The sequence below is a fragment of the Poromitra crassiceps genome, assembly GCF_964638095.1.
Source record: "Poromitra crassiceps genome assembly, chromosome: 17".
Taxonomy (NCBI): domain Eukaryota; kingdom Metazoa; phylum Chordata; class Actinopteri; order Beryciformes; family Melamphaidae; genus Poromitra; species Poromitra crassiceps.
Window position 1 is genome coordinate 4,892,978 of NC_139635.1, and position 72,089 is coordinate 4,965,066.

The window sequence follows — 72,089 nt, forward strand, 5'->3', positions numbered from 1 at the left end:
CGCCGTCCATCCGCGAGGTAACCACGTCTGACCTGGCAGTAGGTGAACAACGCGCTCGTCACAATGACACAGTGATGGTCCTGGCATGGCGAGACAAACGCATCGTCCGGATGATTTCGACGTTCCACCAGGATGAGATGACAACTGTGGCGGTGAGACAAAAAGGAAACAGTGAGAGAGTCCCCCAGAGGAAGCCAGCATGCGTGGTGGAGTACAACCAGTACATGAGTGGTGTGGATCGCCTGGACCAGAAGATCTCCTATTACCCCTTCATCAGGAAGACTGCAAAATGGAGCTCTAAGTTTGTCATGTACCTGATGCAGATCGCAATGAGCAATGCGTTCATTGTGTACAGGGCACGCAACCCAACGACCAGCTGCAGAACCCTGAAAGACTTCATCCTGTCTGTGGTCAAATCCTGGACCGCAGATCCCCCTCCTCCTCCGGCCCCTCCCCAACCTCCTCTTCCAGGAAGAACACCAGTCCACCCACGCAAACGGTCCGCTTCAGCGAGGCTGGATGTGGACTTCGCGGGACATGTGCCACTGCCAGTCGAAGTCCCAGCCACCAAAACCAAAATGTATCGAAAATGTGCGCACTGCGCAGCCAAGGGACTCCGAAAAGAGACCAAGTACGTTTGCCCTGGCTGTGACCACGTACCTCTCTGCCTGTACCCGTGCTACTTTGAGTATCACTCACAGTGATACTTTCCCCGGAAACACTGGAGAGAAAGCTGTAGCGGGATTCAGTCCTTCAAGACTACAGTAACGTTACCTCCAAACACAAACTGCCTGCTGTCTGACTGTTGTCAAGCCGTCCAATAGCAGTGTCATTACTGTAACAAGAATAGTAGCAGTTGTAACACAGTAATAGCATCAGTCATGTGTATGCCTTTTTTTCATAAAATGTGTTGAGTTTCCAACCTTTCGTTTGAGGTATTGCATTTTGTTCAACTCTAAGCAGAATTTATTCTGTGGGCTATTATGAAAATACTATGCATAAAAATGTGTTTTATTTGGAAACTACTTTGAAGGTTTTTTTGAAGAAAAGAATACACTGCATGAAATGTTGTGGTGGAATATTTGATTGTTACACACCAAATGAAAGCTTAGGAAGTGTACTTTCATCATCAAAAAAAAAAAAGTTGATATCATGTTTCTTTATGGAGAGATGGCCTGCAACATACACCTTGATGCCATAAAAAGCAGCGTCTTGAAGTTGGACTAAGCTGTGTTCAAATATTTGTCAAAAATAAATGAAACATTCTTTTTACATACTTTTTCCCCCAAGGTAAAGTAGACATTCCAACCTTTCATTTAGGTATAGCATTTTATCAAGCAGAATTCATTCTGTGGGCTATTATGAAAATACTATGCATAAAAATGTGTTTTATTTGGAAACTACTTTGAAGGTTTTTTTGAAGAAAAGAATACACTGCATGAAATGTTGTGGTGGAATATTTGATTGTTACACACCAAATGAAAGCTTAGGAAGTGTACTTTCATCATCAAAAAAAAAGAAGTTGATATCATGTTTCTTTATGGAGAGATGGCCTGCAACATACACCTTGATGCCATAAAAAGCAGCGTCTTGAAGTTGGACTAAGCTGTGTTCAAATATTTGTAAAAAATCAATGAAACATTCTTTTTACATACTTTTTCCCCCACGGTAAAGTAGACATTCCAACCTTTCATTTAGGTATAGCATTTTATCACACTTGAAGCAGAATTCATTCTGTGACCTTTGTTTACATAAAAGTGTGTTTATCTCGGAAAGTAAAAAAAAACAGCAGAAAACCCTTGAAAGTGCTCTTCCTGCAGAGGCTGTCATTTCATAATGGAACTGTCTAGAAACAAAATTTCTTCTTTGAGAGAAGCAGGAGTGTCCAATGTTTCATTTGAGTCCAGTCCTGTCAATATACCCCTAATAGAAAAAATTATATAGCTGTTTTCAACTGAATGGAAGTGAACCTGGCACAGGCTCCAGACAATTTTACTGAAGCGCTGTGGCACTCAATGTGTTAACTCATTCCCCGCCATTGCCATGATAGTACGTCAACCCGTCTTTTCTCCGCCATGCAACAGATGGCGCCCTTGGCCACCTTATGTAGTGCTACCATACTTGTATATTCGTCCGCAAGCCAGTGTTATTGCCCCCCAAAACCAGCAAGCGTTCTCAGCATCGATCTCCCTTCATGGAGGAAGCGCATAAACACGTCCAGCCTGGTGCCTCAAAGCGGTGCAATGAACACATTTCCCCTGGGCTCAACGCGTTGTCACATGGGCTCGTGACAGTCACTCAACGCTGGAGGATTTCTTTCACAAGACATGGTAAACACACAAATCACTTCTCCTGTCACTAGATTAGTAATCCGCTTTGTGAACCCTCACATAGTGTAAATTTCAGCAGTCAAAATTATGCCCCCAGACCTCCATACATCGAGAATCATAGCACCCGCCCCCCGGGCAAGATGAGAGTGTGACTGGCCACATCCCCTCTCTGAGCAGGGTGAATCTCTCTCGCACTCCGTTGCATAAAAAGGCATTTTTTATTGATAAAATCCAGCAGGCATTAAGATCCTGAAAGCTGTTAACAGCCACAATATCTCCGCATCCTGTCTGGGGGCCAGCTATGAAGAGCTATTAAGTTTTGTGCAAACGTTCCATCTCCAGGGAAAGTTATCAATGAAGAACTGCACTCGAACTGCTAGTAGTAGCACTAGTACTCATACACTCCTGCAACGCTGATACCTCCTCTGCCATCATAACGTTACGCATCGGGACGAAGACTGGGCCAGTCCTTGCCGCTCCGTTCATCCAGTGAGATGCATGTCCGCTCCAGGTTTCCTCAATCAGTAATTCTACGCCTGGGCTGGCTGCCATGGAGGGCTGTTAGCAGCTAGCTAACCTAGCAACGTCAGGCATGGTCCTGTGTGACGTCACTTCACCGATAAGGACGCTGGGAGATGGAGTCCGACTCCCATGGCTGCGTTCACAATCACTAAAAGCTGAGTATTGTGCTCTATGATTCAAGTGGTAACTGTCTGCCTTTCCGAAACCCTGCCACTCCGAACGTTAACTTCCATTATTCGGACTGGCGGTCCTTCACCTTTTTTTCATAGGTCCCAACATTACGAAAATTCCTCCCTTCATTATTTGAAATGTCGGCCCTTCCTCTTTTTTCTAAAGGATCCGCCATTCCGAAGTTTGGATATTGTGGAATATGGCACAAAAGTGCAGACATTTCAGTCGCACACTGTGCGTCTCAGCAGCGCAGCAGTATTAGAACTGGGCTTTTACTGATGCTTTCTGAAGGCTATTTACTTGATTAGACTTCTATTTTCGTTAGTTAGGATATTATTTTTTTCGTTATTGTTTAATTGTTTTCAGTTAATCAGGCAAGCTTATCCTATTGGAAGTTATAATTATTTCATATGACATTTTACACAGCTGCAGGGCGCATGGAGGGACAACAGAATTAGGCTATGATCCCGCGGGCGTCAGCATGTGTGTGCACTGCTCTCTAAGCAGGGTGTGTGCATTGTGCACCCGCCTATAGAGACACATAGCCTATTACTATCTTGCACATTGTGGAGTTAGAGGGAGCACCTGGCAACAACATCTTTGAACAACACGTCTTTATTTTAATTTTGTTGGGCTCCACAATCATTTTGAGGATTCGAGGCAACCCATTTAGCAGCATCTGAGAGAGATGCCTGTCTGAACGAGGTTCAGCTGCCTGAACGTGAACTGGAAGTCAAATCAAGTTCGGAGTGGCGGACCTTATGAAAATCGGAGTGGCATTTCTGAGTGGCAATATTTCTGAGTGCCGATATTTCGGAGTGGCGGAACGTCGGAGTGGCAGCACGTCGGAATGGCGGCATGTAACCGATTCAAGTATCATTCCAGCTGGCCGGCTGAGCACCTATTTCGAGTCGTGTAGTGGTTTAAGCTGCTAGCATGTTGATGGTGCTTTCAGGGGTCGGAGATCAACACAGCTCAGCTCATTTGAGTGATAAAGCTAACTAGTATAAAGTTTGAAAGTTTGGGAAATGCTTGATTTAACCATGTTTGAGGGTTTGGATATGCTTAATTTGAATATACGCCTTGGAAGTGCTTGATTTTCAGCATAATAATCTGGTCTTCAAATGAAACTTTGAAAATAATTTCAATTGTTAAAAAAGAAACAAAAAAAAAGCTAAGACAGTCATCTGATCTGTACTCTAGAAATGAGCAAGCATTAATTAATCTTGATCAAAACATTCAATCAAATTTGATATGAACAGCTGGTAAAATAAGCAGTGACGACTTATTATTGCTGTGTGTGTATAAAGGGATAGGCTATATTAATCATGAAATTTGCAATGCATTTACAGTAACAATGTGATGTCAAGGCTTTGAAAGTCTGTAAATCGGTCTGGTACCGATTGCCAAATTTATTCTTAAAAGGGTGCATGAACCCCTTAGTGACAAGCTATTTGTGGCGGGGTTTATTGAGCTCAATCTCCCGGCTGCATCCAAGCCTACATTCAAGATAATTGTTAAGCATTGAGCGTGTGGCTGAGTTTCATGGGCCACTATGGCAATTAGTCCGAGGCAAGGGCGCCTGTCGAGCTCAATCCTCTTAGGCTACATTCAGAACAAACGCGTGTTTGGAGCTTCCAGCGTCTTTCTGCAATTCATGCTCTATGTCTCAATGTCTAATGTTTAACTGTATGTTCAATTAGGTATATGCTATTAGCACCTGTACGTCATATACGACGAATTTAAAATGTTTAAGCACATCTAAAGTATGCACATGACGTGCACCTATGTGCAGTGGACAGCACAAGAATTTCACACGTGATACTTGTACCATGCAGTGACAATAAAAATCTTGAATCTTGAATCTTGAATGTAAGGACGCGCTAGACGTGCTCCTCTTTTAATGAACGCACCTGGCGTTTCAGCGCTGTGTTTTGTGCACAATGGAAGCGCTCTCGACATGATTTTCTTAGCGTTCTGACTGAAAAAACGCTTTGCGTGTGAACGCCGCCTTAAGGTGTAACTATGCCATAGTTTTATATGTCATAAGTCAATTAGTCATGCCAAATCATAGGCTTCATACATTATTTCCTCTGCATTCACAGACAGCTCAATGATTGGTAGCAACCTGGACAGATGTAAAATAATCAGTCTGTGTGTTAAATTGAAGGCTATTAAAAGGCAGGAGTTGGTACTATTCTGCAAGGTAATTAGAGATAGTGCTAGCAGTCAGAGTATGCTTTACTTGAGCTTCTTACGAGTGTGCTTCAGGTTGGCATAATCAGGAAACAGGAAATTATCTGGCTACTGGCTCCTAAAGTTCTGAGCCTGATTATAGGATGAATCAGCATAACGTCACTGCCACCAAAAAAATGTGTAACCACGCGGCAGTTAACTAGTACGAGTTGTGCCAAACAAACGTTAATATCTCAAAAAGTCTCAATTCAGGCTGTTCATGAACCAGAGTGCACATTTGGAAAATATGCAAGCAATGTTCTGCTGGCTGCCGCCTCAGTTAAAAGCTCGATATGCTGCTCAAAGGAGTATAGTTTCCTTTTAATATCAAATATGTAAATGCAGCTCATTGTTTATAGTATAGTTTCCATAGGAATGCAGCTCATCATTCATGTTCTGCTCTCTGAGAACATTTTTCATCTGCTTATCAGCTTATATCTGTGCCTGCAGGCTTGTCTTTCATAGGTGAGGTTACTGATATGGGGGGTGAAATCATTCAAGGTATGGTTAGATATGCTCGCTCAGCTCTCACCTTGAATGAAAAGGGCTCTCAGCATCCAAGGGGAATAGCAGCATGCTTGTTGCTTCTCATGGGTAAAGTGCATTTAGGGTTACAACAGGCTAGGTGCTTTTACTCTTGGGATGACCCTGCTGGTGTAATACTGCTACTGATCCAGCAGGGAGCAGTTTGTTTGAGGGGTTAGCTCTGCATGAATCAACTTCTGGTATTGCTGTAATACTCCCATCTTCTTAGTCACTTTAAACATTCTAAATCAGACAGGAAGGCTAAAGGCTCAATTGGTATCTCTCAAACTAATACTAAACTGATACTTGTTTTGCTCTCTATCTAAGACCCCGTACTGCATGGCATTGTGATGTGGGGCAGGATGAACCCTGTTACTGAGTGACTGTCAAATGGAAGGCAAGGCAGACCTCCCGTCACCGTCTTCTCTGCAAACGATGAGGACTCCCTCGTCAGCTGTACACCTCACTCCTCCTGCACTGGCATGGCTACCTCTGCAGCTGCTCAGTTCAGCATCTATTCTGGAGGGAATGGGACGTTGGTCTCTGCACCATACGAATGTCACGACAATGACATTATCTTAGCTCAAAAGGCCATGAGCGCTAACACCTGAGGAGACTGTCATTTATTTTTTACCTTATGTTAATAATTGCTCCATTTGGTAAGTGCTTGGCTGGGCTTCACTGTACTGTCATGGCTAGTACAACCTCATATGGGTTGCAAGCTTGCTTCCCTGCTGGTGTGCTGTTTCACTTAAATACTACAGTTCTCATAACGTTAGAATGGCCAGGTTATGAGCAGAGCCTTCAGCGCCAAACATAACTATTTCCATTCATGCAATAAATGGTAAATCTATGACGAGAGTGTCATGGGTAAAGTTAATTTAGTGATGTAGGATATTTCCCTTGCATCAAGATAGCTACTTTGATATCTTGCCAGATGTTCTTCAAGGATGGTCAGTGTGCTGCTGAGCTCCCACCTTGAACGAGAAGGGCTCTGCAGCATGAGCATCCAAGGGAAATTGCAACATGCTTGTTGCGTCATAGGCTAGGTAATGGGGATTATAGACTCCCTGCTGATTCAAGACTCAAGCAGGGAGACATTTTGTTGTTTTGCGGGGTTTTTTGCACTCCCTGCAGAATCTCTTGCTGCTGCTTGGATTCATGGGGAGCATCCTCAAAAGCAGAGCCCATCAGCTAATCTTGTAGAATTGGCCTTCACTGATACATCATTCCAGTGTAAAAGGCTTCTTCTTAGTTGACAGCTGCTGATTGGATTATCATTAAACATTCACCAATCATAGCATTCTAACCTCGATGCTCAAAAGGCTACGAGTGCCCACCTGAGTTTAAAAATTATGTTGAAGCATAGCGCTCAAGTTCTCTTTATTATCTAGCATGTATCGTTAAACTTCTGCTGTGTTACAGTAATCACCTGGCTCTTCTGCTATCATTCAGTCTAATTTGGTCAAATTTGCTCAGCTAGCTCCTCCTGCTGCCAGGGAGGTTCGCCTGGTATGGTCGTTTTGGGGGTCTTTTGTTGCTCTCCTTGCCTTAAGGCTATTCCATGTTGCTCATGGAGGGGGCAAGGAGCTCCCAGAATCTGCTGCTGCCGCTCTCCCTGCCTTAGGGCCTGTGTCCACCTAGCGTCTTTTCATCAGCTCCGGCGTCTATTTTCAATTGTTTCCAATGGGGGGAGAGCGTATGCGGGCGCACACAGACGTCTAGAGAAAGTGCGCTGCGTCCAGCGTCTATTTTCACAGCGCTCTGGTGTTTTGTGCGCCCGACTCCCAGCGCTCCCAGCTGAAAATATTTTAACTTTTCAGAAAGACGCTGGTGTTGGGTGCTCCTTTTCTGGCAACTAATCATATGAAAAAACTATCGCAACAGAGACAGAAAGGCTCAATTGTGGGAGCAGATTGGCTAGACACTTAATATTTCTGGTGAGTGTTGAGCTAAATCACTGTATGTGTGTTGTTTGCTAATGTTAGCTGTCAGCTATCAAGCTACTACCGCACTGAGCTAACGTTAGTTTCAGACTGCTTCCTTGTTATATTGTGCGCCGAGATCAGTGTTTCCCAGCGCACTCCCAGCGTTTAACGTCGGAAAAAGACGCTAGGTGGACACAGGCCCTTAGGCTTTCCATGTATGCGCATGGAAGGGCAGGGAGCCTCCAGAACGGAGCCATACCGCCAAATATAACTCATGCTAATAAAAGCTTTAAATTGATCTAAGTGGTCTAACACTCCCGACTCCAATCCTGCTCCTCGGCCCCCTGTCCCTGGATTTCCTTCCTTCTCTCCCCTCTCTCCCGATGAAGTGCTTAAACTCATCAGCTCGAACCGAGCCACTTACTGCCCCCTCGATCCTATCCCTTCCTCTCTCCTCCAAACCATCTCACCTAACATATCTCCCTTCCTCACTACCTTCATTAACCCCTCTCTGTCCTCTGGTCTTGTTCCACCTGCTCTAAAGACTGCAAGAGTCAAGCCTCTGCTTAAGAAACCCTCCCTTGACCCTACTGCTATTCACAACTACAGACCTGTCTCTCTTCTCTCATTCCTTTCCAAAACCCTCGAACGAGCAGCGTCCGAACAACTTTCTCTCTATCTCTCCCAAAATGACCTCCTGGACCCTCTGCAGTCCGGTTTCAAGGCTTCTCACTCCACTGAGACAGCTCTTCTTGCTGTCACAGAGGCCATTCACACTGCTAAGGCCTCATCCCTCTCCTCTGTTCTTGTCCTCCTTGACCTGTCTGCTGCCTTCGATACAGTCAACCACCAAATCCTTCTTTCCACTCTGTCTGACCTCGGCATTTCAGGTTCTGCACTCTCCTGGTTTGCTTCCTACCTCTCGAACCGCTCATACCAGGTCTCATGGAGAGTAGGGCTGGGTTAAAAAAATCGATTCTCAGATTTTTTATCGATTTTTATTTTAAATTTATTTTAAATTTATTTTAAATGTCCAGAGATCGATTTTTTTTTATAAAAAAAAAAAAAACGTTTTTTTTTTTTTTATAAACAGGCTAAAATATTATGCTGTGTGTGGTAGTTCAAGCATAGTTTCAGGTTGACGTTTATTTATGTTTGTAGTTGAAACAAAAACATAAATACTGTAGGCTACATGAATGGAAATGTTTGATCATTAATATCTACTTTTAGAAATTATATAGGCTGAAATCAAATCACTGTGCATAATTGTGAAAGTGTCTTTATTGACAGATAAAAAGGCTGTTATTTACCCTTTGTCACCACCTGGTGAGTAAATATATGTGTAACTAAAACCATTAAAATTGACAACAGGTCTGCAACTTTTTTTCCCCATGTATCTACTTGGCTGGTTGGGAACCCCTGTGTTACATAACTGGACAGTCATGTAATTCAGGGTACAGCTCAAAAAACACGTTTTGGTATCACTAACTAACCAAATCAATATTGAAATTGATCGAATCGGAATCGAATCGAATCGAATCGAAATTAATCGATTTGCAACCTTGTGAATCGGAATCGAATCGATTCTTGAAATTTGAACCAATACCCAGCTCTAATGGAGAGGGTCCCTCTCCAGATCCTGTCCTCTTACCACCGGTGTCCCCCAGGGCTCAGTCCTGGGCCCCTTACTTTTCCTTCTCTATATCAGATCTCTTGCCTATGTGATCTCTTCTCATGGCTTTTCTTATCACTGATGACACCCAGCTTTTCCTTTCCTTCCCCCCCTCCGACACTCAAATCGAGGCTCGCATCTCTGCATGCCTCAAAGACATTGGCGACTGGATGTCTGCCCACCACCTCAAGCTCAACCTTGGTAAAACAGAGCTACTCTTCCTCCCAGGAAAAGACTGCCCTCTCGCAGATCTCTCCATCTCCATTGACAACACCCCTGTACTTCCCTCCCAAACAGCTAAGAACCTTGGGGTGCTCCTTGACAACCAGCTGTCTTGCTCAGCCAACATAGCTGCTACAGCACGCTCCTGTAGGTTCTCTCTCTACAACATCCGCAAAATCCGCCCCTTTCTCACAAGAGAAGCGACTCAACTCCTGGTCCAGTCTCTTGTCTCCTCCCACCTGGACTACTGCAATGTGCTCCTGGCCGGCCTACCTGCCACCGACATCCGACCGCTTCAGCTCATTCAGAACGCTGCAGCCCGTCTGGTATTCAACCAACCCAAATTCTCTCACGTCACTCCCCTCTTCCAGGAGCTCCACTGGCTTCCCATCTCGGCCCGCATCAAATTCAAGACACTGGTACTGGCCTACAGGGCAGTACACCAGTCAGCTCCCCTGTACCTGCAATCTATCGTCAGGTTCCAAACCTCTCAGCGCTCCCTTCGCTCCTCCACCAGTGCAGGTCGCCTCGCCCCTCCCTCGCTACGGGGGCTCAAAAGTCGCTCATCCCGATCTCGACTCTTCTCGTCCCTGGCACCTCAATGGTGGAACGAGCTTCCACCTTCGGTCAGGACGGCTGAATCACTGCCGATCTTTCGGAAAAGACTAAAGACTCACCTTTTCAGGCTCCATCTGGGCCCTTCTTGATCTAACTTCGTTATCTCTCTTTCTTTATAAAAAAAATAAAAAAAATAACCTAAACTTGTACCACTAACCTAAACTTGTACCACTGTTCCTTCAGAAGTTGTAGTTGTCATAGACTGCTCCATAGTTGATTGCTCTATTGCGGACAAAAAATGTGTTATTGTAAGTCGCTTTGGATAAAAGCGTCTGCCAAATGACGTAATGTAATGTAATGTCTTGTGTTTTGACTAAAGTAGTCCTGACTGAAATATATATATATATATATATATATATATATATATATATATATATATATATATATATATATATATATATATACACACACAGTGTATATATATATATATATATTAGAAATCTCGCGTGCTATGCGTGCTCTATTGGCATGCGCAGCACACAATTGCCCAACTTCGCATCACTGATGACATCATTCACTGACATCACAATTGCTCGAGTGTCCATCACTGTTGAGCCCTGCGAGCGCCTGAAACTACGGCCCCAGCCCGGCCCAGCCCGTGACATTCAGGCCCTAGCCCGCCGCGAGGGCCCGAAGACAATATTATGATATGATGACACATCTCTCCCTCTCTCTGTTCCTCAGCTGCCCGTGTGCTGCGGTGCTGAAAAGACAGCGCCTGCGCTCTGCCTGTCCAGAGAACCACAGGAATGAGTCCCGAAGTATACTTCCGGGTTCGTCAGCAAAAAAAGTGAATGAGGTTTAGAATGGGGATTTCACTTAAATGCGTAAAATAAGGTGGTGAACAAAAGTTTATGGGAACGTGAATTTTGGTTCAGCATGATAATCTTCACAAATGTGAATAACTTTTATGACTTTTGGAACGTAAATGTGTTTTTTTAATGTGATTTTTAGAAAACGCTTCAAAAGGCATACAAGTTATTCACGTTTGTGAAGATTATCATGCTGAACACAAATTTGCGTTCCCATAAACTTTTGTTAACCACAGACAGACCTTACAGTATTTTATGCATTTAAGTGAAATCCCCATTCTAGAACCCCACAGACGTTTCCACTGACGAACCAAAATGGGGCCGATTTCTGGTTAAAGCCTACAAAAATACGTCATCCCTGTGGTCGGCCAGTAAAGATGTCATAAATTGTGACATCAGTGATGTCAGAGGCATCATCAGTGATGCACACATACACACACACAAGACACACACACACACACACACACACACACACACACACACGAGACAGACAGGCACACACATGCACACACAAACACAAGAGACAGACACACACTGATGACATAAGTGATGATGTCATCAGTGATGATGTCATCAGTGACACCGCGCATGCACACGCGCGCACGCACACACACACACACACACACACACACACACACACACACACACACACACACACACACAAGAGACATACAGGCACACACACACAAGAGACAGACACACACACTGATGACATAATCGCCATAGGTGTCACCAAGAGAACAAAACTGAAATCTTAGAGATGTAACATGTATGTGTTGTTAAAGTGAGGTCACTCACTGGGGATCAGGGGGTTGCTGATGGGTTGGCTGACCTCCTCACTGACTGGGTTCTCCACCTTACAGCTGAACTCTGTATAGTTCAAATCCACCTATAAATCAGTGAAATAGAATTAGCTCAAAGTTCACAAACCAATCACAGTTTAATTTTGATACTGCTCACTTGATGTCTTCACCCTTTGATTAAAGTAGATCTGAGGCTCAGCTGCAGAGCAGTTCCCTGGAGCTGGAAGGAGTTCAGTGTCTTGCTCAAGGACACTCCAGCAGCTTAAAGCATCAAGAAAGGTAAAGGTTTGACTTCTGGTGCGCGGCATGGCTGTGAACTGTGTACAGGCGTTCTGTTTCTCTCTTTGTTTTATGTTGAATGTCGTCTAATATGTTTATGTACAAGTGGTGGATTATTTGTCTTCTGGTATGGGGACTGTGGTTGCAAGTGCAACAGACACGCTGGAATATGGATTGGCGTGTGGACCGAGACTGTCGAGTAGGGGGTATTCGCCCTGCATGCGCTCGTATACAGCAGAGAAACCTTGCTTGAAGCAAGATATTCTGCAACTCAGGGGACTGACTGCACGGGACTGTGGTCCATGCTGACACCAGGGCTCCTATCCACATCCCACCAGAGTCGAAAGAAATGAGGAAGAGCAAGGCACACAAGGCCACCACTTCCATCTGTGATCCTCACAAACCTGCGGTCAATAAACAACAAAATGGACGAGATCTGCGCTCATACGGGGTACTGTTCAGATTTTCGGGAGGCATCATTGCTATGCTACACGGAAACTCTGCAATACCGGACTCCGCCTGTAAAATAGACTGCTTCACTTTGGTGAAAGCAGACAGAGAAATCAGCTCCTGAAAAGCAGGGGCGGCAGGATCTGTGTATATATATTAACGATCAGTGGTGCCGTCAGTACACCGTGAACAGCAGGTTTTGTGATAAAGACGTTGAGATCTTGTACCTGACTTTGAGAGCCTTCTATTTGCAGAGGGAATTTGGATGCGTGCTGCTGTTTGTTGTCTACACACCTCCCAGTGGCAACGCGACGCGAGCAGCAGCTACTGTTGAACACGCTGCAGCAACAACATCCAGAGCCCCAGCAATTGTCGTTGGAGACATGAACCAATGCAAACTGGACATAACAATGCCAGGATTTAAAGTCGAGGTGAACCCGTTCGTCACGTGCATCTGAGTCCGTTTCAGACTGAAAACAAATTGAGAGGCGGACCATATACGGTGTCGATGATTTGATTTGACAATTCTGTCGACTGGCTTTGGCATCGGCCAATCCTGGCGTGTTCCACCCCCAAATCGGGTGGGATTCAGCGTGTTGTCGTGCTACGCCAGTGGGATCCGCGGAGCGAGCGGACAATCCGATGCATAGGTGCTGCCTGCCCGCCTGGAATCTCCGAGAGACGACCCCTGACAGCAAGGGAGGCTGTCAGGCTCGGAGGCGCGTGCCATTATCGTTATAAATGTAAATAATATTCATTACATTTACATACATTACGTCATTTGGCAGACGCTTTTATCCAAAGCGACTTACAATAACACATTTTTGTCAGCAATAGAGCAATCAAGTATGGAGTACAGTCTATGACAACTACAACTTCTGAAGGAACAGTGGTACAAGTTTAGGTTAGTGGTACAAGTTTAGGTTAGTTTTTTTTAGTTTTTTTAAAGAAAGAGAGAGAGAGAACGAAGTTAGATCAAGAAGGGCCCAGATGGAGCCTGAAAAGGTGAGTCTTTAGTCTTTTCCGAAAGATCGGCAGTGATTCAGCCGTCCTGACCGAAGGTGGAAGCTCGTTCCACCATTGAGGTGCCAGGGACGAGAAGAGTCGAGATCGGGATGAGCGACTTTTGAGCCCCCGTAGCGAAGGAGGGGCGAGGCGACCAGCACTGGTGGAGGAGCGAAGGGAGCGCTGAGAGGTTTGGAACCTGACCATAGATTGCAGGTACAGGGGAGCTGTTTGGTGTGCAGCCCTGTAGGCCAGTACCAGTGACTTGAATTTGATGCGGGCCGAGATGGGAAGCCAGTGGAGCTCCTGGAAGAGGGGAGTGACGTGAGAGAATTTGGGTTGGTTGAAAACCAGACGGGCTGCAGCGTTCTGAATGAGCTGAAGCGGTCGGATGTCGGTGGCAGGTAGCCCGGCCAGGAGGACGTTGCAGTAGTCCAGGCGGGAGATGACAAGAGACTGGACCAGGAGTTGAGTCGCTTCTCTTGTGAGAAAGGGACGGATTTTGCGGATGTTGGCTGAGCAAGACAGCTGGTTGTCAAGGATCACCCCAAGGTTCTTAGCTGTTTGTGAGGGAAGTACAGTGGTGTTGTCAATGGAGATGGAGAGATCTGCGAGAGGGCAGGCTTTCCCTGGGAGGAAGAGTAGCTCTGTCTTACCAAGGTTGAGCTTGAGGTGGTGGGCAGACATTCAGTTGCCAATGTCTTTGAGGCATGCAGAGATGCGAGCCTCGATTTGAGTGTCGGAGGGGGGGAAGGAAAGGAAAAGCTGGGTGTCATCAGCATAGCAGTGATAAGAAAAGCCATGAGAAGAGATCACATAGGCAAGAGATCTGATATAGAGAAGGAAAAGTAAGGGGCCCAGGACTGAGCCCTGGGGGACACCGGTGGTAAGCGGACAGGATCTGGAGAGGGACCCTCTCCATGAGACCTGGTATGAGCGGTTCGAGAGGTAGGAAGCAAACCAGGAGAGTGCAGAACCTGAAATGCCGAGGTCAGACAGAGTGGAAAGAAGGATTTGGTGGTTGACTGTATCGAAGGCAGCAGACAGGTCAAGGAGGACAAGAACAGAGGAGAGGGATGAGGCCTTAGCAGTGTGAAGGGCCTCTGTGACAGCAAGAAGAGCTGTCTCAGTGGAGTGAGAAGCCTGGAATGCGCGTTTTAACGAGCCAGTAACATTTCTTTGCATTCTTAGAGATTATAGTGTTTGTTTTTTGTTCATGTTTCTAACAATTGGCCAAGTTAGTAGTTAGTTCATGGGGTAGGAATTCTGCCAGATGACAGGCACTAGGTGCCATTTTCTACTTCATTTGGAAGAGAAAATTATCCTGAAATGAAGATTTGATTGACAGCTGCATGTCGTGATATGATTGGTTGATATGGGGTAGAAATTTGATAGTACTAGGTGACGTCAGCAAACTGTACATTACTGTTATCAATGAAATCTTGAAAAATGAACTTTTGATGTGAAAAAGTGTGAAAAACTAAAGAAATTAGATTGTTGTGATTTGTTTGGCATACATTATTAAATAGGTGCACTGCATACCCAGGTATTTGAACTAAAAGAAAAGAAAAATCATTTTTGGGTCCAGCTCGACTTTAAGCAGTATGTGAATGGTGAAACAAGGAAGAATAAACTTTTGAATAGATGCTTTGGAAACATGGAGGGAGCATATGTGTCAACGATAAGACCACCAATAGCTAACTCATAATGTGGTCCATCTTGTATCAACTTATAAACTGAAGAGCAACAAACCAGAGAGAAAAATAATCAGAGTCTGGTCACCTGACAGTATATAGAAGGCATGCTTTGACTGTACTATGTGACTGCTGATCTACAGTAACAACAGGCTACATAGACTGCTCTTCATCACTGGTCGAGGGCTGCCGGTTGGTTTAGAACAGCTTAGGTAGGCGATAGATTAGCTACAGCCTAAGGCTGACCTGTTAGTGTTCAGGCAAAGATTAGACTAGAGCAGAGTAGGATAGGCCAGATTAGGCTGTGTGTGCATGTGTGTGTCTATGTGCATGTGTGTGTCTGTGTGCATGTCTGTGTGCTTGCGTGTGTCTGTGTGCATGTGTGTCTGTGTGCATGTGTGTGTCTGTGTGCATGTGTGTGTCTGTGTGCATGTGTGTGTCTGTGTGCATGACTGTCTGCTTGCGTGTGCCTGTGTGCATGTGTGTCTGTGTGCATGTGTGTCTGTATGCATGTGTGTCTGTGTGCATGTGTGTCTGTGTGCATGTGTGTGTCTGTGTGCATGTGTGTGTCTGTGTGCATGACTGTGTGCTTGCGTGTGTCTGTGTGCATGTGTGTCTGTGTGCATGTGTGCATGTGTGTGTCTGTGTGCATGTGTGTGTCTGTGTGCATGTGTGTGTCTGTGTGCATGACTGTGTGCTTGCGTGTGTCTGTGTGCATGTGTGTCTGTGTGCATGTGTGTCTGTGTGCATGTGTGTGTCTGTGTGCATGTCTGTGTGCATGTGTGTGTCTGTGTGCATGTGTGTGTCTGTGTGCATGTCTGTGTGCTTGCGTGTGTCTGTGTGCATGTGTGTCTGTGTGCATGTGTGTCTGTGTGCATGTGTGTGTCTGTGTGCATGTGTGTGTCTGTGTGCATGACTGTGTGCTTGCGTGTGTCTGTGTGCATGTGTGTCTGTGTGCATGTGTGTCTGTGTGCATGTGTGTCTGTGTGCATGCGTGTGTCTGTGTGCATGTGTGTGTCTGTGTGCATGTCCCAGTTAGCTCTGGTTAATGTTTAGAGTAGTCAGTTGTCTGATCTTCTCCCCCCCCCCTCTCTTTCTCTTTCCCCCTTCCCCCGCTCCTTCCCTTCTTCCCCCTTCCTGTTCTCCCCTCTCCCACATTTCCCAATCCCCCCCCACCTCCTCTCTTTCCATGCTCTTTCCTCCCCCACATCCCACCGCCCCCCCCTCTCTTCTCCTGCTCTCTCCTCCTTCTCCCCTCCTCTGCTCCTTCTCCTTCTCCTCTTCTCCCCTATTTTCCCGAATCCCTGCCACTTCCTACTCTCCCCTCTCTCACATCCCCCCTGCTCTCCCTCCCCTGCACCCTCCCACCTCTCCTTCTCTGTTCTCTTCTCCTCCACATTTCCCATTTTCTCCCCACCCTCGCCCTACTCCGGGCCCGTATCCTACTCCCTCCACTCCCCCAACCCTAGACCCTACCTCTACCCTGGCCCTCCCTCCCCTGCACCCTCCCACCTCTCCTTCTCTGTTCTCTCCTCCTCCACATTTCCCATTTTCTCCCCACCTCCTCCCTCTCACATTCCCCCTGCTCTCCCTCCCCTGCACCCTCCCACCTCTCCTCCTCTGTTCTCTCCTCCTCCACATTTCCCATTTTCTCCCCACCCTCGCCCTAATCCCCCTGCTCTTCCCCCCCACCCCCCCCTTTCCTCTCTCCTGCTTTCTCCTCTTGCTCCTTCCCCACCTCCTATACCCTCCAACATCTCCCATTCCCTCCCCACCCCATCACTCTCTCACATTCCCCCTGCTCTTCTCCCTTCTCCTGCTCTCTCCTCTGCTCTCTCTTCATTTCTATTTTTCTATATTATCAATTTGTTCAAATGTTATCTTTATTCTGTATATTCTTGTTACTGTTGTGTCAGCTAGAATTAGCTAGACATACTTTCTGTGAAGCCCTCTGAGACATGCTTGTGAATTAGGGCTATATAAATAAACTTGACTTGACTTGACTTGACTTTTGTGTACAGTCAGTGATACCAACCAAGGAGATACAAATATATCCAAATAACAAGATGTACATAACAATGTAAAACATTATACATTTGAGGAAAATTGCCTTCAGGAACAAGGACATAGGAGAAGTAAAGCATATAGAGAAATATTTAAAGGGGAAACTGCGAGATGCAAAGAGGGCACATAAGCTACAACTACAAACGTTTTTTTAAAGCAAAAATACCAAACAGTTATGAGACACCATGAAAAGCATGACTGGACTGTCAACCACCCGGAAAGCATTGGTGGCAGATACTGAGGCCGACTTTCAGGCCCGTATCTAGACTGCCACACTAGGGTGGGCTGGTAGAGGGCAACTTTGGCGGTAGGTTGCCAGAGGTTGTCAGTTCGGGGATGGGGATTAAATTGCATTATATTCAGTGGCGCTGGAAGTACTTTTAGGTAGGAATGGACTCTCGGTGCTGCCTGCAAGGGCAGCGCCGAAGAAAATTTTACGTTTTTTGGACTTTCATCCAAGAATATTTAATTTTAAATTAACATTAGGATTATACTGTTGTGATGTCATGATTCAGTATCTTCTCCTTTTCTCACTCACTTTCATGTAACCACCTGCTCTCCCTGTAGTCGTTTTACACTACAACAGACAGCAACACAGGCATAAACACTGAACCAAATTGTTCCAGTAGGAGTCACCATTCTGTTTTGGGTCACCAAACTGTAAGTAGGAACTTTCACTCAGGTGACAGGCCAATGTTTACATTATTATTGTCAAAACTATTAGCAAACTGTACAAACTAACTATTTACAAAACTTTTGCTATATTTCCAAGACGTTTAGTCTTATTCAAACTCAAACTGAAAAGTGACAAAGAAAACTACTTTGAAAGCAGATTGACTTACCCTAAAAATAAATAAAAATACTTCATCCAGTTTAAAATGATCAACTCCATAATATTTCTTTTCATTGGATGAGCTTATTTCTCAAATCAAATTAAAGCTATAACTACTGTTAGGTGCCCTAAACTAACTAACCCAGTGGTCTCCAACTTTCGGGTCGCGACCCTAAGTGCGGTCGCCTGGAATTCAAAAAGAGAGATTTTTTTTTTTTTTTGGGGTGGGCAAGATAAACTTTTGGGTGGGCATAGCCCACCCCTGCCCCCCCCTAGAATCGGCCCTGCCGACTTTGCAAATCAGTTGAACAGTTTCTTTGCTAGGTTTGATGAAGGGAACAATTCAGATCATGCTGGAAATATCATCAGCTCAGTCCTAGCTGTGCAGTCTGATATAATTGATGTTTCTGTTGAGCAGGTGAGGAACACTTTTAGACATTTGAATCAGAGGAAAGCCACAGGACCAGATCATCTCAGTGCCTTTATTCTGAAAACCTTTGCAGCTCAGCTTGCACCCGTGTGGCAGCCTATTCTTCAGTGTTCCATGGACACTCATATAATTCCTACAAAGTGGAAGACTTCACATATAACACCTCTTCCAAAGAAGAAAACGTGTCCTAAGGAACATGGTGATTATCGTCCTGTGGCTTTAACTCCTATTGTTATGAAAGCCTTGGATTTTTTGTTAGTTTTAATCCACATTTGATTAATTGGTACCACTCATTTCTCACAAATAGAGTGGTGGTTAAAGTCAACCAGACTTTTTCCACTTCCATTCTCACTAACATAGGATCACCACGAAAATGAATATGTGAAGCAAGCTGAACAAATCATTCTGTTTATTCCTGTAAACATGCATTGTTTAGTCCCCTGATATTACAAGTGGACATTAACTAACTCACACATGGACAGGAAGAGAGTTGGACCAACACTTTGTCACTACTGTACCTTTGTAATGATTTGCTCTCTGGGTGACTCAATCTTCTTCGTGTCGTCTTTCCACCAGGTGTAACTGACTGGTTCAGCATCGGTGATGATTGCGTTACACCAGAGAACACAGGAGGACAAATCAGGTTCACAGCTTGTAGAGATGGTGGGTTTAGAGACAGGAGCTGTTGTTGATGGAGAGAAGAAGAGAAAAAGGCCGTTGCAGTCAGGATCAATCACATGCACTCTTTTTCTTGATTTCTCTGTCTCAATGCAGACAGCTATAAAGAGAGACAGACAGTGAGACTCACAGACTGTTTTTCCACATAAGCCTAATGTGCACTTGACATGAACAAACTTGCAACATTATGTGACATGAGGGGGGGATTTGGGCACAACCAAATGTTAAAGCAATACAGTGGTTTGACATCAGGGACCCAGGCCTGTTTCCGAGCAGGCACGTGCAGAGGGGGGGTGCTAGAGGTGCCCGAGCACCTGCCCGTTTTCCCCTGATGCCAAAAGTGCCCTTTTTTGGGAGGGGAATTTATTTTTATTTTTATTTATTTTTTACAGTGAAGGCAAGAAGAACTTATAACAATAAATAACAATTTATCAATCAATAAAATGTCTGGACAGTTTATGTTGACCTTTCAACCGGAAGTTAAGTAGGCTAATCGTCTGCGTCTCTGTGACGTGTGCAATATGTTTTTCCCAGGATGGCGAAGTCATGACCCGCCCTTCTCTGCCTCTGATTGGCCTAGCGTCAAACATTGTTGATCCAATCACATTCGTTTGGCTATCGATCCTGCGTCTCGCCTTGTCTCCTGCGCCAATCAGAGGCAGAGATGGGCGGGTCATGCCTTCGCCATCCTGCCCACTGCGTAGCTGGCGAGCTCCGACTGACTGGCGGGTCAGCAACAGTGAAACCGCCCCGTGCCCGTGTTGTACCCCTTTTAAACTTTTGAGCCCCTGCCCCTCTAAGGGTCTCTGCACAGCTCTGTTTCCAAGCACACTTGACCCCAGTATGACCCCAAACTCTGGTTCGTTTGATTAGTGTGAACATTGCGTTCTGTTCCCACATCCAATGAAAAAGGTGGTCTGCGGAACGGTCCAGGCGTGCCCGGGGACAGAACGCATGTGAACACATCTGTACCAAAAGATGAAGTGGACTGCTATTTCTTTACAGTGTGAGCAGTTATATATATGGTCTGGACTTTTATGACCTTAAGAAGTAAATACGAGTTTGTTTGACTTCAAAAATGTGTCTCTGTTAGGTCACCCTAACGGTGCTCTTTACACTTCCTGAAAGATTCAGCCTGATCGCATGTAAAATGGCAGAGCTGTGGGTAAACACTATTTTGCTCACACTCTCTCACTCACACACACACACACACACACACACACACACACACACACACACACACACACACACACACACACACACACACACACTTTGCATTCTTATTATATGTTAAGTTAGTCACAGAATAGAAAACACTACACAAACCCATATTTACCTCTTGTACATCACAAAAGTCCAACCATAGTTTAATAGTATACAGCTCGTCCACTGGGCAAGTGTACCTAAGGGGGTGGCCACACTGATCCGTGGTGTCTGTCCGTCTGCATTCATTTCTCTGTTCACTTCCATTCATTTTAAAGACAGTTGTCCGTCTGTCTGTCCAGCACTGATGAAGCTACGTATCCAGCAAATTTGCATACGTTTTGATGGACAGAAAAGTTCAAGAGGGCTGAACTTTTTCTGCATGGATGTATCGGATGGACGGATAGTCGCCGTCCCTTTAACCAATCAGAGTCAAGGATGTGTTCTCAGAGTGGAAATGGCTGAGCTCTATAACTTAATGTTATTTTACTGTTATAAATATCAACAACTAGCCAACAGATATCAAAGCCGGTGGGCTTCATGGAAACAGCATGACTCGAACTGGCCGACCACTACATCAATCTAGTCATTCAGTGGTGTTTTATTGCCACATAAGTAACGTAGCGCACAGAGCTAACAGCTAGCTAACGCCAGATTTATTCTTCTGTCGGTTTATAGGCGGGTCACTGACACCTTCAAGGCGCTTACCGCCACCTGCTGTACAAGTAGGTTACTTGTACATGCAATGGACACCTTTATCTGTCTTCAATTCTTACTAATAACAATGCAAGTCATCATACCCGCTCACGGTCTCATATCAGATTGCTCCTCCTTCTCCACATTTCCCATTTTCTCCCCACCTCCTCCCTCTCACATTCCCCCTGCACTCCCTCCCCTGCACCCTCCCACCTCTCCTTCTCTGTTCTCTCCTCCTCTCTGTCCTCTCCCCTCTCTCACATTCCCCCTGCTCTCCTTCCCCTGCACCCTCCCACCTCTCCTTCTCTGTTCTCTCCTCCTCTCTGTCCTCTCCTCCCTCTCACATTCCCCCTGCTCTCCCTCCCCTGCACCCTCCCACCTCTCCTTCTCTGTTCTCTCCTCCTCCACATTTCCCATTTTCTCTTCACCCTCGCCCTAATCCGGGCCCGTATCCTACTCCCTCCCCTCCCCCAACCCTAGACCCTACCTCTACCCTGGCTCTCCCTCCCCTGCACCCTCATCTCTCCTCCTCTGTTCTCCCCTCCTCCACATTTCCTATTTTCTCCCCACCTCCCCCCTCTCCTCCCTCACATCCCCCCGCTCTCCCTCCCTCCTCCACTCTCCTGCTTTCCCCTCTCCTGCTCCCCCCCTTCCCCTCTCCTGCTCTCTCCTCTTGCTCCTTCCCCACCTCCTATACCAGGGGTCGGCAACCCGCGGCTCTAGAGCCGCATGCGGCTCTTTAGCGCCGCCCTAGTGGCTCCCTGGAGCTTTTTCAAAAATATGAAAATGTGGAAAAAAATGGTGTGAATATATTTTTTGTTTTAATATAATTATTATCCAATGCTGTAAAAATGTGTATAATAAATATTCATGTGTAATATATATGTGTATAATAAAAATTTCAACATTTCCGTCAATGAAGATTTACGTCATAGCCTACGACACACGTTTCTTTCAGCTCGGCGGAGGAAGGCGCATGTTACAAACAAACCAGCGGGTGTGTCATGCCATGGATCCCAAAGGGAAAAAGAGAAAGATAGCCGAGGAGAACAGAGGATTCAACAGTTCTTGGACCGAATCATTTGCTTTCATTGCCAATGCGGAAGGATTGCCTGCATGTTTGCTTTGTAATGAGAAGTTGTCAAATAACAAAAAGAGTAACGTGGAAAGACATTTCCAGGGAAGGCACGCTACATTTGCAGCCGAGTACCCAGTTGGGAGTGAGAGAAAAAGTGCGATTGCATTACTTCTGGAGAAATTCGAGGAGCGCAAAGATAGATTTAAGAAGTGGATTGCATCTCCAAACTCCACTACTGCTGCTAGTTTTGTTGCAACCCGGGAGATAATAAAGCGCGGAAAACGTTAGGGTTGTGCTACAACCCAGGTTTTACGAGTGAGAACGAGAGCTCTCACTAGTGCCTACAACGCTGCGACGCAGCCCTATGGAAGACTGTCATTTTGCTCCAAAATTACTTTTCATTAAAACCGACCAGCCACCCGTAGGTGGCGTGGTACCCCCTGGGGCTGACACGGATCCACGTGACTACGTCACGTCCTGTCAGCCCAGGGATAATCACTCTAATTTCTTCCAGCCCGCTGAGATCCGACGCACCCCGTGACGCATCGACACAGCAAGGCTGGGTAGTGAGAGCTCTCGTTCTCACTCGTAAAACCTGGGTTGTAGCACAACCCTAACGTTTTACTTTGTTTCGAACTCAAGCTCTCACTAGTGCCTCAATTCAACCGACCTTGCTGCCGGGAGCACCCACATGGCGACCCGAAAGGCACCGGTGAACCACGGCCATATGGCAACGTTTATGCCTAACCGAATGACATATTAGAGTGGCAACGATACTACTTTCTTGCCACCGACAGCACCGCGTGCGCGAACTGCGAACCGGACACGTCGAGACTGTAGTACCTGACAAAAGTGTGATGAGAGGACCATGAGGCCGCGGCACACATGTCCTCCACCGACACACCACGCAACAACGCAGAGGATGTCACAACACCTCGCGTCGAATGCGCCTTGATACCCTCCGGGGGAACCTTGCCCACGGCAGAGTATGCCAACGCGATCGCCTCCAGTATCCAGTGTGATAAGCGATCCTTGGAAAGGGGTCCGCCCTGGGCCCTTTGCCCAAAGCAAACCAACAGCTGATCTGTAATGCGTAATGAACGCGTCCTGGCCACATAGGCCGAGAGCGCCCTTACGGGGCACAGCATGTGCAAAGGTCTCTCCTCACCCGAACTGAACGGCGGGGGACAGAATGCCGATAAGTCTATAACCATAGACCTATAGCTGGCATTAATATTCTTGGGCTGGTACGCCAGGTTAGGTCGCAACGTAACCCTGCGCCCATCGTCCCCAAAAACCATACAGGCCTGCTGCACCGAGAGGGCAATCAGGTCACCGACTCTCTTTCCTGACGATAAGGCCAGCAGCAGCGCGGCCTTTAAGGACAGAACCTTTAAATCGGCGGAGTCCAAGGGCTCAAACGGATGACCCGTTAGCCCGTCCAGCACCGTAACCAGGTCCCATTTGGGAAAAACGCACCGCAACGGCGGGCGCAGTTTACGCGCCCCCTTCATGAAGCGCGAGACAAAAAAGGGCACACCCCCACGGGGGTCCCTTCAATCCCCATGTGGCAAGCCGAAATCGCGGCTACGTACACCTTAAGCGACTGCGGGGACTGGCCCGCGTCAAGCAAGCTTTGAGGGAAACAGAGAACTGGGCGCACGCTGCAGTTCACTGGATCCACACCCTTACTTGTGCACCATCGCGAAAAAACCCGCCACTTGTACGCGTACTGAGTGCGGGTCGAAGCAGCCCTAGCACCACATTGTCGGGCAAGCCCTGTGCTAGCAACTGGTCCCGTTCAGGAGCCAGACCGCTAGCTTCCACCTGCCTGGGGAGGGGTGGAACACCTCCCCCTCCGCCTGGGATAGGAGATCGGCCCGTACCGGCAACGCCCAGGGCGGATCTTGCGCCAGGGAGACCAAGTCCGCAAACCATGTCTGCCTGGGCCAAAACAGACTAAAACGAGCCGGAGGCGCTGTTCCCTCACCCTGTCCAACACCTGACGGATCAGGGGGGTCGGGGGAAACGCATAGAGCCCCTCCCTCGGCCACACGTGCGCTTTCAGCGCGTCATGACCTAACGGGGCTGTCCTCCTGGATCGAGAACCACAGTGGGCAGTGTGTCGCGCGGCGCGATGCAAGAGATCGACGCAGGCGCGCCCAAACCTGGCCCAAACCTGTTCCATCACCCGAGGGTGAAGGCACCACTCCGTATAACGGGGATTGCCTCGAGACAGCAGGCCGGTCGTAACTCTGCCGTCCCGGCAGATAGACCACTGACACTGAAAGGAGACGGGGATACACCCACAGGTGAATCCCCGCTATGGTTCAGCGCCCCCGACCGCACACCGCCCTGTTTGTTCAGGTGGGCGATCGCTGCCCCATTGTCCGAGCGAATCAGCACATGGTGCCCATGTGTGAGCCGCTGGAAGTGTTACCACCGCAGGCTGGGGGGACTGCGGAGGCAACGTTCTCTTTCGAGTCTGGCCGCACGCGGACTTGTCCGGCAGTGCAGTCCCCAAGAGAGCTCCCAACCAACAATGGGCCAACGGCGCCATTGATGGTGGGCTTGTCCTGAAGCAGAGTCTGGTGAATCGCCTTCAGCTCTAGCACGTTTATGTGGCGAAGCTCCTGAGCCTCCCACCGGCCGTTCGCCGAAAAATGCCTGCAAATCGCACCCCCTCCCCAGAGGGAGGCATCTGTGCGAATCACCATCCTGAGCGGGACAGGGCCCCACCGAGTACCTCTCGAGAGGTAACGGGGGTCCGCCCATATGGCCAGCGCCTGCCAGGCCTGACCTGTCAGAGGAACCCTGCGATGACGGTCCCCGGCCGAGTCCAGGCGAAACCTGAGAACCATATTTGGACCACGGGAGCATGTGTAGCCTCCCCAGCGGGAGCACATGCAGTGCTGAGGCCATCCGGCCCAACATCACTGTGCACTGATGCACTGACACCGAGGGCACAGACCTAACGTCCTTGGCTTGCTGCCCGAACCGTGCGAGCCTGTCGCTCTGGCGAAAGGCTCGCAGGAAGTCTAGCTCGAGCCCCAGGAAGGTCGCCGCCTGCGCTGGGACGAGGCAACTCTTCTGCCAGTTCACGAAACACCCTAAGGTTTGCCGGTGATCGGTCACCACCTTGGTATGTTCCGTGGCACGGACCCTTGAGTCGGCCGCTAAGCGAACGTCGTCGATATATAGAAAGACGCGGATCCCCCTCGCGCGGAGGGGAGCCAAGGCTGTCTCCACGCACACTGTGAGAGTTCGTGGGCTCAAAGACATGCCGAATGGCAAGACACAGAACTCGTAAGCCTTCCCCAGGAAGGAGAACCTCAGGTATTTCCTGTGTCTCCTGACCACGTGGACATGGAAGAACGCACCTTTCAGATCCTCGGAAGTAAGAAATCCCCCTGTCTCAACTCGTTGAACAGGCGGGGAAGAGAGCATTCGGAACGGGACTTCCTCAGCGTCTTGTTGAGATGCCGAAGGTCCAATTTAGGACGCATGGAGCCGTCCTTCTTGGGCACGATAAGTACCTGTGGTAGAAAACCCAAGCGCACATCTGCCTTGGGAACCGAGCGAATCGCCCCTCTGGCGAGAAACGAATAACCTCCTTGTGGAGTATGTCCATGGCCTCCCCCTCCACGGCCGGATCGGGGGTCCCGTCGAACGTGGGTGTGGGGGCAATGAAAGGCTACGCCCCCCCGCCGCATGGTCAGTTCCGTAGAAGCTGTGCATGCTGGGGGAGAACTTCTTACGCAAGCTACGCCTACTGACGTGCTGTTGTATCGAAGTACCCCCCCCCCCCCCCCCCCCCCCCTGCCGTCGGGCTTTCGCAGGCTGGGGGGACTGCGGAGGTAACGTTCTTTTTCGAGACCGGCCGCACGTGGACTTGTCCGACAGTGCGGCCCCCAGGCGAGCTCCCGACCAGCAATGGGCCGTCGGTGCCATTGATGGTGGGCTGTCCTAGGAGCCTCTAGCCGAAGCCAGGCCGTAGCCATGGACCAAGGCGAGCCTTGATGATGGGTATGAGACCCTGGGCGAGCTCCCGACCGAACTCGGGCCTTGGGCACCGAGGACGGTGGGTCTAAAGCTACAAGCCGCAGGCTGGAACTGAGCCCAGCCTTGGTGAGCCAACCGGTGGGCTTGACCTGAGCGCTGCCAACCGAGGCCAGGCCGTGGCCATGGACCAAGGTGCGCTGTGCCCCCTGCCAGGCTCCCTGCACTTGCCAAAGCCAAAGCCAAAGGCTGGCACTGAGCCCAGACCTTGGCGAGCTGTAACCCCTGCTGGACGCGTAGCGCCAGCACGGGGCGGTACGTCTACTGTAGCGGAGGTACACCTACTGTAGCGGAGGTAGCTCGCGCCCAATGTACTTAGCACACAGATACTAACTGCACGGGTGCACGCCAGCTATCTGCAACCATACTATAGTTCTGTGCTAAACAGTACTAATGCTATCTGCACGTATGCAAGCTAGCTTTCACACTTTTTTGAGAGCGGACCTTGGTCAGCTCTCCAGAGCTTAGCTGCGGCCCTGGGCGTCGCCCCACTAACTGCTCCCTTGGAGGGCTCGCTCGTGAAGATAGCCCAGCAGCTGCAAGACCGAGGGTTCAAGGCGCCTGTGCAGCGTGCTCATGCCCAAGGCAGAACACGCACTTAACGTGCCGGTTCATACTCGGCCAATGCAGTGATACACACAGCCCATCCCCTCGCTGACTTTCCCTGCTAGTAGCAAGAGAAAGCCGGAAGCTAATCACTAATAGCAAGCTCCCGCGGGCCGCACCCTGTTTAGCGGGAGTACCGTTTAAGCAGGCTAGCAGGCTAGCAAGAGCACAGGCTAGACAGTAAGCAACCCAGAGGCTAGCGAACGTGCGCGTGCAACGGTGACGTAAGCGGCCATAGCCCAGCCCGAAGGGGAGGCAATACCCACAACCTGTTAACCCGCGAGAACAGGTGTGAACAAGCCACTAGCTAAGCTAGCGTAAACACTGAGAGACAAGCGTGCGCTAACACAAGCCTGCGCACAAGCCGGTGCAGCGAGTCTCTACCCTGAGTAACACGGGGAAGCAAGCGTGACTGCAGGCAGAGGCCAGCGGCCCGCGAAGCTAGTCAATCTCAGAAGAAACTCCTCAGAGGGAGTTAAAATCTAGTAGATGCTATTTGCACGCAACACTTAGCAGACAAGCAAGCTGGCTAAGATGGCGTAAGAACTGAGAGAAGTCAACACAACTTTTAGCTAGCATACTCGCTCAGCTAATCTCAGAGTGCCCCCTTAGGGGCCGACGCCAGCAAAATCTACACTACAAGCAGTATGTAGGTCCCAACAACGCCTGTGCATCGTGCTCATGCCCTTAGGCAGTGCACACATCATTTCATTGTGCCGGTCGTAACCGGCCAGCGTAGCCTCACAGCTAACACAGCACCTAGCTGTTCCCCCCTCTCTCTGCTAACAGGAATAACGGGGTTACCGTGTAAGCAATAGCCTGCAACGGTAAGCAGCTGGAGTGCTACAACACTAGATACTGGCTGCACGGGTAGCAAGCTAGCTATCTAGCTAACTGAAGAGCATGGCTTCTAGCTACTACTCTCGCTTACCGCGCGCCCTAAACAGAGGTAGTCGTTACCCTGTCTGGGGACGCAGCCAGATAGCTGGAGTGCTACAAGCTAGTCCAAGCTAGCTGCACTGAGCAACTCGCTAACTATCTATTTAACGTTACTCCTGGAGTAACGTGCGCGCTCTGACAATATAGCTGGCGCCTAAAACAAGCAAACGGACGCTAACGACACGGGTGCACGCTAGCTTATCCGCAAGAACCAGGCTGGCTAACCTACTGTTCTAGTGCTACACTGTAAGCTAACAGCACGTATGCATCCTAGCCTAACAGTTTTGAGCGCGGACCAAAGTCGGCCCTCAAACGATAGCGCTGCCCCAGCCAGGGGAGCGAAGCAAAGCTACACAGCGGCAGCAATAACCACTACACGGCGGTAGCAGCAGAACTACACGGCGGTAGCAATAAACAGTTAACTAAGGAAGATACTCTTAGCTTTTTAGATGACTTGTTTCCGACGCCGCTGGTGAAGGGTACAGGAACGGGTCCCCGAAGCCTGCTTTATCCCGTCCACGCAAACCTCTTGAGGTGGGCAAATCAGCCGGAACGAGCCTAGTATCTAAAGCTATGTAAGAGAGCTAACTCAGAGTTAACCGCGGAGCTTTTAGAAAACACGTCTTCTCAGCGGCTGGAAGAAAGCGTAAGTGATTATCCCTGGGCTGACAGGACGTGACGTAGTCACGTGGATCCGTGTCAGCCCCAGGGGGTACCACGCCACCTACGGGTGGCTGGTCGGTTTGAATGAAAAGTAATTTTGGAGCAAAATGACAGTCTTCCATAGGGCTGCGTCGCAGCGTTGTAGGCACTAGTGAGAGCTTGAGTTCGAAACGAAGTAAAACCGTTCACAGATGGTGACTACCTGAAGGATTCATTCATTAAAATATCAGAGCACCTATTTTCGGACTTCAAAAACAAAACCGAGATCATACAGAAGATTAAAGACATGCCTCTCTCCGCAAAGACAGTGAAGGAAAGGACCATTAAAATGGCAGGCAACATCACCAATCAGCAAATCAAGGACATTAATTCAGCTCCAGCATACTCAATTGCCTGTGATGAGTCGTGTGATGTGATCGATATTGAACAGACAGCGCTGTTATGCAGGTATGTGAACTCTGATGGGCCGCAAGAAGAACTGATTGAATTAATACCACTGAAAGGCCAAACACGCGGGGAGGATATATAGGATATAACACAATCCTGTCATAGGCACATATTTAGTAACAAAGTGGCTGTTTTTATAAAGTGATTTCTGATTTTTGTCAGTAGCCTATATATTTGGAATGACACATAGGGATATGTGTTTTGTTGCTCAGGTCCAAGGATGGCTGTATTGTGCTGTCAAAAGAGAAGAGGGTGCTGCTGCATTGCACAATTGCACAGGATAATTGCACAGGATAATAATTGCACAGGATAATTGCACAGAAAGTTGTTGTTGTTTTTTGGAATCCTAAATTAAAATGACATCAAAAATCTGATTTCTGTATTGTATTTATATAATTTCATCAATGCAACGAAACATAATACATTAATATTATAATGGAAGTTAAAGTTAAAGCACCATCGTACAGCAGAGTAGTCAAGTGGTGCGTCATTCTCTCCAGGATGCGCTGCAGGGAAAATAAACATTTAATCATGAATGCTCATTATGTATTTGTAGCCTACTTATCATTTTGATAGTAGGCTAATATAGCTGATATAGACACTTACAGCATGTGTTGCCTTCATTATAAGGCTTATATAAGGCTTTTAATTTTTTGCGGCTCCAGACAGATTTGTTTTTTGTTTTTTTGGTCCAATATGGCTCTTTCAACATTTTGGGTTGCCTACCCCTGTCCTATACCCTCCAACATCTCCCATTCCCTCCTCACCCCATCACTCTCTCACATTCCCCCTGCTCTTCTCCCTTCTCCTGCTCTCTCCTCTGCTCTCTCTTCATTTCTATATTTTCTATATTATCAATTGTTCAAATGTTATCTTTATTCTGTATATTCTTGTTACTGTTGTGTCAGCTAGAATCAGCTAGACATACTTTCTGTGAAGCCCTCTGAGACATGCTTGTGAATTAGGGCTATATAAATAAACTTGACTTGACTTGACAATTGCTCATTCCACGTGTGAGGACTGAACTCGGAAAGACGGCATTTTCCTTCTTTGCCCCTAATAAATGGAACAGACTCCAGGATACTTTAAAACTGGAACTCTTCATCCCCCTAGAGTCCTTCAAAGCGCACATCGAGAGCACCACGCGCGAGGAGTGCGCATGTTTTAGTTAATGTACTTAAGTACAGTACAGTACTTAATCTTGTCTTGTCTGTCTGCAACTTTGTTTTTCCTGTATGTGTTTTGTTGTAACAAGGCGCCCTTGTAAATGAGAGCTCTCTCTCAAGAGCCCTCCCTGTATAAATAAAGGTAAAAAAAAAAAAAAAAATCTATCCATTTTATAATTCTAGCCATTTTCTGACTGATCAGTTTGGCCACACCTTAAATCTTCTTCTTTGCGTTTATTGTCGGATCACAAACCAACGCGGTGCATCTTTAGTCCCTTTTACACAGCCTGTGAAAGCCGAGATCATTGTGGGATTATTACGCCTCGGCTCCTGTGTAAAAGTCACAGGGACGGAATAGTGAGTCATTTTGTTACGCCTTTCGTTCCTACAATGGAGGTAGTATCAGCCCCGAATCGACGGCTGTTTAAAAGGGTACGCCACGGGAAGACGGGGATCTCAGCTCATTCATAAAAAAATGACAGAACTGAGGGAAAACCACCTCCAGATTGAAGTTCTACTAAGTTAACCAAAGGATATATTGCGTGTATTTAAGAGCCACTTGAAACCGTTAATTACATTCTTCATAATCGTCAATATTCACAACATCTTGCACTGCTTATGAACATTGCACATCGGGAAAACTACAACTCACCCTAGCGCAGTGGCGTGTGTTCAGGCTAAATATAGTCCATTTAACTGGAGGAAGCCTTTGCGTTCAACAAAGTTTGATTAGAAGCCTCTTGCGCAGTCATACATTGTCATATGGGCTGCGTTATCTTGTGTGGCTAACACGTTAGCTTGTCTGGCTATGCTATAGCACCAGGTGGGGTCATCCCTATGTTCCCCGGGTCCTATGTTCCCCGGGTCCTATGTTCCCCGTTTTTAACACTCTCCGTAACACTTGGAGTGTCTATCCGCTATGCCGACCACCCGCAATGCCGACCTTAGGTTTAGGCGTGAGGGGTGGGAGAGGTTAGGTTTTGGGTTAGGGTCTGGGGGAGGTTAGGAAGGGTTGTATGTTCCCCGGTCCCACAAAAACGGGGAACATAGGACCCGGGGAATATAGGACCCGGGGAACATAGGTACGCTCCCCACCAGGTCCTGCTATCCTGGCATCCACATGCCTGTGGACGCCAGGACACCTGTCCAGTTGTTAACGTTATATGCGTTTTATCTGACACAGCCTACACACAACCATATTTTCATTTACTGGATCAAAATAATGCCGAAATGCGCTGGTTTGAATTGCCATCTCCCTTTCCGCTCCTTTGACAACTAACGTTACAGCCAATGGTCCACTCTCACTAACACATGCCTGGTTTATTTACATCCGGGCATTAGAGGAGGGGGGTACAGTCTACAAGCCTCATTTACTTCGGTAAAGTTGGAAATATATTAACGGATTTGCACTTCCCGGATCAGTAGCTCATAAACAAAGCATTTGTACTGGGTGCCGCGTCTATGTGCCGACAGGCCGCAGTGCCGACAGGTCGCAATGCCGATAGCCCACAAGCAGAACCAGCTGAGCGAGGCGGCGTGCAGCGTGTCGGTGGAGCTAACCTCTCCCAGCCCCCACGCCAAACCTAACCTCCCCCCATGCCTAAACTAAACCTAACCTCCCCCAGACCCTAACCCAAAGCCTAACCTCTCCCAGCCCCCACGCCAAACCTAACCTCCCCCCATGCCATGCCTAAGCTAAACCTAACCTCCCCCAGACCCTAACCCAAAAACCTAACCTCTCCCACCCCCACGCCTAAACCTAAGGTCGGCATTGCGGGTGGTCGGCATAGCGGGTGGTCGGCATAGCGGGTGGACCCCTTCTTCTGCACACACGATGCCTCTTTCTCATCTTAGTAAGGTAGACAACGAGCTACAACCTCATTTTCACCTAAATGAGCGATCCTCCGAGCTGGACAAATAACATTGGTCTCTATGTTCTGCGGGCGGTGAGGCGAGTGCTTAGGGACCATATACAAAGTACAACACAGATTACAAAAATATTCAATAAATTCACTGTTGTACAGTGTAGCTTCACCAAAATCATGTCACACAGCAGTGACCTCCTGCTGGTTATACTACACCACTAAGTTTGGAAAAATATGATTTTGCATAATTCTGGCGAATTTTTATTGGGGAAATCATTCAATAACTTCACTCTCATACAATGTAGTGTCACCAAAATCATGTCACACGTCAATTGCCTCCTGCTGGTTATACTACACCACTAAGTTTGGAAAAATATGATTTTGCATAATTTTGGTGAATTTTTATTGGACGTTTCTGGGGGCGCCCGGGTGTCTGCTGGTCATATGGATCATTTGGGCATCTGGCCAGGGAGTGTCGGGAGGCTGTCGAGGAACAGAGGCAGGTGAGACTCTGCTGGTCGTGTAAGAGCCCTGGGCATTTGGCCAGGAACTGCACTGAGACTGTGGAGGACAGAGGAGGGACACAGGCTGGCTAGAAGGTGAGCAGCCGGGGTGAAGAGAACGTTGTTACGGTCAGGGGAGCGGTGCTCGTGTCTCCAGGGGAACGGGAGGGGTTAATGCCGGAGGAGTGTAGCGATGTGGGTTTTGTAAGTAAGCATGGGTTTGTCTGGTTGTCACGTTAGTCTGGGGTTGACATGTCTGTGGGGATTTACGGGGTTACGTAAAGGCAGCATACCAGCCAGTGGGTGTGGTGGGAGAGAGGGGTTCACCTGTGATTGGCTGGGGGAGGGGAGATGTGAACGAGAGGGGAACAGCTCGAGGTTGTTGATGTGTGGAGCCTGAAGGAGATGGCTGTGTGTGTGAGAAGCCAGGAGAAGCTAGGAGGGTTTGGGTGTGTGGTTGTGGGGTTTGGTGGCGTGGACTACGGCTGACAGTAGTCCCCGGAATAGCGACCACAATAAAGTGCGGTGACAAGATCCTGACTCTTCGACTGCTTTGTGGGATCGTTACAATAGCATTAATAGCTTGTGGATTGATTTCTTCTGTTGTTCCTCAACACATTTTGTTTCAACAAATGTGTTATGCATGCAAATATTTTTGATGAGTAAGGGAGACAAAATGTTTGGAAATCTGGCTTTTGGGTATTTTGCCTCAATTTCCCTTATGACCAAGTTCACATGCTCTGTTAATGAAATACAGCATCTTAGTCGTGTGTGCTGATCAGAGTTGTGATTAAACGGTCAGGTGGGCCCCGGAAGATTTTCAGATTTCAAATTGGGCCATGGCATTCTTAAGTTGGAGAATCCCTGCCTTAGGTCTTTTAGTTTCATATGATACCAGTTTTCTACACTATCTTTAAAAGTGAACCTGCTACACCCTCTGAAAGACAGTAGGCCTAATGTTGGCTGACATCCACGATTTTTGCTGTTAAAATTGTTGTTCCTATGGAAATTTCACCTTTGCTCTTGGTTAAAACCCACTGGTGAATTCAGGGGAAAACAAGACACAAGATAACATCACCCACTTAAAAAAATAAAACACTTACAGATGACTTTGAGTTGAATCTGTCTGTCCACGTTGACGTTGTTGATCTGTGCTGTGTACAATCCACTGTCTCCTCTGGTCAATCCTCTGATCCTCAGCTCTCCAGTTGAAGTGTTCAGGTCACCACGATCTTCAAATATGCAATAACATAGTTAGGGGTAGCTTCTCAACAGAGTTCTTAAAGGAGAATTTCTGTATTTTTCAACCTGCATCATACATCCATATTTTCATATTTGTTTATGTATAACTAAGTCATGTGAGCAGAAGTTTTTGAAATTGGTGCAGTATTGACCTAGATCGCTTTTCCCACAAGAAAATGTTCACAACAAATTAGTAGTACTTTCATGACTTTTGAAGTATTTTCTTAAAAAATGCATTTATGCATCAAAGGTCATAAAAGTGGTCCTTATTTGTAAAGATTATCTTGCTGAACACAAACTTCACAGTTTCATACACTTTTCTTAACCACAGATGTGAAGTTCACACCATACGCCGAATCAACGCTCAACCTACACTGAACCCACAAGTTTCATGCTCTGTGTATGTTTTTATGTTTTTGCCTTTTTCTGTATTATTCCTGCACTTATATTTTTGTGTTGCTGCTTTAATGTGTAAAGCACTCTGTGCATTCGTGCTGGGAAGGGTGCTATAAATAAAGTTTTACTTACTTACTTACATTTAGAAAAACAGGCGAAGCTGTTCACATCAGCCGCGCGCGTGCCTTGCTCAAGCCTTGCTCATGCAATTGTTTAGAATTCAGTCCTATTTTCCAAGTGTAATTGGTCGTTCACACTATACGCCGAAGCAACGCTCAACCTAAGCTCAACCTACGCTGAACCCAGAAGTTTCATTTAGGCGTCGTTGTTAACAGGCGAAGCTGTTCACACCATCCACGCACGCGCCACGCTTGGAAAATAGGACTGAATCCTGAACGATCGCGTGAGCAAGGCGTGAGCAAGACGAGCATGCCATAAGTGTGACATGCGTGTGGCTGGTGTGAACGGCTTCGCCTGTTAACAAATGAAACTTGTGGGTTCAGCGTAGGTTGAGCTTAGGTTGAGCGTTGCTTCAGCGTCCTGTGTGAACGGACACTAATGCGTGAAGCTTGAAGCTGCCATGCATGAAGTAAATGGAGGAGGCCGGTGGAGCAGCTCCGAGCCCGGCACTGAGGAAAGGAGAGTGTCTGGTGTGAACGGAGGTGTGAGCTCACGTTCACCGTGAGTCAAGCATCAACAAAGGTTTAGATTAGACTCATTTCAATCATGAAGGCTACCTCTGCAGCCAATGCCCTGCTCATCCACATCACACCATACTTTGTTATTCATGCCCCTTTTCATTCATAGCCTACTTTTCCTACTTTTGTCACCACAGTTGCTGTGATTGCCTTGAAGCACTTGTTTCGCCCCACCTCCTCCCCTGCCACCACCAACGTCATGACTCCTAAAGAATTCCCTATGGGGGAATTTTCTAATTTATGCACTGCTGATGCCCTCCTCTCGCCATCTCAGGAGGAGTGGAGTCATGAAGTCATATGCCAAACCTTAAAATGTCTGTTTCATTAAAGTGTATTTGAACCTTCTTACTAGTCTCTCATGATTGAACTTTTTTCATGCATTCAACCGAAATCCCCATGCAAAAATCTCATTGCCTTTTACACCTACAAACCAGGAAGTGCAGTGATTTGTGGTAAGTCTACAAAAATACATCATCAGTACTCTATGGCCCCTTTTCCCTAGCCCCCCACCCCTTCCCTCAAAAAAAAGGGGCCATAGCTAGGGATAGGAAAGTTGTAGAGACCCTTGATTCGAGGGGATAGGAGAAGTGGCTAGGGCCTAGTCACTCCTCCTCCCACCACCCACACCCACAGTGGTGGGAGGAGGAGTGACTAGGCCCTAGCCACTTCTCCTACCCACCCCTCGAATCAAGGCTCTCTACAACTTTCCTATCCCTAGCTATGGCCGCTTTTACCTAACCCCCCCCCCCCCCCTTCGTTGATGGAACGGATGGACGTGAGGTCACAGTGACCTTGAACTTTGACCACCAAAATCCACTCAGTTCCCCCTTGATTCCAAGAGGATGTTTGAGCCAAATTGGAAGAAATTCTGTCAAGGCGTTCCTGAGATATTGCATTAACGAGCAAGGAACGGATGTACATACAGACAGACGTACGTACAACCTGAAAACATAATGCATCCAGCCATGGCCATCACCGGTGCAGGCATAAAAACCACAGCACCATTCAGCATACATCTGAGAGAACAACTTGTCCCTCCCTCCCCCTGTTCAATCTGAGCTTAAATCACCCTGTGTCTCAGTTTACCTGTGAATTGACGGTAGGAATATATCGGCTGATTCGGCCCATTCCACTGCATGGCGATGTCAGATCCATAGTCCCACATTACGGCAGTAATGGAGCCAGTCACAGAGGACAAGTCTGGCTTGAGGACAACACTGCCCCCTAGTTTTCCATAGAGTGTTTCTGCAAAGACAAAAAGATTGTAAGCTGTGACATTTTAAATGTGAGTGTGTGTTTTGGCAGTGTCAGAGGGGGCGGAGCAGCAACGCTTCAGCTAAACATCCAACCTGCTTTGAGACTTAAAGGCATGTCTTGATGTTTTGACTGTATTCTGATATTTGTCTTCGTCGGCCTGTTGTGACATAAATGGAGGAACAGTTCCATCAGTTGTCCTTTAGTGATCCTAAAAATGGCTTGTTACTGTAGCATGACCATTGTTCCTCCTTGATACTGAAACACTTATTCAGGGTTAAAACCTTTTTACCTAGTGACATTAAACAGGGTGACTTGCATTGGAAAAGTGAACTCATCTAAACTCATAGGAGATATTTCAAGATATTCTAATACAAATAATTTCTTAAAAGGTTTTTAGGCGTCTACTCTTTTATGTTCTGTTCCATTGTATTATGCTCAAATGTTTTCTGTTATTCTATTTTCCAGTGAGTTATTGTCCTTTACAATGTTTAACTATTGAATGAAGTCATGCTGTGTAGACCACCTCATCTCTGGTCTGAGTCCTACAGTAGGCTACCTGCTGCTTTACTGCCGTAGGACTTCAGTCTGGCTGCAGCAGCAACAGGGAAATGGTCAATTATTAGGCTACACTGCCACACTATATATTGCATTCATGGGGGGGACAGCATTTTTTTTACCTAATGACTTCCTCTCTCATAATTCTGAGATAATCATACTAAATAATGAGGATGTGTACCTGTCGAGGTAATTTCAGGTGCACACTGGTGGTCTATGAGTGTGTGAGTGTCACTTTAACAACATGCATGATTTTAGTTCAAATGTGTGAGAAGTGCCTGACTGTCTTGAGTCACATGGACCCAGCTTGAACACATTTCATATGCAGAACCTGGAACAGCCTCAAATATGACTATCCTTTTGGAACATTATTTGGTTGCAGTAACAGATTAAGTCACTGGGTGGCGGCGGTGCTCCTTGTTTTTACTGAGAGCAAGTTACAGCAACAGGTTGAGCCACTATCAGTTTGTCTTAGTCTTGACAAGCAGCTCTTCTCTTCAGTAACAACTTGATACGTGCTAAACTACATCCATACATGTATTTAGAGAGATTGTAGTGCAGTAGAGACCAAGCACTACTGTATATGTGTGGTGGCCTGCAGAAACCTTTCACATGTCGCAGCTACACATTGTTAGCAGGGGCGGAGCGACCCTATCAGCCCAGAGGGGGCGAAGCTCTTAGGGGGGCCCCATCAAATTTTTTTTTTTTTTTTTTTTTTTTTTGAAGGCCAGGCCAGGCCGCAGGGCCGGTTCCAGAACAAGATGACTAGGGGTGCATCCTAGATAGGAAGGGGTGCAGATGCCCGGCCGAAAGTGTGATAAAAATTTGACATGTTATTTTACTAAAAATAATGCATTTGACCATCATTTCAAGTAGAATGATACCACCCAAGCAAGAATATTTCAAGTGTTTCAAGTGCTTTACTGAAATATTTGGACCATATAATGATAATACAATTATCTCAACCTTAAAAGGTTACATATAGGTGCCAAAAAGCCATAAAATCACATCAAAGAACAAAGAAAAACAACAACTATAATTCAAGTTTAAACAGTAAGTGTGCAGCTGTAGCATTTATAAAAAAAAAATTTTTTTTTTTTTTTTTTTTTTTACTTTTCAACTGAGCATGCAGACAAATAAGGGTGCAATGCATGCTTTTGCACCCCCGTAGAACCGGGCCTGCCAGGCCGCGAAGAAAAATGTGCCTTTTTTGCATGTTTGAATCGGTTTTTAGCCATATTTAGTGGAATATCTCATTTTAAACACACCAATGTTATTGTATATTGATTGAATTCCTCTCAGACTCACACCACTGACTTTATTAAATAAAGTCATTTTAAGTCACAACTGTAAAATAGCTGATAGCCCCTATATCCGAAAACACAATTTGTCACTCATTGAGCCAAGTAATATTATGTCCAAGAAAGACTACAGTGAAGCCACTTTACAGACAAGCTTGTTCTGAAGAAGAAAAATAAAAACACAGGTTGCCAGCCAGGTGGCCTGGCCTGCAAAAAAAAAAAAAAAAAAAAAATTTTTTTTTTTTTTTTTTTTTTTTTTTTTTTTGATGGGCCCCCCTGACGAGTGGGCCCGTGGCGGCCGCACCCTCTGCCCCGGCGTACGCTCCGCTACTGATTGTTAGTAATGAACCAAAAAAAAAACATTGAAAATGAGACCCTAACCCTAAATCTAACCTCTCCTACCCCCCACGCCTAAACCTAACCTCCCCCTGACCCTAAAGGCCTAAACAGACTCGTCCGTCAGAGCCTCGCCCCGCCCTCCTCGTATGACGGCGGGTGGAGCGCCGTCATGCGGGGAGGGGGTGCCGTCGGCTGACGGGGGCTGCTCGAAAATGTAACTCAGCGCCGACGATACGTGCGTGACGTCAGCTGCACGAGAGTTGTGATTGGCCATTGCCTTGGCTCATCGTCGTAAAGTCGCCTTCAAAGCATGACGTTAGATTATAACGAACTACTTGTGTGGCTTAGCCTTCCCAAATGTTGAGGGTTGTTTTTTAGAATTGAATACATAGAATTGGGAACGTTACATTCAATTTCATTCAGACTGCCTCGCACTCAATCTCCGCCATTTTCACACGGAGCTTCCACAGGAGGAGGGAGGGTGGGAGGAGGGAGGGTGTAGTGACGTCCTAGCTTGTAGGGCTTGCTGGCGCCGGCAGACGGCGAGACGGCTCCAATTCGAGGTGGACGGACGAGTCTGTTTAGGCCTTAACCCTAAACCTAACCTCTCACGCCTAAACCTAACCTCCCCCAGACCCTAACCCTAAGCTCTCCCACCCAGTACTGTAGTGGTAAAAAAAAAAGTGGGTAAACTATACTTTTGAGGCAGCTTTCTCATGTAGCACCGGCGTGTCCGATATACAAGACAAAATATGAGAGTAGAACAACTTAATCTGAATATAGCCCTATAAGGTATATCGGGGCGGTTCCCCACATTTCTGAGTAGCCAGCCAGATAGGAAAAGTAGCTGACTATGGGATGGGCCTTGCCCCTCAAGGGGGGTCCGGGGGGATTCTCGCCCGGAAGATTTTTTTTTTACATTTTAAAGTAAAATTCATCAACCTGGTGCATTTGAGAGCAAAATGAAGAGGCTAAATCTATGAAGAACTACACATCTCTAATGTGTTGTGACTTTACAAATAATTAGGCCTAAACAATCAATATAAAATGTATTTACACATTGTACACAAAGTGCATTCATTGTGACAAATTTACAATAGTTAAGTGAAATCCACATTCTAAAAGCTCATTCACTTTCCCCTGTAAGCTCCAGCATGCTACTTCTGGAATCTGGACTCATTCCTGAGCTGCTCTATATGACAGAAGTCTATTCAGTCCATCTATCACTAGATGAAAAGTGGTATTTTCGTCAGTAAGCGCCGTTGTAAATGGCTGTGGAAGTTCAGATTAACAACTATTTGTGGTGATCTCCGGATAACACAGGAAACTCTGAAGGATTGACGGGGATGGCTGTTTTACACAGCCCCCGCAGCCTCCCCCTGGCTTGGGGCCTTTCACATGTAAATAAGAATGAGGTGAGCTACAGAAATGCAAATCAGGGCGAGGGGCATGATGCTCGTGAGTGTGGGGGGGGACCTCTGCTATTGTTTACAGACAGCTTTTAAATCACAGCCTTACAGACAGCCTTTAAATCATGGGGTACAAAGTTTACAGCAATATCTCTAACAAAAATTACCAAAATGCACAAAAATATCTGATTATCTCTGAAGAATATTACATTTGAAAAATTCCACGTTTTGTTTTGTTTTATTTGTCAGGGTAAACAGAAATCTGCAGATGAGGCGATTTGTTTTTACAAAATATAATCAAAATACAAACAAAACACATCAAAAACATATTTTTGCTAATATTATAATATATTCTGGGCTGTAACTGCTTTGCCTTTGCCCTTTGGTTTGAGGTCTGCAACACAATACACTGAACATAAGTCCTTGGAAACCAAAAAATGTGTTTAAGTGTGTCACACCCCAGGAAATTGAGTTATTAACCACCCAGTCAAAATTTAAACTGAATTGAATGTCTCCAAGTGTATAAAATTAGGAGCTGAACATTTATGTTCTCAATGCAGTTCAGCTTTTCTTTAATGGATTTGGCTTCACGCCTCCGATCGGCTTCTCTGTACACAGGCTGAGCAGCCAGGCAGATGAGATGCTCCTCCCCACTCTAGGTGAGCACTTGAACACACCTCCACTTCTCCAGAAACTTTTGACCTCGCCATTTTCTCCTCCTGTTTGGTAAGTTTTGCAATCAAATTTAACGTTTTAAGTTGGTAGGTCGGTTATATTAGCATAAGTAATATCAGTGAGTGTGGTCAGAGATGAGTTTGCATGCGAATATTTTTCATCAAATCCAATTGTAAAACGTATTTGTCGAAGTGGCCGACTGACTTTCTTTGTTTTCGTTTGCAACTACTAAAGCAGGGGTGCCCAATACGTCGATCACGATCGACCGGTCGATCGCGAAGGTAGTGTGGTCGATCGCATGGCATTGAGGGGAAGATTTTTTTTTTTTTTTTTTACTGTTTTTCCACTGTTTCCACTGTTTTTCCACTGTTTTTCCACTGTTTTTCCACTGTTTCCACTGTTTTCCACTGTATACTCAGTGTATATATATATAAATAAATATGTTTGGTAGATCACTTTGACTTGGTCATTTTAAAAGTAGCTCCCAAGCTGAAAAAGTGTGGGCACCCCTGTACTAAAGCCTATAACGTTATCTTGGTGGACAACGAGCGGGACATGCAGTGGAGGAGCGAGCGAGGGAAGAAAAAAGGTAACATGGACATGTGCTATGGCGGACTGTTAGCAATTGTAGCTAGTAAACGTTAGCTCAGACGGCATGTAGCCTCAGCAAACCACTTATTGTGATCAAATAACCCCGCATTCACAGCACTCCCAGAGCTGGCGTAATCCATATAAACCCCCTTCTTGCTTCACCCGAAATGAAATGTCCAGGATTTGTGTTAGTTGGTGGCTCAAAATTAAGCTTTAGGTTTAGTAATAGCTTCGATAGCCAAAGCTTACACTGGCAGCATTGAGGCTAGCTGTGCATTGATTCTGCTTTGTTTCATAAAGCATGTGGCCATGAGATTAAAACAGTCTCATAGACCAGTTCCACAGTGGCCATGGCTCTGACTACAAACAGTGGCAGCAGCAGGGAGCCATAGCGCTAGTTTGAGCCACGTTTGCCATGTTTAAAGGAACAGCTCACCCTAAAATCCAAAATACCCTTTGTTCCAACCCGCAGATGCTGTGATGCTTACCGTGCAGGAAAGATTACTCAACTGATTTCTGAAATGACTGCCCGCGATATGCTGCCGCTGTGTTTTGTTTTCATCACCATGAGTATGCTGAACAGGTAAATAAATAAATATTAAATAATTTAGATAGAAGTAGCCTAGATGTCGGTTTTAACTTTAATGATTTACAGTTGCACACATTGTGTGTGTGTGTGTGTGTGTGTGTGTGTGTGTACACACTAAACGCACACTTGTCCACATGATCACGTGTTTTACTGCCATTTTATTCAACTGCAAAATAAATCTTTTTTCAGATTCAATTAGATACCAAATACGAAGAAAAATGGTGCAAATCATAACAATTCAGCGCAAATAATGGCTTTCACGTCTGTGTAAAAGTGATTTGTGAAACTAGTCTGAATACAAATGTTTTTTTTTCTCTCTCATTGTAAAGTTAGTAGCTGGGTAAAAAAAATCAAAAATATTTAAAATCCAATGCAAAGGTTTGGCAAAGTACAGCATAGCTTTGACTGATTTTGTCTGTTAGTAGCTGTGGACAGTGTTTTGACTGATTTTGTCTGTCTGTTTGTAGCTGTGGACAGTGTTTTGAAGAGAATGACTATCATCGGAGTCATCCTCTCCTTCCGCTCCTTGGCTCAGGAGGATCTGAGAGACGTAAGACACACACACACACACACACACACACACACACACACACCCTCACAAATATAGACATGCATGTAGAAGCACAAATAATGCATGCAAGGACTGTTAGAACACGCAGGCACAGTTGAAAGGTAAAACTTCAAAAAATGTATCTGTGCCAATCAGAAAATGAACCTGTCCCTGTTCCTAAAAAGTCTGTTTTGTCTCTCTTGTCTCTAGGTTTTGTCTTGTCATATTCCATTCCTGGTCAGTTCAGTGGAGGATTTCAAGGACCACATCCCGCGAGAGACAGACATGAAGGTAACACGCGCTGAAAAGACACAAACCCTGGAAACACACTGGACACAAATAGTGGAAACAGTCCAAATTGCGTTCAAACCTGTTGTCTCTGTGTAATTTGCTTTCTCTCTCCTGTGTCTGTGCGTGTGTGTGTGTGTGTGTGTGTGTGTGTGTGTGTGTGTGTGTAGGTGGCAATGAATGTCTATGAGCTGTCATTGGCAGCAGGTTTACCCTGCGAGATCGACCCTGCACTGGTGGTGGCGCTGTCTTCACAAAAGAGTGGTAAGATAAACACAGACACACACAACGAACACACACAAGTGTGTGTGTGTGTGTGTGTGTGTGGGGGGGGGGGGGGGGGGGGTGTTTGGGGCAGCAGAGCAGAGACACAAAGAAGTTATATTATGTTTTAATAATTTCCATCCATTTAATTATCTCCACTATAGGCATCTCCACTCAGCAGGGGACCCCAGGAAGGTGGCGAGGAGGCTGCTGCTTCTGCTGATGAAGACGACCGTGACGGGCCAGACAGAGAGGACAACACAGCTTCCACTTCCTCGGCTGAATCCATTCAACCTCAACCAAAACGGAAGAAAAGTTCCTTGCTGGACTTTTTTGGGGATGGCTATGGAGAGCATGCCATCCCCATTAAGATTGTGACAAGCTGGAGCGGTACTGGCTGGAAGCCTGCATCCCAGCAGACGAGGAGGATCCACTTGTGTGGTGGTGCGAGAAGGAGCGATCCTTCCCAAAGCTATCTCATCTTGCACGTCGCTATCTGTGTGTGCCTGCAACATCTGTGCCAGCGGAGAGTCTTTTCAGCTGCTGGACTCATAATTAACAGGCTGAGGCCTGACACCAGAACATGTTGACATGTTGATTGCACTGAACAAAAAATCCTCTTTTCACTGATGCAGCAATTTCATTGTTAATGTAGCCTTCCTAGTAGTGTTTCTGATGGCGATTTATTTAATAATATTTTCTGTTCTGTGGAATATGTGCAATGTTCATAATGCACTGGGAAAAGTGCCACCTGCATTTCAGAGCACTTTTTTTTTAAATTATTAATGGTGGATTATTTATTTTTATTTGCTGTTATTAATGTGTGCAATGTTCATATAATGCACTGGGCAAACAAGGATTTTTTCAAAATGTCTATGGGTGAAAATTAATGGGGAATTCTCTGAAAGTATGTTAAATAAGCTTATTTCCTTTTTGCAATAACTGCTAATCTGTTTACATTGGTTAATGCTGCCTGCACATACTAAAACCATGCTGATACCCAAATCTTTTTCTTGTAATATTTCAGTCTCCTCTCCTTTGATGCTTTTTATCTTATATCTTAACTCATTGAGTGCCATGGACGTCTTTCGACATCCAATTAAATAGTGACGTAGAGTGCCACGGACGTCTTTCGACGTCCAATGCGTTTTTTGACGGTGGGACGTCGATCAAAGCCTTCCGCATCTCCTGTACAACTATTATAGCTATTGGAGGTCTATAACCTATTTTACAGAACCCTTAGGTGGCGACAGTGCTCTCCAGGTTAACAGAAAGGCAGAGAAAAACAGAGAATAAGTCGTTGGGGAAACGGAAATCGCATCGCATCCGTATGCATCGATATGCATGAAGCGTTTTAACGTTAGATGTGCCTGCAGCAGCAGCAGCCAATCTGCTCCCACAATTGAGCTCCTCCATGTCCGCTGCAACAGCCCATTCACATGATCAGCCGTGGAGTTGTTTTTATTCTCAACTGGAAGCATAGGAGCCGGTGACAAACACACGCGGAAGCTGTAAAAAAGCTGTATGTCGCGCACCCTTCACAGTGCAGAGCAAATTCAGCAGAGAGCCACCTCCCATACGGAGGAGTGTGCAGTTGAGGCGGGGCGGGGCGGGGCAGGGGGGGGGGGGGGGCACGCAGAGCAGCACACACACAACACCCAGACAGACCCAGGCAGCAGGACAGGGTTGGCAAACGCAAGCCAGAATATCCGATGCCCACCAGCAGCAAATCAAGACCAGCAAGAAACTGCAACCAGCAGCGCACGCAGGGGCCAGCGCTGCTGGTTGTAGCTAAAAATATTATTCTGCCAACTAACAAAATTCACTGGCCTTCACTGTTTTATTGAAGGAAATTATTTTTGAGGTGTGACTACATCAGAAAATTAGCTTCAGAGTCAGTGATGTGTTTGAAATGTTTAATTTCACAAAAGGGCCATTATCTCAGCTTCTAGAAAAAAAAAGGCTCTTTTTTGTTAAATCAAGCTATCTTCTCCGGCTGATAACTAAAGAACGGAAAATGATATCAATAAACCTGTTTTTGCTGATGATAGAAAAGAGTCTCATCGTTCTTTTTGCGTGTTCATTGTTTACATAGTAATATCACACAATATTCTGTGGGCCTCGAGAAATCACTGAAAAAAGCTCTGAAACTCTGGCACTGGGAGCGTCCGTTCTCCAAAAGTGGCTGGCACTCAATGAGTTAATTGTTTATGACATGTACATGTGTATTTTGATTTGCATTTGATTTAATAAAACTTTACTATTCACGATGTTCCTCGCAAATGTTCTTCCCCATTCAATAAATAAATATTGATGGCATTCATTGAAGTGTAACAATAACGTGAATTTAAGCACACAGCATTGATTTATTATTATTATTATTGTCATTAATTACTACCAGCACCACCACTATTATTATTATTATTATTATTATTATTATTATTATTAGGGAGGGGTTTAACCAAGCATGACCAGGGGTTTGACCAATAGCAAGTGATATTTCTCTGTGGCTCCATCCAATGAATGGTTAGCTAGCGGTTAGTGACAGCTCCCTCCACCAGTCACAAACCATCTTGTATTGTGAGAGTGAGCTGCTCTCATCCAATGAATTAATTCGTTTTTCGCTAGAGGGCTGAGCTCGGTGCTATTCACATTCTAATTAGGCGCACTGCAAGGTTTGAAACGTCTATTGTTGCGGCTGAAAGTCCCCCCCCGCCCCCGCCCCCCCGTGCCGACACCCGAGGATGCGTTTTCGGCGATCAGCGGACAAAACAAACGCAACACCACTGGTTTTGTACTGCCGTGAACTGCCAGGAATTAGAGAGGTATGTGGCTGTATGTGGCCATTTAAGGGGACGGAAACCCGGCTTTTCGTGCAGTGTATGAGCAAGTTGTCATAAAGGAAGAGCACACAATTCTCAAGGCCCCAACATCCTCTCCTCAGACTGATGTTTGGCTATGTGAGAGAAAAAGGTTTATTTAAGTGAAATGTGCCTTTAAAGCAGCAGCAGCAGTAGTAGTGTTTTAGTGGAATAAACCTTTAAAAGTATGTGTTGTAGTAGAAAACAGTGAAGTGCATTATAATAAGCAACATGGATTTCATCACTGCTTCTATTGAAACATGAAGTAACTTGATGGAAAGATCATGTGACCTGTCTTTTGAAGTATTATATCTCGTCTGTTAATATTTTACCTGTATTTTTATGACTATTTAAAGCACTTTGACTTGTCCCAGTGTATGACTGTGCTATAAAGCTGAAGAAAGATGAACAAACAGCCATATAACATGACATAAGGATCAAAGTCTAAAGTGTAGAATGTTCTGATGTGGATCAGATGGTGAGATGTGACCTCCAGTGAACTAAAGAGACTTCCTGCTCTGATTCACACACACACACACACGCACACGCACACGCACACGCACACACACACACACACACACACACACACACACACACACACACACACACACACACACACACACACACACACAAAATAGAACTATGCACACAGTTCTGAAAAGTTGAAGCTCATGTATCAAAAGCATGATTCCAAACGGATCAACTCTAAGCACAGTTCCATTGCTCTCACTCACATATCATTCTAAAGTCTAAAGCACATTTTCTCAAAACTCTCAACACAAGTTGCATCATTTAGCAAACTTATATCAGCTGGAAAACACTTGCCTTCGAAATGCAACACGCTGATGACCAGCTGGTCTCAAGTCAGTGTAAAAATGTGGTGTGTTGGTGCAGTGTGGTAAAATGATCTAAATCTGTATTATGTATATGATGTACTGTACATAATATGTAACCTATGTATATGATTTATGACTGTGCTGATGCTGTAAAAGCCTCTGAGGCATGCTTGTGTGATAAGAGGCTATAAAGATAACTGAACTGAACTCATGTCTCACCTGGGAAAACTCACCTGGAAAAACACTATAGAGTATAAAGAGGCCTCATGGGACTTCTACACTCAGTTCAGTCAGTCACTTTGTACATATTTCCTTTCTTATTCTTTCTATCTGTGCACTGATTTATCATGACATCATACCCAGAAAGACAGTCTCAACATTGACTTTGTAGTGTTTCTCATTGTACTGATCAATGAAATGACAGAGTTTTGCTAAATAGGCCACATTGTAACATTGTCTTGCATCAACTATTAGTAAATGCTATATGGAAGGGTGTGTGTGTGTGTGTGTGTGTGTGTGTGTGTGGGGGGGGGGGGGGGGGGGGGGGGTTTATCAAAACAAGAGAAAGGAAACAATCTCCACATAACTGGCGTCACATCCGGTCTGCCTAGAGCCCGCCCGTAGCTGATTGGGTCGCCTGGGTGCGGGCCGGTTTAAAACTCGTTATTCCGATGATATTCAAATTTTTTGGAAAGGATCTGTACATGTCTTTGACAGGGGTATCAACCCTAACATACATGTCTTTTACAGGAGTATTAACCCTAACATACATGTCTTTTACAGGAGTATTAACCCTAACATACATGTCTTTGACAGGAGTATTAACCCTAACATACATGTCTTTGACAGGAGTATTAACCCTAACATACATGTCTTTTACAGGAGTATTAACCCTAACATACATGTCTTTGACAGGAGTATTAACCCTAACATACATGTCTTTTACAGGAGTATTAACCTAACATACATGTCTTTGACAGGAGTATTAACCCTAACATGTCTTTTACAGGAGTATTAACCCTAACATACATGTCTTTGACAGGAGTATTAACCTAACATACATGTCTTTGACAGGAGTATTAACCTAACATACATGTCTTTGACAGGAGTATTAACCCAAGCAATTTACCATTTGCAACCTCTATTCTTCGTTTTTTCGGGTTGTGAAAAACTGACGAATGTCCATTCTGCTTCTTCTGCATCAGAAATTGTCACGTTGTCTTAATTGCGTGAAGAAGAAAATCACCTGCATGCCGTAGTTCGCCCTCTGGCGTTTCGCGAATAATACTACAAAAAAATTATAAAACATTTTGTGAATTTGCCGGCAGCCAGGCTAGGGGTACAGATCTCGGCATAACAATGAAACATGTTTCTAGATAGTTTTCAACATGGTCGTATTGGCTTTATACAGTAGCACCTGGACTATTCAAGTCGCACCTAGTGTTTCAAACTTTAGGCTACTTGATCAGAGGGAAATCAATCATGTCTCTTACACCAGTGATTCACTCTTCAGTTGTAAAATGGTAGGCCTATATGATTTCCCCCACTCCTGACACACATTTTTAACCAACCTACGTTCAGCTCACCATGAGCTGGTCTCCAAATGCGCATCTCCAAATGCGCATTGCGCATCACTGGCACAATAGTGTAGTTGTTTGAGGGGAGCGCTGTCTGAGCAGGCAAGCGCAGCTCGAGAAAGGCACCAACGTGACCGGAGCCGTGTACCTTTCCCGCGGAGCGCTCCACAATAGGCTACGGTTCCCGGAGCTCCTGGTCAGTGCCATGTATCATCTTTTTTCTTTTCTTTTGGTGTGCGACGTGCTTGGCATGGTCTCCGCATCTACGGAGTTTACTCAAACTTTTTAAAACTCATGCAATAATAAGTGCATTATCTATTTAAAAATGTGAGTAAACTATCGTAAAAGGTGCCTAAACGCTGCAGAGCATTGAAAAAGGTACCTAAACGCCGTTTATGTGCGTTTAGCCACCACTACAGCCCTGTTCCTCCCACCCCCCACGCCTAAACCTAACTTTGGCATTGCGGGCTGTCGGCACTGCGGGTGGACACCAGGTTAAAATGCTCATAACTTTTGATCTGAGAGAGCTATCACAGTCATTCCAAAAGTTATATATATATATATATATATATATATATATATATATATATATATATGGGAGAGGTCCTGATTTATGGAAATGTCAGTCCACCACACATATTGGCTCAACTGATCCTTGAGAAATAACACAATGTCAAGGCCTCGAAGTCCTGAGGTGGCAGCACAAAGTCTATAAACTATGACAATATGACTCAAGTCTCTAGTATCTGCAAATGTCTCAAACCAAAACGGAAATAAAACTTGATAAAAATTAAATAGCCTGTCATGTTGGTCTTTACTGAAATCATCCCCACCCCCAAGATTACCAAGATCATTATGTCAGATTTAGGAGTCATTAATGGAAAAAAAGCTTGAAAACGGCAGATTTATTACCCAGTGAATTCAATACGCTTCTGTTTAGTTCATACCCTTTATGTAAAATAAATAAATATTATGAATATAATCCTGTAAAATCAATCCAAACTCACGGGACTTTGAGCTCTCTGCAGCGAGCAGGCAGGCCCACATCAACCAAGACAGAATGACAGAAGGCGACATCCTCTTCTCTGTAACTTAAAGTATATTACAGTATCAGTACTGTATATAACAGTTATATTACAGTATATTACAGTATATCAGTACTGTATATAACAGTTATATTACAGTATATTACAGTATATCAGTACTGTATGAACATGAACATGAACACATAACACGTGTAAACTTATCACACAGCCACACCTTTAACTGCTGAGTCACAGTCTAAATAAGCTAAGAGCAGGCACTACCGTCACAACAGAGGTCTGCTAATGTGTCAAATAGAGTGGAAAATGTCTAGAAATTGATGGTAGAATACCTTTAGCTGGAGTGGAGACGATCATCTGAGACACACGACGAAAGGTTAAGCTGAAACAAAGACAGAGAGCGGGAGAGAGACAGCGAGGGAGGAGGAGAGTGGTGGACTGGTATGAACCAGGAAATATCAACGTCTGTGCAAAACAGGAAAAGAGAGAAGGAAGGGGAGGAGAGAGAGAGAGAGAGACAGACAGACAGACAGACAGACAGACAGACAGACAGACAGACAGGCAGGCAGGCAGACAGACAGACAGGCAGGCAGACAGACAGACAGACAGGCAGGCAGGCAGACAGACAGACAGACAGACAGACAGACAGACAGACAGACAGACAGGCAGACAGACAGACAGACAGACAGACAGACAGACAGACAGACAGACAGACAGACAGACAGATAGACAGACAGACCGACCACCGCCAGGGTTTTTGCCTATTTAAACACTGAATATCCCAAAAGACAGAACAAAGCCTCTACTTTCATGGAAAAAAGTTTGTTTCTCCCTTCTTCCGTTCTTTAGTTATCGACACATGAATGTAGGTTGTTTTCACTGAAAAAACATGTCGCTGACCAGAAAGCCGAGATACGGGCATTTTTGTGCACCGAAGGGAGTGAGAAATTCACCTCGGAGAGCGCACTGGGGCGGGTCACACTCTCATCTGTGACTCTCTGTGAGAAGCTGGTGCTTCCTGGTAGTCAATGTGTGGATGTCTGGGAGCATTTGACGGTTGAAATTTACACTATGAGGGGTTTACAAAGCGGATGACTGATCTAACTGACAGGAGCTGTGATTGGTATGCGTTTACCAGTTTATTGTGAAAGAAATCCTTCCGTGGTGTTGAGTGACTGTCAAGAGCCCGTGTGACAACGCGTCCAGCCCGGGGGAAACAACTTGTACCACGCTTTGAGGCACCAAGCTGGATGTGTTTTGGGCTTTCTCCACGGGGAAAGATCAAATTTTTTGGGGGGGGGGGACTCTGGCTTGCAGAGGACTACACGAGTATCGTAATCACTTCAAAGGTGGCCAAGAGCGCTATCTATCGTATGGCAGTGAAAAGACCCATTGACGCTCAATGGCGGGGAAGCGTTGATTCTGAAATAAAGCAAATACGCTTTATTGCTTTGCTTTATTTCCCCCTATGGCGGAGAATGAGTTCATATCAAAACAGATGTGAAACTGCCTAGGGATTTTCCACTTCTGCCACATGATCTGATGCAGCAACACATTCCACACACAGAGCAGGGAAGTTTGTCAAGTCTGCTGCTAAGACACATTACTGATCCCTAAAGTCACTGCATTTCATATGAACACATGAACCAGTCACATCACAAACAGTTACTTTCACATTACTGATCGCTAAAGTCCCTGCATTTATATGATTTCTTTATTTACGTGTCACACACAAATGTTGCCCAGCTCGTATGGGCTTATGAGACACGACAAAAAAATAGAAACATAACTGTGATTTACAATACTTCATCTTTCATAATTCAAATTGCAAGATAACAAAAGAACACACATTGTTATAGAAAAATAGAACATAGTCAATACAAACCTATACAAACAGCGTATTTTTTCTTTTTTCCCAGGCATTAGGCTACTAATAAATTGAGCTATATCAAAGACTCTCTTATTAAATAAAAATTCAAGTCTAGGCACATCCTGTAACCAGAAAGCTTCTGGGTGAACAACAAACACTTTTTCATACATTGTATGACGTCTCAGGTCATCGTACAGAGGGCAGTAAAACACAAAATGAATTTCATCTCCCCAGGGTCACAACATAAACACAACCTGTCCTCTTCTGTTTCTAACGCCAAAGGGAGAGTGCCAGATCTGAGTTGTGCACAGACTGACCTGTGGCTCTTGGGAGGTTCAGATACACATAAGGCTCGGTGCAGAAATTGTCTTTAATGAGAACGAACGTGCGAAGTTTAGGTTTGAGCCAGATGTCAGCAGCCTGTTTCTCTTTGTGTTTCAGAAAAAAGTTTGTTTTTAAAGATGAGATACATCATAAAATAATCTGTTTCTGAACACATACTGCAAATCACACTGATATAAGATGGACAGCATCTCTCGGGCCCATGGATAGTTATGAGAGAGATCCCAATTAAATACATTTTTGTTAACCTGCCTTCAGTCATTCTGATCAGTCTGTTCCAAAAACGTACCATTTCACCTTTGTGTCTAACCTCACAAGGTTCCCAGCCCATGTCACCACTAATGGCCAAGTTTGGAGTCAGTCTGTGCATGCCAGGGAAACAACGGATTGCTCTTAACTGAATGTTGTTACAGCAAGTATAGACCCTATACCCCACACCCCGGCAGCATAGTCCATCACAGGACAGACACGGGACTTATACAGGTGAGAATATGCATAAAAACCTAGGTCCCTACACACTCTCAGTCCCACGCTGCCTAAGCAGTGTAGCCTTACGGCAGGTTCACACATACGCCTAGAGCGATGCTTAAAGCTACGCTTTAAGCTATGCCTACGCATATAGGCATCGCTTCATGCACGCTAGGCGCCTATTTGCGTTCACACAGGACGCCACACTAAAGCCCCGCTCTGCGCTACGCTGATCACATGAGCAGCGGTTTTTTACACTTTTCAGATCTGATTTATAGCATGGGTGAGTAATATAAACCTCTTTTTTATTGTAATGTGCAAGTGATGATGTCTGTCTATTTCCTGGCCGGCTGTAATTGTTATTTTCCCTCGGGTAATCATGTGAATGAATTTGCGCTGACATAGGCTATAGCACAATGGAGTGGGTGTGGCTTTCGACTTGTGACAGTGTACTGGAGAAAAACACATATTCCCATGATGCCTTGTTTGTATACAAGTATTGAAATTGGCTATAATGCAAGTTAATTAAACGTTGAGTGGAAAAAATCTTTAGCCTATTTAACTTCGACATGCAGTTTTAGAATATTTATATAAAAAAAATACCCTACAAAAGAAGTGACTATGAGTCAACACCATGAGTGATACATGCATTGAGACAGGGGGGGTATATATACATCTGACAGAAAAGACGTTAATGTAGAGGAACACAGAAGGACAGCTCTCCTACTATGCACTCGTTAATTCGCGCTCCACCCTCCCTTTTGGGCAAACTCGGTAGAAAATATGGCCCAAGTCCGTCAGAAACAACAGCCAGCTTTACAGTTCAGCGCGCCTAGACGCTGAAAAATAGAACAGACGCCTAAACGATAAATGCAGCGCAGAGTAGGCGCAGCGCGAGCGTGGCTTCAGCGCAGCGTGGCAGCGGTATGTGTGAACACTCTCTTCTGTTAACTCATTGAATGCCAATGACGACAGCTGTCGTCAATTCAAATACTGACGTAGAGTGCCAAAGACGACGATTGTCGTCAATTGCGTTTTTTGACGGTGGGACGTGGATCAATCCCTGATACATCTCTGGTACAACTATTGTAGCTATTGGAGGTCTATAACCTATTTTACAGAACCCTTAGGTGGCGACAGTGCTCTCCACATAACAGAAAGGCAAGGAAAAAACAAAGAAGAAGTCGTTATGGAAACGGAAATCGCATCGCATCCGTATGCATCGATATGCTGAAGCACGTTACTGCAGCTGTGCCTGCAGCAGCCAATCTGCTCCCACAATTGAGCCGCTCCGTGTCGGTTGCGACAGCACATCTGCACATCCACACCGTGGAGTTGTTATTATTCTCAACTGGAAGCATCGTTGCCGGTGACAAACACACGCGGAACGCTGTAAAAAAGCCTGGCTGTTCCGCACCCTTCACTGTGCGCACAGCAAACTCAGCAGAGAGCCACCACAGACAGGAGGAGGAGTGTGCAGTTGAGGCGAGGCGAGGCGGGGCGGGGCGGGGGGGGGGGGGGGGGCACGCAGAGCAGCACGCAACACCCAGACAGACCCAGGCAGCAGGACAGGATTGACAAACGCAAGCCAGAATATCCGATACCCACCAGCAGCAAATCAAAACCAGCAAGAAGCTGCAACCAGCAGCGCACGCAGGGGCCAGAGCTGGTTGTAGCTAAAAATATTATTCTGCCAAACAAAATTCCCTGGCCTAAACTGTTTTATTGAAGGAAATTATTTTTGAGGTGTGACTACATTAGAAAAGATTAGCTTCAGAGTCAGTGATGTGCTTGAAATGATTAATTTCACAAAAGGCCAATTATCTCAGCTTCTAGAAAAAAATTGCTGTTTTTGGATGAATCAAGCTATCTTCTCCGGCTCATAACTAAAGAACGGAAAATGGGATCAATAAACTTTTTTTTGCAGATGATAGAATAGAGTCTCATCGTTCTTTGTGCGTGTTCAGTGTTTACATAGTAATATCACACAATATTCTGTGGGCCTCGAGAAATCACTGAAAACGCTCTGAAACTCTGGCACTGGGAGCGTCCGTTCTCCAAAAGTGGCTGGCACTCAATGAGTTAACAAGGACGTTTAAATTTTATGCGTTGCTTATGCGTTGCTTAAAGCGTCGCTCTAGGCGTGTGTGTGAACCCGCGCTTAGTTCACACAGACAACCTACGCCTTGCCTTGCCTCAACCCACGCCTACGCCGAGCTGGGCGTGAACCTGTTACACGCTTGTGCGATCACACCGCACGCCTTTTGCACGCCGAACCTGGAGCCGAGTCACAAGCGCCTCTCCTCTCTCCCGACTGTATTTTTTCACGTGTTGTCCAGAATTGTCATGGGTAGCCTCTAGGTAAAATAAATCTGATATATTTAATGTTCTATTGATGCTGGATATGTATAACCAGGTCTGACTATAGTCGGACATTTTAGAGAGGTAATCTTGCAAGAATATGTGCTGGCACAACAACATTGTCCATCTTGCTTCTTCGGTGGCTATTCTCTCTCCTGAAGATTTGTTTGCCGACAGGGAGAAAGCCCCACATGATAGCCACCCGTCAATCTCTCTCTCGCTCTCTCTCTCTGCTCAACACTGTTGTAGAAACTCCATTTTATTTTGAAATTCAGTTGACTTTGCCATTTCCCACGGATATTGTCGCGTTTTTCTTTCATGGCTTGACAGAAAAGCCTGCCTGCACGCGCCTTGTCGGCGTGAAAATAGAACTCTCGCCTGAACGATACAGGCAAGGCGTGGGTACACGCAGGGTTCACGCTCAGGCGCCCTGTGTACACAGCCTCGTTGACTAAAACGGACACCTATTTAAAAGCGTGGGTAAAGGCAAGGCATAGGCAAGGCTTGGGTCGCCGGTGTGAACCCAGCCTTAGGGTCTGCGGGAGGTTAGGTTTAGGCATAGGGGGTGGGAGAGGTTCGGTTTAGGGTTAGGGTCTGGGAGAGGTTAGCTCCTCCAGGCCCTAATGGGGGAGCAGTTGTGTAATGGGGGAGCAGTTAGGCTAATGGGGGAGCAGTTGCCAAAAGCGTCAAAGATGACTTCCATGGGTTTGCATTGAGTTTAGTCGGAAAGCCCAAGTCGTTTCATGGGTCGCTCAAGGGTACCATGTTAGTAACAAGCGATGCACAAGGGACAGGACAAAGCGTCAATATGCTACGTGCTCGGAGTGAGAACGGGTTGGCCCACACGGGACGGGACAGCCTAAAACTAAAACAAATGCACCCACAAACGACCCAGGGATATTTGATTGGTCAACATTATACTGGCATTCTATTGGTTGGCCTTTTTGATAGCGATGTTTCACTCCAAACCCAAGAGCAGAGAGAAAATCCAAGAGGAGAAATTCCAAGAGAGAGCACACTCATTTTGAATAGAAACAGAGTTTGAGCACAAACAGACAAAATCGAAGTTCAACGACATGATATTTGATTGTAAGTGCATGAAATCTGTCCATAAAGAAAAGTTTTGATCGTGAGCGTAAAGTTTTGAGCGCAAGTGTATAGTTTGAGGACAAGCAGAGTAAATCTGAGCACACACAGGGGCTTTTTGAGTCCAAGGGTCGAAAAATTATGAACGTGAAATTGATAAATAATGCTCTCAAATTTCTTGAACAACCTCTTGATAAAAGATTGGATACTAATTCCATATATCTCGGCTACCAGTGAACCCAGATTTGTGTGAAACTTGGCAGAAAGGTTGGTCATGGGCCAAGAACTAGCTGATTAACTTTCCACGCCCACTAGCCAAAATGGGGCGTGTCCAATGGGTGTGTCCATTTCCAAAAAGGTGCCTAACTTCTAAACGGATTCACGTAACACCACAACACTTTGTTGCAAGGTTGGTCATGGGCAAAGGACAAACCAATCAACTTTCCACGCCCACTTGCCAAAAGGGGGCATTGCAATGGCCATAGCCAATCAGAAAGAGGTGCGGAACTTCCACACGGATTAACATAACAACACAAATCTTTGTAGAAAGGTTGCTCATGGGCCAAAGATTAACTGATTAGCTTTCCATGCCCACTGGCCAAAAGGAGGCATGATGATGGGGGTAGCCAATAACAAAAAGGCATCTAAGGTCCAAACGGATTCATGTACAGAGCACCACACAACTTTGTAGAAATGTGTGGCAGAGATATGCACTCTAGTTAAATATGCTAATCCTATGTTTTCTGGGTCAAGGAATCCAATAAGGGCCTCAAAATAGTGATCGGGATTAGGATTACAGGGCATAAAATTTGGTGTGGGGTTGCGACATTCCAAATGTATTTTTTTGTATAGAGGGAATGCACGTGACGTCACGGACGCGACAGTCAGTGGGGGTACGCCCACTCAGCTGCAGTGAGTGTCAAAACGTCTAAACAAGCCAGGTGGCGCCGCCGGGTCACGGTGTTTAGCGTTCAGCTTCCGCGAGAAAACAACGAAAATGGTAAAGTGCTGTTGTGCCATTGACTGTAAAAATAGATTCAACAAGGCGTCGGAGGTATCTTTTTACAGGCTGCCGAAAGCTAATGAAACGGTGCCTGTCTTCTCTGCAGCTATCCAGGGTTTCAATGAGGGCTCATTCATTCTCTGGCTGTGTTCTACCTGCACAGATATAACGTTACATGAGTGATAGTGTTCACTCTGAACAAAGCTAGGGACAGCGTATGCTATATTTTTCTTAATAAAAGTTGTAATAAAATAAATATGTACCTCTCCACATACAACCAGAATATCCATTGCTGTCCTCGTTACTTTAATGTCGCCAACAAATCCAGCCTTGAAGTACGACCACGCTACGTCCAGGCTCTTGTATGCTTTCATGCTTTGGTTTGTGTATTTCCCCGGCGTCGATATTAAGTACATATAAATGTCAGGAAACCCTATTCCTGGCCACATGTCTACGTCCATGGACCACTGGTTCTTTGGCAAGCTGTAAGGGTCACATTCGAGTCCAACTGCCTTTATTTTAAGCAGATAATCGTTTATATTAGCCGTGGTTTCGCTACTACCCCTGGCAGAAGCCACGTTTGTTTTGGAAATTTGACACTCAGTGCTGCTCAGTCCGGCTGAGGGGGCGTGTTCGGGAGGGGGCGTGGCGTCGGTGCATTCCCTCTATTGAGTGATACACTTGACACTCATATTATTATTATGATGCCCCAGGTGTGCTTAAACTACAGGTTAAGAACAACTTTTCTTAAATACAAAAAAGTGAAATTATGATTGGTTATCGTATCTGTTATCGGATAGGAGAAGCAGATATTTACCAGTTATCGTATCGGCGGAAAAAATCCCCCCTAAAGTCTATTAATCCCCCCTATCTGAAGAACATAAGGGGGGAATTCCCCCCGATTTTGCAAAGTGAATTTTAAGCCCTGCAGGAATCAAGGCAAACAAACAAAAAAGGTAAATGAAAACCATTGTCTTTATAGAGCTCAACAGGCACGTGACTTTTTCGTGACGTCTTTGCCCTGGAAAAAATCCTTATATAACAAGTTTTAAGGCTGGAACCAAGCCAACCTGTGACCTACTGAATCGTGAGTGACCATAAAGCATTCGGTTTGGCGCAAAAAACAAACCGAAAAATTAGACCCCCCCCCCCCCTTTATTTTTTGTTTTATATTATCTTTGTGATATAAATAACTGTATTACATAATACATTATATTGCAAGTCTTTTGAAGTTATAGGTATAGGTATGGGTTTATAAAGCAAGAAAGCAGCCTTGTGAAGCTGGAATTATGCTTGACGCATCCGCGAAGACCGCAAGTGTCCGTGCGGAAAGGTGACATCAAATCAGCAGACACGCCCCTCCGCAAGGCTCCTGTGCGGATGGTTTTCACCTGGCCGTGCACACCCCAAATTTTGTAATTACGCGGACGCCGCTGCGGACAAAGTGGAATTTTCAAAACTTCTGTTCACTTCCGGGAGCAGAAACCCGCAGAGAGTATAAAGCTTAGGACATACAAGGTTCAAGGATATTTATTGTCATTCCAAAACATGAGACATGGAAGGGAACGAAATACGAACTCAAGGTCCTGGTGGATATATCAACTATACCTAGAATATAATTAAAACAACTGTCAGTACTAAAAGGAGAACAATAAAATAACAACATAGAAACAACATAAAAATCAACATAGTACCTGATGTAAGAGCAAGGGAGACATTTAAGGTGCAATGTGTGGCTCAACATAGGAGCCACTTAAAGTGCATTTTGTTACGCTCACAGCTGGCGGCATTAAAGTGCAAAGAATGTGGCAGCAGTTAATTCCACGAGCAGCAGTTTAGATATATACATATATAGATATAATACATACTATGTACTATAAAAGATAATACCGTATATATGTATATAATTAGATACGTGAAAAATAAGGTAAAACGTTATTACACGAGCAGCAGTTTAGATATATACATATATAGATATAATACATGCTATGTACTATATATAAAAGATAATATATATGTATATAATTAGATACGTGAAAACTAAAGTAAGCAACGTTATAAGAAGTAGCAGCAGTACATTACACGAGCAGCACAGAGGAGTGGTTATACATTGTTCATGATTCTCACAGCCACCGGAAAGAAGCTATTCTTGAGCCTGGTGGTTCTGGCTTTGATGCTGCGTAGCCTCCTACCAGAGGGGAGGGGGGCAAACAGTCCATTGGCAGGGTGGGTACAGTCCTTCATGATTTTCGCAGCTTTATTCCTGCATCTGTCCTGGAAGATGTCACTGATGGTTGGCAGGCTGCAGCCAATGATCTTCTGTGCGGTTTTGACCACACACTGCAGTGCGTGTTTGTCTGCTCCAGGAAGGCAGCGTGAGGCGGAGCTCAGCAGACCGGGTGCGGTGGGCGCGCACTCCGCGCTTGGGTCGAGGTGTTCATACACAGAGCGTTGCTCAGAGCACCGCTGTTTACATAGTACAGTGAATGGCCCATGATAAAGTCAATGAAACTAAACTAAAAATCAATGAAACGCCATTATATGTTCAGTACTGCCATTTCAGTATCAAATGATCGTATCAGCACATGAATAGAATCACCAAACTCTTTTTTTATTGAATGTAAATATTTGTGTTGATCTCTCTCAACACAGCACATTACTTGAGATGACAGTCAGAAATCAAAGTTTACCACATGGGTCATGAAATGTGGTCAAAACATGGCTCAGTGTACTTAAAGGATGGCTTTTCTGGTGTGAATATGAAGATCTAGTAAATGTAACGCACCTATGGGCCCCTATTCTCCCACAGGCCTTCGGCGCTAAAACGGGCCTTCGGCGCTAAAAAACGTGCCTTGCGCCTGCCTCGGGAAGATATCAACAGGGCTTTAAGCTGGTAAATGCGCTTTACGCTGAATGGGCGTGGCGCACTCCCTGAATGGGCGAGAATGGGCGTTTCGGCCTTAAATATCGGCCTAATGATATCTTCCCAACTGGCGTAAATTTAGCGCTTTGCGCTTTTGAAAACCAGGCCTATTCAGTGCGCTGGTTGCGCGGAGCACTCCTCTGGCTCTCCTCTGTCACCCTTCTCTGTGTCACTCCCTCTCTCTCCTCAGTCTGACAGGCACAATACGACTCTCTCTCTCTCTGACTCCCTCGCTCAGACAGACACAACACACGTCCCATAGGAAAAAGAAGTTGTAAGTTCACTGCCTGTGTAATGTCCCAGCATGCATTGTGCTACTCCATTTCGCTACTAAATAGCAACCAAATGAGACGAAATAGATATAAAGGTAGGTCTAAATAATGTGTAACGGTAACACAACCTGCAATTGTAGAACATTTCAATATTGGACCAAATAAAACATCGAAATGAAAACACCACCCTATGTGAAACCTATATGTCATCCTGGGCCTATATATATCCCTTGTCGATTTAACGTGATTTAGATAAGTGACAGCGTAACGCGCTTCTCCTACTGTGATGTCCGCTCCAATAAATTAGCTCTACTTCACATTTTAGTTTTACAATAAAAACACATTTATGCAATGACTTTACATAATGTAGGCTATATTTATGTGCATCATCCTACCTGCAGCACGGGAGAGAAAACGATATCTTTCTGGACAAACTTTCACCAATCTAATTAATCTCATCATATAGGGATAGGCTATATTTTTCTAGCTGATGCATTTAGAACATTCTTTTCACTTTGATCTTGCTAGTGTAGTGTATTTACATGCTTGCAGTATTTAAACTGCAGTTAGATTGGTTTGAGAAGCATAATAATATATGGAATAATAGCCTATATATGGAGACAGACAGACGGGATGAAGGGAGGGGGGGGGAGCAGAGCGCTTGGCTTTGTCTGGTTTTACTGGACCACTGGAATTGGAGCTTAAAAGGCAAGCGTGTGATTCGTTTATTGCACTTATCCAATGAGCATGACTGTGCATAATTTTACACTTAAAAGGCGTGGTTGTAATGCTTTAGGCTGCGTGTAGCGCCAACACCAAGATATCAAGTGTGCTGGTCCACGCCCACTGATCAGCGCTGCGCCAGGCGCTCGGCCTAGTTCCTACGCTGATGCAACGATAGGGGCCATGGAGTTGGAATCCGTTTAAATTTTTTAAATCGATGGTTCCTAGCCATAGAAATCAAAGAAAATCCACTCTGTGGGGTGGTGTGGGGGTGGGAGGGGAGGGGCAGTTGCGAAGGGGCAGAAATACTCCCTTCCCACAATGCACTGTGCTCGTGGCCTTCTAAGTCCATGCACAGCCCGCAGGCCCCGGGGGCGCTTGGCTGTCGTAAAAAAAACAACATTCTTCACGCAATGTTGCTACTACTCAACTTTACTTTGTTTGTTCATCAAACGATAATGGCAACGGTTAAATGTGTAGTTAGCTCGTGCATGGCGAAGAAGAGGAGAGAAGCAGAGGAAACGGGCAAAGCGCTTACTTCGCATTGTTTCCCAAAAGATACAGAGCGCTATACGGCTACCCTAGGTAGCTAGCATTAGCATAGGGCTCCATTACAGCTAGCTTGGACGTAGCCTAGGTAAACCCAGCCCCCACGTGACCTGCTCTCTCAGTTCCCAGTCACTAGGCTCTAGCGAACGGGCCATTCAAATCGATTGCTGGGGCGATTGAAAGACCCACGCAGACCCGCAGCCAATGAGTGATGGCGTGACTGCCAACATCAGTCCTGCCGTGATCGGCCAATCAGAGAGTGCGTCTTTGTCAATGACGTGTAACAGCTGCTGCGGCTTAAGCACTGGTAGCCATTAGCTTTTCGTCTTTTCAAAGCATAGCTCCCGAGCTAGCTACTAGCTGGCTAGCTATATGGCTATGCAACTACGTGGAGGAAATTCAAGTGAAAACAGAGCTCATCAGAGCTGATCACCTGGACACATTTTACGGCGAAATTATCTGATAAACTTGTCTGTGCTGCTCTGTGGTGATCAGCTAATGTCTTCATAGCATTGTGATTATGATTTAATGCATTATGGAAGATAAACGCTGGTTTAACATAATTAAAACAATTCCCTACCAAATGTAAAGTGACGCTTCTGGGCAGTAGACCATTTGGGCATAACATTATGTAATGTGACATGAGATCACCACATTTCAATAAATATAACGTTTTTGCACATTTGAATGCTGCTGGTCGTTTGTTTAATGCTGTATATATTGGATATTTAAAGCTGATACACAACACAATTGTGTTGAGGTAATTCCGCAAAGCTCAGTTAAAAATATAACATGTAACACTTGACACAATCAAATCTAACTTTTTCACAGCAATACACAGTCCAGTAGTACAGTGGGCTAATTGTTTGAATTATATCGAAATATATTTGCATGGTGTAGCATGTAATGCAGATACTGTAGCTAGATACTCTGACACAGAAAGGCAGACAAGCTAGCAGCAGGGATCTTGTCACACTGATTCCAGATAAACTCGTCTGTCTAGCCAGCTATACAATATTACTGTAGCCTACATAATACCACAAGCTAAATGCAGCATATGCCAATGTAAGGCTGGGTAGCATTAGCTAACGTCATCCAGGCTATACAGTAATAGGCTATTATAAAGTTTTCTCTCTCCTGCTGCAGGTAGGATGATGCACATAAATATAGCCTACATTATGTAAAGTCATTGCATAAATGTGTTTTTATTGTAAAACTAAAATGTGAAGTAGAGCCAATTTATTGGAGCGGACATGGACATCACAGTAGGAGATGCCAGTAGAAGCGCGTTACGCTGTCACTTACCTAAATCACGTTTTATCGACGAGGGGTATATATAGACCCAGGATTATATGTTTCACATAGGGTGGTGTTTTCATTTCGATGTTTTATATGGTCCAATATTGAAATGTTATACAATTGCAGGTTGTGTTACCATTACACAAAATTGAGATCTACCTTCATATCTATTTCGGCTCATTTGGTTGCTATTTAGTAGCGAAATACAGTAGCACAATGCATGCTGGGAGGAAGTGAACAACAACAAACCATAACAAACGCATCACAGAATGAAGCCTAAGCTGGTAAGTCTGTTAAGATAATGTTTAGCGAATATAATTCATAATCGTTTTAATAATAATAATAATAATTCTAGGCAATGAAGACAAAACCCAAGACTGTGTGTTACAGTAGGCTAAGTGTATCTTGTCCTATAATTGACTAGACAGAGGTTGAAGTACAAGAGATAACATTTATTACAAAAGTTTACATCATCTGCAGATCACCAGTTACTCGTGTCAATATTTTACCCTAAAATGTTTTAGCATTGATTTTAAAAGAATTGCAAAGAATAACAGTTTTATGTTCTCCTGTAGGATGTGTTTTGGAGAGCATTGATAAGGACTACTACCGGTTATGCATTGTCATTTATGCTGTGATGGTAAATAAAAGCCACTGATGTAAATGTCCCCATTTATTACAGGTAAAACCAAACATGAAACTATACTAACAAGTACTGTACATAAAATGTAATTGTTGCATAATTGCAGTTTTATAAAATTTAATGATATGTCCAGGTGATCCATATAGTCAGGGTCCCTACACATCTCCAATTGAAAAAATTCCAGAGCTTGATTTGTTTTGAAGGTTTTGTCTGGTACTATTCAATATGATTTATGCAGATAAGACAGCGTGTCCCTGATAACTAGATCATATCACTGTATATATGATGACTGTTCTTCACAGCCACAAATATCTCTCCAGATCTGCGGCCATCTGCAGCAGGGATCGAGGTTTGGGTCCGTGTAGACAGTTGTCCTGTTCCTCTTTCATTCCCTGACCACCGTCACAGGAGTCATTGGCAGAGACGATGTTCTCTCTTCTTGGAAGCTCTAATAATATAAAACATAGTAGTTACTGTATGTTACACGTGGCTAACGTTAGCTAGCTTCTGACATGTTTTTCTAGAATTCATTAGATCGTTAAATCCTCCCGTAATCTAGCTAACGTTACCTCGCTAACCCACTACAGCCGATGAGGAAAAGTCAGTCATTTATCGAATGTCTTTCTTACCAAACACAATTACACAATCAAATCTAACTTTTTCACAGCAATACTGTACAGTCCAGTAGTATGGTGGGCTAATTGTTTGCATGGTGTAGCATGTAATGCAGATACTGTAGCTAGATACTCTGACACAGAAAGGCAGACAAGCTAGCAGCAGGGATCTTGTCACACTGATTCCAGATAAACTTGTCTGTCTAGCCAGCTATACAATATTACTGTAGCCTACATAATACCACAAGCTAAATGCAGCATATGCCAATGTAAGGCTGGGTAGCATTAGCTAACGTCATCCAGGCTATAGTGACTAGACAGAGAGAGATGTAGTGTGTGTGTGTGTGTTGTTTTGCCAAGGCAGGCAGGCTAGCTAGCTAGCAACGTAGCCTTAGATTAAAACTAAAGTACCAAGTACCATCGACGAGGGGTATATATAGACCAGGATTACATATATGTTTCACATAGGGTGGTGTTTTCATTTCGATGTTTTATATGGTCCAATATTGAAATGTTATACAATTGCAGGTTGTGTTACCATTACACAAAATTGAGATCTACCTTCATATCTATTTCGGCTCATTTGGTTGCTATTTAGTAGCGAAATACAGTAGCACAATGCATGCTGGGAGGAAGTGAACAACAACAAACCATAACAAACGCATCACAGAATGAAGCCTAAGCTGGTAAGTCTGTTAAGATAATGTTTAGCGAATATAATTCATAATCGTTTTAATAATAATAATAATAATTCTAGGCAATGAAGACAAAACCCAAGACTGTGTTACAGTAGGCTAAGTGTATCTTGTCCTATAATTGACTAGACAGAGGTTGAAGTACAAGAGATAACATTTATTACAAAAGTTTACATCATCTGCAGATCACCAGTTACTCGTGTCAATATTTTACCCTAAAATGTTTTAGCATTGATTTTAAAAGAATTGCAAAGAATAACAGTTTTATGTTCTCCTGTAGGATGTGTTTTGGAGAGCATTGATAAGGACTACTACCGGTTATGCATTGTCATTTATGCTGTGATGGTAAATAAAAGCCACTGATGTAAATGTCCCCATTTATTACAGGTAAAACCAAACATGAAACTATACTAACAAGTACTGTACATAAAATGTAATTGTTGCATAATTGCAGTTTTATAAAATTTAATGATATGTCCAGGTGATCCATATAGTCAGGGTCCCTACACATCTCCAATTGAAAAAATTCCAGAGCTTGATTTGTTTTGAAGGTTTTGTCTGGTACTATTCAATATGATTTATGCAGATAAGACAGCGTGTCCCTGATAACTAGATCATATCACTGTATAGATGATGACTGTTCTTCACAGCCACAAATATCTCTCCAGATCTGCGGCCATCTGCAGCAGGGATCGAGGTTTGGGTCCGTGTAGACAGTTGTCCTGTTCCTCTTTCATTCCCTGACCACCGTCACAGGAGTCATTGGCAGAGACGATGTTCTCTCTTCTTGGAAGCTCTAATAATATAAAACATAGTAGTTACTGTATGTTACACGTGGCTAACGTTAGCTAGCTTCTGACATGTTTTTCTAGAATTCATTAGATCTTAAATGCTCCCGTAATCTAGCTAACGTTACCTCGCTAACCCACTACAGCCGATGAGGAAAAGTCAGTCATTTATCGAATGTCTTTCTTACCAAACACAATTACACAATCAAATCTAACTTTTTCACAGCAATACTGTACAGTCCAGTAGTATGGTGGGCTAATTGTTTGCATGGTGTAGCATGTAATGCAGATACTGTAGCTGGATACTCTGACATAGAAAGGCAGACAAGCTAGCAGCAGGGATCTTGTCACACTGATTCCAGATAAACTTGTCTGTCTAGCCAGCTATACAATATTACTGTAGCCTACATAATACCACAAGCTAAATGCAGCATATGCCAATGTAAGGCTGGGTAGCATTAGCTAACGTCATCCAGGCTATAGTGACTAGACAGAGAGAGATGTAGTGTGTGTGTGTTGTTTTGCCAAGGCAGGCAGGCTAGCTAGCTAGCAACGTAGCCTTAGATTAAAACTAAAGTACCAGGAACAGCGTTACATTTATGATCTTTTAATGATGTTAGTAGACACATGTAACAGTATAGATCCCCGTTATGGGGTCTGTTGATCAAAATATCACCTCGCACTATATTGAAATCGCGTTTTAGTGGACGGGCAGTGAGCATCCAAACTGGGGTTCATAGCTGGTCTACGGCTAGCTAGCAACGTAGCCATTGATTAAAACAGCGATACATTTATGATATTTTAATGATGTTGGTAAACACACGTAACAGTATAGCTCCCCGTTATATAACCTTTATTTAACTCATTCAGGGCCAAAGACGTCTTTGACGTGTTTTCAGGAATAGCCCAGAGGGCCAATGACGTGTTTGATGTGTTTTTGTTTTTATTAGTACAGCGCGTAGTTCAAACACTTCCCCAGCCTGTGACATAGTATCAGGTCCCTAGCATCTAAGACAAGCCGACAACACGTGAACAAACACATACCGCAGCTGTTGTTTTGAAATTGAGCAGGAGGAAAAACAGAAAACGGATAAACGCTTCCTTGTGCAGACAGGAGAAACGCCATTGAAATGCCCCTCGGCGCGCTGCACGAGCTGGTCGCCTTCCTGTGTGCCAGCCGGGAGAAAACGGGAGAAAGTAATCCAGAGATGTGTTTGATCATCGGAGGAATGAGGAAATGATCGATCAGTTTGACTCCTGTGTGCCAGCCGGGAGAAAACGGGAGAAAGTTATCCAGAGATGTGTTTGATCATCGGAGGAATGAGGAAATGATCGATCAGTTTGACGGGTAATCCAGAGGGCGGTGAGGACGTGTTGAATAGCCGAGGGGAAAACGGGAACGATCAAATAGCAGGGAGGATAGGACAGGGAGACATGGACGAGGACGGGTGGACCAGAACAAAACAAAATAAACACACGAACAGCTAACAAGGCAGAAGCGGCAGTCACAGCAGCAGACGCCAGCAGTACTCAGACCCGGAAACAACGTAACAAAGATAAAAGGGGGATCGTGTGTGTGTGTGTGTGTGTGTGTGTCTGTCTGTCTGTCTGTCTGTCTGTCGGTGTGTCTGTCTGTCTGTCTGTCTGTCTGTCTGTCTGTCTGTGTGTCTGTCTGCACACTCACTCACACTGAGTAAACTGTATTGTTGAATGTAAAAAAAAAGCACTTCATGTGTATATATATATATATATATATATATTTTTTTTTGTCATTTGTGTCATAACGAATAATATTTACATGTCTGATGTCAATACAGTTCAAAATAAAAGAATTGAGAGCGAGTTCTGCCTGAGATTGTGCCCTTTACAAAAATTGCCTTTTCTCCTGTTTATCTTCTCAGGGAGACCTTTTGGGTGAAAACAGGGTGTATATAAATGGCTATAAGTAGAGTACAGAACATGCTAAAAGCTCACTTTTTTTTTCCTGGTGAACCCAGAGACGTACATCTTCATTTTGAGGTATTGCAAATCACTTTGGTGCTAATAGATAATTTACTGTGGGTCTTGAAAGATGACCAACAATTATGAAAATCTTTGGCCTGTGCTAAATATTGGCAGTCCTAAACTGGCCATGAATGAGTTAATCAGGTAAAATCACATTGAGATCAAGTTATGAGGTCTGTTGATCAAAAGATCACCAAACGCTATATCGAAATCGGGTCTGAGCGGACGGGCAGCGACCATACAAAGGACAGCTTGTACAGCTGGGGCTTCTCATCACCTGGACACATTTTACGGCGAAATTATCTGATAAACTGGCTGCGCTGCGCATAACATTACTTATTTGCGGGAGTGCACGGGGGAAGTGTAGATTAATCGTGCAGCACTAGTACATTAGGTTACAAGTACATACCTCAGTCAGACTCTAGCAAATCCGACATGATTTGCTATCCTGTTGGTGTAGTTTCACACCAACCCTCTCCAGGCGTAGAAATACCCCCTTCTCGAGTGGTTTGCAGCTGCCCAACTTGCCTTTAGAACGAAGGTTTCTCTTACACAACCTGCAAAAATCGTTCACATTGCTAGTAGCCATCGCGCTCCGGTTGTGGTTGCTAGCAGTAGCCTAGTGAGTTAGCTAGGTGGAGTTAGCTTGAGCGCTAACAACAAAGGTCGCAGAGTGATGACGCCATCTGTTGCACTGCACATGTGCTCTGTGCACTAAGCTGATTGGATGACGGTTGGCTGGTGGAGTGGTCGAGGGGGGCCCAACAACCGCAGGAAATCGTTTAACAATGGTGGGATTCCAGACCCTAGTGACTGAGAACAGGTCTGAGAGCAGGTCACGTGGGGGATGGGTTTACCCAGGCTAGCTTGGACGTGCAAGTTTGCAGTCGTCATTTCAAAGAGGAGGACTATGAACGTTCTTTTCTAGCCACGAAGACAGCTCAGAGTCTGAAAAGACTGAGGGAAGACTGCTTGCAATAAAAATCTACAGCTCTATGTCGATAGTTGCAATGTACATATTTTATTCATTTTGATTTCGTTTTAAAATACTTTTTTTTTTTTTTTTTTTTTTTCACTGAGACCAATGCTCTCTTTTTCAGGAGCGCCCTGTTCACATTCACACACACATTCATACTTTTTTTTTTTACCTTTATTTATACAGGGGGAGTCTCACTGAGAGCAATGCTCTCTTTTTCAGGAGCGCCCTGTTCACATTCACACACACATTCATACCTGGAAGCTGCCCAGTACAACCACAGTCTCATCTGTTGACCACTGAGCAGCTCCACTGGAGCGGTTGCGGGTTAAGGGCCTTGCTCAAGGGCACCTCAGTGGTGGTAATGAGGGAGGGGCAAGCGCTGCCTTTTCACTTTCCCCACCCAGATTTATCCTGCCGGTCCCGGGGATTGAACCGACGACCTTCCGGTCACAAGCTCGCTTCTCTAACCATTGGGCCACCACTGCCCCCATCTTATCTTACCTGTCTTGTTTTCTTTTCACCAGCCTCCCCTCGCTACTTACATTTTCACTTTCCAGGACTTGGCATATATCATCAATTTCAATTTGTGAATTATAAAGTTATATATATATATTTTACATCACTTACCACAGCAAGTCAAGGATTTGAAATCATTCAAATATGTTTTCATTCAGATGTGAATTCCATCCATAAGTAACACAATGACAGAATGTAGGACTATTTTGGTCATGGGTTTCATACACTTTCTGTAACGCGTGCGAGCGAGCCGGAGGCAGAGGCCACGGACGAAGACCAGAAGAGGAAGCTGCCTCGAGAGCTGGGAGGTGCCGAGGAAAAGCAGGCCGCGGGGCCGCTGTGAGACGCCATAATCTCCCTGGTCGCACTGACCTCCAGGCTGCCGCCCCGGAAGCGGAAATGGCCCCGTTCGCAGCTCCGCCGAGCCGACAGGGGTCGTCAAGAGCCATTCTGCTGTCCCTGCTAGATGCTAGCAGATCCGTGGAGGCTCGTCTGAGGGCTCTGGAAACACCCCCCCCCCCTTTCCCCCCACCTTCGCCTCAGCCCAGCCGGCTCAGCAGCCGATCCCGCCCCCGCCCGTGCAGCAAGCTGACGTGTTCCCCACCACCACCCAACCCGCCCAGATGAATACCCTGGCGTCTGCCACGCCCGCCGTCCCATTTGGTATGCCTTTTTTTTTTCTTTCAGATTTTGCAGGGCAGAGACATTCATTTAGTTAGCATCCTCCTGCCATCCCCCAAGTGTAAAAGGAAGGTTATGGGTGACCCAGACGCCCCCGTCTATTTAAAGTGATCCGACCCCCGCCTGCCCAAAGACCTCTCCTTAGGCGACTTCCTGAACACGTTTGACGTCTATCGCGACGTGATTTGCGACGTGTACCCAGAGCGCCGCCATGAGCTAGACAAATATCTGGCGCTAATAGGGGACCTCCACACCAACCACGGCAAATAATTCTACCAATATCATAAAGCATTTTCCGCTAAAGCCGCCCTGATGATCACTCAGGCTAATACGCGGCTAAACTGGTCCATCATGGACATGCAGATTTTCACGTCGCTGCACTCTTAGAATTAGGAGAGCCTCAAGGAACTTTGGAGATACTCAAGGATCCTTGTTTGCTTGGGGGGTTCCTGGAGGAACCTTAACAGCTCAATTTAGAGGATAGGTTACTCGAGGAACCTGTAATAACTTCAAAGGGGTTCCTGGAGGAACCATTATTAAAAGGGTTCTTCGGAGGAACCTCTTGAAGAGTTCTCGTTTCTTCCAGACAAGTTTCCTGGGCACCTCCTGTTTGCTAGTTTTTAGAGCTAGCTTAAAAGCTAGCTAGTTTAGCATGTGAAATTCAGAGATAGTAGCTAAATCTGTGAATGAAAAAAATATTTTTTGAGCAGATATCTTATTTACAACTAGATTGAGCTAGCAAGGCAGTTTGGTGTTTACGTGCGCATTTTGGAAAATCACGGTCGTTAGAAAGCATTAGCCAGTCTGCCCAGGCTGACGATTTAGGTGAGCAGATCTGCAGGTAAACAGATACCGGTGTCTTCTTCCTCCTCTACATGTATCTGCCGACTGGAGTTACTTTGCAGAATAAGGTTTTACATGAAAAAATGGCTAATGACATAAGCTCATAAAATAGGCTATGTTGTATTATAACGTTAAGAGTGTATCGCTAATAGGCTATGTTGTATTATAACGTTAAGAGCTTAAACTCCCTAACATAACACAACGAAGCAGTTGGGTCTTTCAAGATTCATTATACTGTAATAGGCTAATAATATTTCAAACGAGGAATTTATTTGGTTTCCACGAATGGAGTTGAATTATACGTTCCACATCCTTTTGAGATGTGATTTGAAATTAAATGTACCGTAGCCCAATACTAGCTGCTAACGTTACCCAAAATGGAATAATTGCTATCAAGAAAATACACTGAAATCACGTACAGCCTTCACTAAAGGAAACCCAATAAAAGCATAGCTTGCAATAGCCTACTGAAAGTTAAAAAAAAAAAATAAAAAAAAAAAATCCTGCATGTAAAACCTTATTCTGAGTCAAGCTGGCAGATAAATGCAGCGAAGGGAAACTGGATATATCGTTTTACCTCCACATCAGTGTAGCCTACCTAGCTACATATCTTACTGCATAAGCTTACATAGCTTCTGCATAACGTAGCTGTAGCGTTATGCATAAACAAGTTATGCCAAGCCAATTGTGGAGAAGACCTGTGCAGTTAGCAAACACAGGGTTCCCAGTTCCACACCTTCTTGAAACATCAAATTCAAGGACTTTCCTGCCCCAATTGCCAATTCCCTCAAATTCAGGGATCCAACATAGCATAGTTTGAGACACAGATCGAACTTAATGACTGTTTACAACAATGAGAATTGTATAATCAGAAGCTCACAGACAACTCTTAAAAAGAGAGGCTTGAATGTGTGAACACTTTCTCAATTGTGCTGCGTTAATGATGACAGGCTATGTTGTGTTTTCAATTTCTATTCCTATTCTTGCACAAAACCTACAAATTCAAGCACTTTCAATGACCCATGTCAATTTTCAAAAACTTTCAAGGATGTCAAGGACCCGTGGGAACCCTGGAAACAGCTCACCAGTTAACAGAAGAAGAAAAATACAGCTGTATTTTGGTTACATGGAAAAGATGGAATTCAGCATTTCATAAAATTGTTACTAGAGTGGCCATGTGATGACATTCATGGATTTGAGACACACAGACCTTCAAGTGTTTCTTTAATTCAATATAGTTCCGTTTTTATTTCATTCAAGAAATGCAATGACAAATGATCTCCCAATGTTCAGCGTGCACTCTATCAGTATGATGTTCCTCCATAGTTTTCAACCCATTTACCTTCAAATAAAATGTGTGATCTCTTCATTCCATTGCTTAAAGGAGACTGTCAGAATATACATTTAAATCCCATGATCCTGTTAATGTTGAGAGGCACTGCTTTTTCCCCCCTCAACAGTCACTTTTCCAGAGCTGTAAATGACATTCAGAGATTCCGGTTGCACTTTTTTTTTAAGCCAGTTGAACTGTGGACATGTCATATGCCCTTATACAATACCTTTGTAGCCTCTTTCGCCCAAGTAGGGTGTAGGCCTAATTGACACTGCGCATCTGCGTTTAGACCGTTACCACCTTACCTGTATTCAGTGTTGTTTGTTAGCAGGATTACAGAAAAACTAATCGGCTGATTTTCATGAAACTTGATGGAAGGGTGTAGCCAAGGAAGAACCTATTACATCTTGGAGCAGATCTGACTGGACTCCCAATTTCAACATGTATAAGATGTAACAAGTCTTCTGTGGGTGAACTCTTAGAAGTCCGGAATTGTCAGGCTTCCTTCACATCACTGATTGCCAGGCGGCATACCCACACCAGATGACAATATATTAAGTGCGGGAATGTAGCTGTAGTTCTTCACTTCCTTCACTGTCTGCAGCGTCCACTTCTTTGATTCCTTGGTGTCAAGCTTGCAGTACCTTATTGGGGTAAAAGTGGTTACAATTAGCTTAATGATTTGTACTTTCAAAAAAAAAAATGATATACTGAACAAAATTATAAATGCAACACTTTTGTTTTTGCTCCCATTTTTCACGAGTTGAAATACAAGATGTAAGACTTTTTATGCACACTAAAGGCTTACTTCTCTCACATTCTGCTCACAAATGTGTTTAAAATCCATGTTAGTGAGCACTTTGTCAAGATAATCCAGCAACCTGACAGGTGTGCCTTGGGTTGGTCACAATAAAAGGGCACTGTAAAATGTGCACTTTTAACACACAACACAGATGTCACAAGCTTTGTGGGAGCATGTACTTGGCAAGCAGGAATATCCACCAGAGCTGTTGCCTGTTAATTGAATGTTCATTTCACTACCATAAGTCATCTCCAATGTGTTATGCTGCCTTCAAATGGAACTTGTGAGCTTGTGGTTATGACGTGCTTACGACATGGGAAATTGTGAGT

The 72,089-nt window shown here is 45.1% G+C and overlaps 1 protein-coding gene across 1 annotated transcript; it reads right to left on the reverse strand.

Annotated features, from left to right (window-relative positions):
• Positions 1-11,825: 11,825 nt before the first annotated feature.
• LOC310792016 (CD48 antigen-like) lies at positions 11,826-36,002 on the reverse strand (the record flags this gene model as incomplete). The annotated part of the gene is made up of 4 exons (XM_083653698.1): positions 35,918-36,002; positions 33,599-33,727; positions 19,111-19,274; positions 11,826-11,924 (listed from the first exon to the last, which is right to left on the reverse strand). The coding sequence occupies exons 1-4, from the start codon at positions 35,994-35,996 to the stop codon at positions 11,826-11,828; spliced, it is 471 nt and encodes a 156-aa protein (XP_083509824.1). The 5' UTR covers positions 35,997-36,002.
• Positions 36,003-72,089: the final 36,087 nt, after the last annotated feature.